This window comes from Felis catus, chromosome A3 (assembly GCF_018350175.1).
Source record: "Felis catus isolate Fca126 chromosome A3, F.catus_Fca126_mat1.0, whole genome shotgun sequence".
Lineage (NCBI taxonomy): Eukaryota > Metazoa > Chordata > Mammalia > Carnivora > Felidae > Felis > Felis catus.
The window spans coordinates 32239260-32311348 of NC_058370.1; the positions used below are offsets into that span (position 1 = coordinate 32239260).

At 41.7% G+C, this 72089-nt stretch overlaps 1 protein-coding gene across 2 annotated transcripts; it reads right to left on the reverse strand.

Moving 5' to 3' along the window:
- Positions 1-439: 439 nt before the first annotated feature.
- On the reverse strand, positions 440-35921 carry FERMT1 (FERM domain containing kindlin 1). 2 transcript variants are annotated; one of them, XM_045053862.1, is made up of 15 exons: positions 35706-35921; positions 31515-31683; positions 30639-30872; positions 27409-27555; positions 25582-25795; positions 23739-23841; positions 18651-18758; positions 18088-18219; positions 16540-16589; positions 8839-8963; positions 7783-7889; positions 6372-6593; positions 5623-5747; positions 4372-4513; positions 440-2705 (listed from the first exon to the last, which is right to left on the reverse strand). In XM_045053862.1, exons 2-15 carry the CDS (start codon positions 31663-31665, stop codon positions 2532-2534), a joined length of 2034 nt encoding a protein of 677 aa, XP_044909797.1. In that variant the 5' UTR covers positions 31666-31683; positions 35706-35921; the 3' UTR covers positions 440-2531. The 2 variants fall into 2 exon arrangements, with proteins under 2 accessions (XP_044909797.1, XP_044909798.1); XM_045053863.1 differs by lacking the exon at positions 35706-35921 and having other exon boundaries at positions 31532-31640.
- Positions 35922-72089: the final 36168 nt, after the last annotated feature.

Here is a 72089-nt window from a genome sequence, read left to right on the forward strand (position 1 = left end):
AGGCAAGCCATTCCTGCCCCACAATGGGTTGACGTGAGAACTGTATGAAGGGACATCTATAAGCTGCACATTACTACCTGTTATGGACCATCTACAGCTAAATCAAATCCAAATGTTTTGGACATTCATCCATCAAGTCAGAGGCCCTCTGATGCTCCTTCACCTTTGGGTTTTTCTTTGCCCTCTCATGCTTTTTCTAAAATGTAGATGTGGAAAAAAGAGCTTATGATGTCAGGAAATCTAGGGACCTTCAATGGGAAAGTAGTTAAAGCCAACAGGTAAGTGAGGTTTCTAAGTCAATCTCACGGGGAGGAATGAGCTTGAATCTTGGGATTCTACGCATTAAACTTGAAAGTTGCCTTCCTTTCTCAGGGGGTAGAAAATATTCACCTGTTTAGAGACAGCAGACTGGAGAGGACACAACCAGACGATACTCAAATCCAGATAAAGCTTTTAATTAAAAAAATTCATAAAAATAGTAAAAAATGCAGATTTCCCCATCTAGTATAGATAAGAAAGCGAAGGAGGCTGAAAGACACGTTAATTTAAAATTTCATCATAGGAAGTCAGATGACCTTTTGCACCCAGTGTAAAAAGAGTCCTTACATTGCTCCTGGGAATAGCAGCATTTAGGCTTTGGTGGTCACACTTGGGATGTGGTCATATAGTCATGGAAGAAGTGTTCCCTGGAAAGTTTGGTGAAGACCAGTCACCTCCTTTGAGTGTTTTCATAGAAATGTCAGGCAACCATGGAAAGCCAAGGAAGAGAGTTATACTGAAGGTCCAGCTCTGGTTAAGTTATGTAGAGCTGTGCTTCGCAGCAGACAGGTGACATGTGGCCTCAAGCAGCATTATTTTAACCTAGGGCCTGACATCATATTAAAGACCTGACTTAGGTTCTAAAATAATAGAGCCTAAGACTATGTAGAATTGACCAACACCAAGTAAAACAGTATGCTCAGCACTAGTTTGTATAGAAGACATTTCAAGCAAAGTTCTTTATGATGTGGACCAGACTTTCCAAGTGCCTAAGCCACTTCCGAGATTTAAGCTGGGCCTTGGAAGTTCAGCTGGTGCCTGGGGAGTTTTCATGAACATTGACCTCTAAAGGAGGGGCTGAAAGAGGACTTTCAAGCAACAGCTTCCAGCTCAGGGCGTGGGGTTCCCTAGACAGGGCTGTCTTAATGTGGTTCCTGGAGCAGTGGAGATCTCTCTTCTCAAATGTCTTAGTTGGAAAATAAAGCACAGTGGATCTTAAAAGAATTTCAAAATGGAAATGGACCCTCTGCTTTACCCTGGCAACCCAAGTCCTTTCTGTGACAGGAGAACATTTATAAAAACATAATTAAATGCTATCTGATATTACCCACTACCCCTGATACTGCTTCTTTCCTTCTCAAAACCCATTCCTCCCAAAGCTGACAAATCAAAACAGAAAATGACAATTGAGGGCAGTTATTAATTGGCTCACGCTCATGTCTGGAGGTAAAGATGACAAGAGCAAAAAGAAAAAAAAAGGTCTATTATCAGCTCCTAATTTACCAAATGTAGATGGAAGCCAGTGAGGAAGCCATCAACCCCTGAACTTGGTGATCTTAGAGAAGAGGTTTGTCCTTCTCTCCATGACCAGCTGGGACGGAGACCCCATTGTAAGCCTGGATGCGGGGAGGTGGTTTTTATGAACAGAGAGAACTAGACCCATCTTCCTGAGCCCCAGCTCAGAGTAGAAGCAGTTGAGACATGCAGCTGGGTTGAGGAATGGATTTCCCTGTTCCTCTATGTCACCCGTGTCATCAGGAAGGACTTAAAGGTGGCCGAGGAATGGAAAAGGAGCTGCAGGTGGCAGCAGTAACCTGAGGGGACCGATGTCCAAGACCAGATGGGTCAGCAGTCACCTCCGCAGAAGTCACTGTGAACTGATGACACTGCAGGCCACTGCTCTGACCCCTTGTCACCAACTAGTACCAGGTACCCCCACCTCTCCCCTCCCCTCCCCCAGACCTTGACCTATAAGGGAAAAAGTGTGAGTGTGGACTCCCTCTGCCATTTTCACAATATGGGGACTAAAAGCAGTTCTGTTAAGGAAAGACAGATTTCTTTTTGTACCTGAGTTAGGGAATAAGGTAGATCCTTGGCTACATGTGCTTTTAACCTTTCTGTCTTTCCGCTGACTTAGCAACGGAGCAGAAAGGCACACTGGTGACTTCTAGCCATACACTCGCAGGTTCTGGAAGTCACAGAACTGTAGCTACATACTGGGATATAGTAGTATTAGCCTGTCTTCTACCTACCCATTTTACAGAAAAGGCAACAGAGGCCTCCTCTGTTACTGGTAGGACAGGGCAAAGAAAGGAAAGGGATATGCTAGGCAGTGTGTTTGAAATGAGGCAAGGATCCTCATCTGAGTGACCAGCGGTAAGTATATGGTTGTCTGTCAGTCTGGACTCTTCACATTGGGTGAGCCAAGGATCCCATCTGTCCAGGGAGGACCATCCTTGGCTCACTGTCTGTGTAGGCAGATCTGTTTTGCTTCAGTCCTGACCACCAGTCAACTTGTGGAACAGGTCCTCGTCAAGTGTCTCATTCTGGTCCTTGGACCGGGTGGACAGGAAAATGTAGCCACCGATGTATTCATGCACAATCTTGCAATCCGCACTCAGGCAGGTGAACGCAATGGAGACATTCTGGTCAAATTCGATTGCCACCTGGAAGAGGAAGGCACAGGTAAGCTTAAACTCTGACAAGGAAAATGAAGAAAAAAACGCCTTGTGATGGCGTCAGAGCTGAGGACTGCCTAGGTGGCTTACAGATAACTCCCCCTGCTTGGGATTTCTCTCCCTCTCTCTCCCCAGAACCCCACAGACAAAAAACAAAACCAAACCCTCCAAAACAACTCCAAAAACAATCACCACTTCCATTAGACGCTTACAGCAAACTTGTCTTTGCTCTCTTTGCGCCCTCTTGTGGTGTCAACTTTGCTACACATTTGGGAAAACATTCTAACTCCCAACACACATAGATACTTTCTGTCACTCTTGTTTAGATGTTAAGAACTTCCTAAGCATTCCATCTGTCCAGGGGCAGGGTACTTTGCAGACTTTTTGATGGAGAATAAAAGGCTTCCCTGAATTTTCCTGCACCCAACAGCCCTGCACCCCTTCCCAGCTGAAAGTCACAAACTCTAAATCAGAAGAAACATTCTTCACTGGTTCTCAAACCTTGGTTGCCCAAGTGGACTTTTGAAAATTACTGATGCCAGGGTTCCACTCCCAGAGACTGGGATTTGATTGGTCTAGGATGTGGCCTGGGCAGTGGTGTTTTCAAGTTCCCCAGGTGATCCTAATACTCAACCAGGATTTAGAGCCACTGTCTTAGAGGCCACCTAATCTCAGACTTTTATTCTACAAATGAGTGCCTCCACTGAAAGGAATCCATGGTTCTTTAAAAAAAAGTGTGAGTTTGGGGTGCTTGGGTGGCTCAGTTGGTTGAGCATCTAATTTCGGCTCAGGTCATGATCTCACAGCACTGGGCTCTGTGCTGGCAGCTCAGAGCCTGGAGCCTGCCTCTGATTCTGTGTCTCCCTCTCTCTCTGTCCCTCCTCTGCTTGTGCTCTGTCTCCCAAAAATAAACATTAAAAAAATTTAAAATACAGTGTATGTCTCTTATCCCTCTAGGTAGATGGCTTTCTACTGGAAAAATGAGAAAACAAAGGAGAAAAGATTCTTTATCAGTATCAGAATGTGTTAAATCATCTGGATGCTAAGGTGCCTCTGACTTGATCTACAATTTCCCAGCTTATAGCTTTGGCTTGAACTTAGCTCCTGGGGTGCCATTAACGGGAGGCAGACGGTTTGGGGTCCCCTTAACTCAAGAGGCAAAGCTTTTCTCAGTCATCCCTGCTCACATCACTTGCTTCTCTAGTAGTTTTTACTTTTTGGGACTGGAATGCTCTCCAGGTGGGCAGTTGGGCCTCTGAGTCCTCAACTAGTTGGACTTCTTGGCAGCCATTAGATGAGGCCTTTTTGGATTCATTTTGGGTGACAGTTCTCAGGTAGTTTCCACTAAGTAATTCAATCTAAGTCTTACATAATCCTATGCTGAATTGAAGGAAACTAATCAAATTGCTCAGCAATTTTAGAGTCTGTATGGCAAGTCCATATGGAGACTAAGCCAACCCATGGTGTTAATTCAAAACCATTCGGCCTGTACTTGTTAGGAAACTGCCCAGAATTGCATGTGATTATTTTAGCAGACAATGACCATATGCCTGTGGTTTCTGAGTTCTAAATGTATGAACAGAATAATGTACAATTCCGATGGAACACACATATATAGGCTCAACGCTGAATGTACCAAAAACTTTCACTGTACCTGCCGGATTTCCCAGTTTACATTCCACTGCTTCATATTTGTGAATCTCCATGTTGTAATTGGAATCCCAGTGGTTGCATCGATTCTAATCAACCTATTATAGGAAACTCCCAGAATATCATCTTTCTTGCTTCCTTTAAATCTAAAAAAAAATTAATATGAATTAAAAGAAGCAACTGCTTCCTGTAATATGATTTTCATTCATATACAACTTCTTAAAGATAATATGAACATTTCTAAATGGCATCCAAAGAATGGACAGTGAAGGATTAGCTTTCTACAGAAGAAGGGTGTTTTTATTGTGATATGAAGAACATATGAAGAATGGAGAGAATTAATAAGGCTGCCCTGTACACATCATTTACATAAAACTGACACCATGGGAAAGCAAAGTAAGAAAGGGTCAAGTCAATTTAAAATTGCCAACTGTGTATGCCGTTCTAGGCACAAGGAATATAGTAGTGATCTCAGTAGATAGAAAATGTCTATCTTCATGGAGCTTGTATTCTAGTGGGGGGACAGGGTCATGAGTAAGTGAAATATATATGGCAGATAAGATCATAAAGGAAAATAAAACACAGAATGGGGACGGGAATACTGGCAAATGGGGTGGTTACAGTTTTACAACTGTAGGCTGTAGTGAGAGAGGCCACTTGATTAAAGATGCTGGTGAGGGACTGTGCTATGTGGGTATCTGGGGAAAGAGTATTGTAGGCAGAGGGCATAGCCAGTGCAAGGCTGCAGCATTTTATGTATGTATGTATGTATGTATTTGTGTGTGTGTGTGTGTGTGTGTGTGTGTGTGTGTGTGCGCGCGCGCACGCTCAAAGACCTGTCACAGGAGGCTGGTGTGGCTGGGCACAGTGAAGGAGGAGCAGAGGTGTGAAATTCTGGAGCTAAGGTCTTGTAGGACCATTGTAAGGATTTGGCTTATACAGTGAGTGAGCCAGAAGGCCTTCAGATGGTTCTGGACAGAGGCTGCCATGGTTTGACTCAGATCTTAAACAGATCACTCAGGCTGCCAACTTGAAAACTTAGGGAACAAGGGGAGAAGCAGGGAGCCCAGGTAGGTCTGTGAAGAGAAGGTATAGAAGATTGTTATGGGCAGCCAGTGTGTTTGGGCCATTTGTGAAAGGACAATATTCTAAAATAAAAAGAGTTCTATGTTCTAGACTGAGAAGAAACTGGGATCCAAGAAAGGCACTTAGAAACACATAGAGAGCAAGAGAGGCAAGTGAACATTGTAATCACCTGACAAGGTAGTAGGTGAGGCCGAATTCAGGTAGAGATTGCCATGCCTGGATGAACCGCAGCTTGGCTTCGACCAGGGGCATCTGAGCCACATTCTGGTGGGCTTCTAGAATCCGGGCTGCCAGCTAAGCAGAAGTGGTAGACATCAAACTGTCCTTAGCATACAGTGACTATTCTATAATCGTCCCTTTGGCTCAGATCCCCAGTCAGAAAAATAAATGCAAGGCCCAACTGTAGCTCTACAAAGAGAATTCATTTTCATTCATTCATTCACCCATTCATTCATTCTCGCTTCCTCTCTCTCCTTCTGAAACAAAACATGTAAATCACTGGGGAGAAGAAGGAACAAGATCAACCAACACATAAACTTGTAAGGTTCATGGAGATGGAGAGTTCTGGGTCCCTCTTTCTAGGGTCTATATAGTGTCCACGGACAATGGTTCTACTTACATCAGTCTATTTGCGTAACTTTTTAACCCCCTCTGATGGAAGCACAATGTAAAGTTTTAATTTGTGGGGACTAAATAATTTTAATTAAATCTGGGAATATTACCATGTTTAGGTAGCAGTAGTCAGCGCTAACAAAATGAACAATAATCTCTTAACATGGTCTAATACGGAGTCCAAAGTCAAATATCCCCATGAGCTGATTTTTTCATGATGATGGCCTCAATCATTTTAATTCCTCATTTTACTTCAGAAAATACAGAATTTACTGCAAACAATCACTCAAACAAGATTAGCAGTACCTGCTTAGACTTGTGTTTTTTTGCACACCGAGGCGACACAAAACATTCCGGGTTTATGTCCATGGTTTCGATATTGGAAGCCACCTGAGATGCTGAGTTCCGATTTTTCATCCTCAAAAATGAAAGGATGTTGAGAACCTCTGGCTGGTAGGAACTGTCTGCCATGGTTTTGCCCTTTGATGCCAAGATGCAGGCAGCCATCCATTGGGCATACTGATTCTCCTGCAGCAAACATCAAAGGGCTGAGACACAAATTCAAGTACAGAGCCACCCTGCTGCGAACAGAGCAGGAGGTGGGCTCTTATCTCGACAATATACTAAACTGTCACCTACCAAGCAAGGAAAGATGTGAAGTGGCATATGTTCTGAGTGGCTGTCAATCACCTAATTTAACACCCAACAAAAGCTTTTGAGTCCCATGTTGAGTTTCTCTATGCTAAAGGGCTAGAGAATAGGAATGTCAGCTGTGATAAATTCCATGCAGAGAACTTTGCATTTAAAGATAAACCAAGGACACAGGAGCTCCCTGGAGCACAGACAGATGAAAACCCAAGCTACCCGACAGACTTGCTTGATGTATATTTCCATTTTCATATCATGTCTGATCTCTATTACAGAAGGACATGAGGAAAAAAATCATTAGCTGATTTCCCATATAATGTCTACCCTGGCCTATTCTTACTAAAGATTTGAATCCCATAGTAGGAATCAGGTCCACTGATGGGCTCTGAACCAGTCAGTGGCGGCCTCTATTGTTCTTTAATGTGTGTGCTCATTTTTCACCTCAGGGAACCAAGTGGAGTGGTCTCAGAAGCTGAGGGGATGCAGATGAACGGTCGAATTCTTCAGAGCAACAGTAAGTATGGTATGCTGAATTACTGACCTCAATCTTCATCCTCCTGGTATCCACACCTTTTGCCATGTAATTTTACGATCTGTCTCATTGGAGCCAGGGTGTAATTTCCCACCTCTTGACTTTGAGCCTCACCATGGACTTACTTTAGCTGATGGAACGTAGGTGGAAATAACAGTGTACTCACTCAAAGCTCAAGTTTTAGGAGGCCTGCCACGTTTGTAGTTCCTCTCTTGCACTTCCGCCATCACTGTGAGCAGAGGCTCCCCAGGCAGCTGGGTACCCAGAATACAGTGCGCTTACCTCCAGTAAGGAGCCAAGCCTAGCCAGACCTGTGGCTGGAAGCAGATCTGTTCAGCTGACACAAGGCTGGATCATCCAAGCCCATAGATGTTTCAGAGACCACGGTTTACTGGTATGTGTCATTTGATTTTGTGGTTGTTTGTTACAAAGTAATAGCTGACTGATGAGTGTTCTGATTTGAGAAAGCATCTCAGCTGGTTTGTCCTTAGGTTTAATAAAGGTGAAGGGAGTTAGCATTTTTGTGGTTTTACTCACATGATCACATCTGAGATACACTTCATTCATACCATCAGCAACAGGGATTAGTAACTTGATTCCAAATTTTCTCCCTGCTACATTTACATCTGGCACAACTTCACAGCCTGAATGATAAAAGGAAGGGACAAAACTGAGTTCTGAGAAATCTGTTATATCAATATCAGATGTGCATCTAAAAGAAACACTTTGAATGTAAGCCCTTCAGATTTGGTTCTCTTTTGAAAAACTGAGGAGCAAGCAGACAACATTAATTAAAGGATAACTAAATAAGACTCATGAATAACTAACATGGATAACAAAAACTATTTTCTCTTATCATTTAAAAAATTTTTTAACGTTTATTTATTTTTGAGACAGAGAGAGACAAAGCATGAATGGGGGAGGGTCAGAGAGAGGGAGACACAGAATCTGAAACAGGCTCCAGGCTCTGAGCTGTCAGCACAGAGCCCGACGCGGGGCTCGAACTCACGGACTGCGAGATCACGACCTGGGCCGAAGTCGGCTGCTTAACCGACTGAGCCACCCAGGCGCCCCTCTTATCATTTTAAACATGTCATCAACTGAATTCATTTTCCAGGTTGATTTGGCTATTCTGCCTCATAGTAGCACTGAGTTATGAATATAAACTTTTAAAATAAATCAGGGCAGAGGGAGTTAGTTTTCTCACTGTCACCATAAGGAAATTGAGTGCAATGGTTAAGTATTTTCAGTTAATGGAGTTACCAGTACACTCACAGCCACTTTCAGAAATTGGTACAGAAACTGAAGCGACACTGAATTAAACAGAACCATCCTGGAATTTAGAAAGTTTTCGGGATCCTACAAGGCCTCATGTACTACCCTGATGACAGCAATTACCACCACTTCATAGGCTTGGCCACACTGGGGAAGAAAGGACATCAGAATGCTGCAGACAGGCTGCTGTGTGGAAACCAGTGAGATAGAGCGGTTCCTCTGGAAGTCAACCCTGCTTCACTGGGTAGGAACCTTGGCTTTCATATGCATGCTAGCTGGGTCATGACAAGCCCATACCCTCATGTAGGACTCTCTTACCTCTCAGATTTAGTTTTTCTACTGGTTCTCCTTGTTCAAGCTCCTTATTTTTAAAGTAGGCTATAGATGTGTCTTTAAAGATGAACCAATATTGTTTGAAAGCTTTCAGTATTAGCTTCTTGGGCCTGCAAATTAAAGTACAATTAGCCTTTTAACAACCACCTAGAAACACAGGGACACGTTGCAAATTTTAAGTGGATCAAGATGCTCTAGAAACCCGTTCATATGACATACTCTTTATTTCTGAAAGTACTTTTCAAATTGCTAACTCATTTCTAAAAAGTAAAAATGGGGTTTTTAATATGATATGTAGAAAATGCAGAATCTCAGGAGTTAGACCATTCTGGCTCTGCTGATGCCTAATGTGTGACGCTGGGAAAGACACTTCATCTGCCTGGGCCACATGCACTGCCTCTGTGTGACTGCCCTGTGAGCCTCCAACTCACAGGGCTTCTGTGAGGATAGAAAGAGGTAATCTCTGAAAGTGCTTATCACAGGACCTGGCATGACTGAAGTGCTCAATAAACTATTACTGTTATTTGAGAAACATCCATGAATCTGGGGACACCTGTAATTTCAGTATACTTCTTGTATCTGAAAAAGCTGTCCATATGGACAACACAGTTTTCAAGTTACAGGACTAAAAATTAGATCTAAAAGTAAGCAACGTTTTCCGTAGTTTCCTCTTGATCCTTAAGAGAAACCCCCCAGAGAATTTCCACCGAGTCATGGAAATCACAAAAACCCTACAGCCAATCTGTATAGATTCTGCTGTTATTAAAAAATGTTTTGGGGGAAGATCTCCAAAAGTGATATCCGTGGGGGCCGGGACATTTTGTACTCTGGGCTGGACAAGGTTGGTGGTGCCAATAGCAGGTCTCAATTGGGTCACTGAAAATAGAAAACATGAGAGAGAGCTGGGAAGTGGGAAAGGGGGTACAGCTAGTCAGAGAAAAGATAACATGGGCTGTCCATGGTTCTGTGGAGCAGTCCCGGCTGTGGGGGTGAATCTCATGCTAGAGCAGTGGATTTCTGCATTCAAGAATGAGAGGAAGAGAGGAAACCTTGTGTTAACCCCACTCATACATCATTTGGGGCAAGACTTTTAACATGTCAACCATCGTCTTTCCTTAGCTAAAAATGTGTTACGCTTCACACAAAGATAAGAGAGAAAATGTTCATTAAAAAGCCAGTGTATAACACAGAAAGTATAAAATAAAATGGAAAAACATTATATGCAGGTAACATTTCCAAGATTTAGAAAGCCATTGCATCAAAATAATATTTGTTATGTTGAAAGCTGTAGTTATGATAATTCTAAGGAACGCATTTGAAGGTTATTTGTCTAAGAATCAGAATCTCCAAAATTGATAGTATTTTCAAAATAGAATCAGAAGACAAGCCTTTACACAAAAGATAGTAAGGTCTCAGTTACGTCCTAGGCATTTAAATATTTCCATTCATAATTAAGAATGAAACTCTGCTGCTCCATTTTAACTGGACTTTAAGAGTATCAAAAGATTCCCACTGCTATCGTCTTCCAGTTTGGTTCATCTTCCAGGGCACTTCCATTAATTCCCAAAGCTAATGATTATTGCTCCTATTCCATGTTCCAGAGGCTGGAGCAGGACAGTGTAGGGGAAGAAGTGGAGAAGGTGGCTGCATGGGGCATGATAAACACAAGAATTGAGGCAGTCTTCTGAATCTTCATGGAGCCCATAGGGTCAAGAGGGAAATGCACATATCAATGAATAAAATATGCTATGTCATGGAACAAGGATGTGCAGCGTGGTGAGTTACAGAGGACACAGCGTTTAAATGTAGAATAAAGGATGGGTAAGAATTTGATTGGAGAAAAGGGAAGAGAAATTTCAGAAGGTAGCAACAGCACATGCAAAGTGTAGAGGTGAGTCAGAGCTGGGCACCTTGTAAGCAAGAGCTGGGTCAATATTACCCATATATATTATGTAAATATAATACCCTTCGCTTAACATATTTACAATTGTTAATTTGTAGTATTTGTAACATACATTATAAAACCTTTACAAATATATTAGTTAAAAATGAATATGAAGAACTCAGTTTGTTTTAAAAAGGGAGGTTGTTACTCAGTTACATAAATCCCAGTTGAGGAAGTACATTATTGGCCATGCTTACTCTAAATCACAACGTTCATTGTATAGTGCCATCTACCTAGTTTTGAAGGTTTTTGTTGAAACAAAGCTATGGAGTTCCATCTTCCCTCATGTCAATCACTCACTTATGCAGATTAATCAGAATATGTTGCATTTTTATATTTTTAATAAGTGGGTTTAAAACACACTATAACTTCGGTCCACCTCAGTGGCTCAGTTGGTTGAGCATCCGACTCTTGATTTCGGCTCAGGTCATGGTCTCACAGTTTGTGGGATGGAGCCCTGCATTGGGTTCTGTACTGACAATGTGGAGCCAGCTTGGGACTCTCTCTCTCTCTCTCTCTCTCTCTCTCTCTCTCTGTCCCTACCCTGCTTGTGTGTGGTCTCTTTCTTAAACTTAAAAAAAAAAATACTGTAACTTCATTTGGATGGTGTTTAATGCAGACAAATTCTGTTTCCAAGTTTTAAAGGTGTGCAGATAATATTATTTTTTAAACTTTGAAAGTCTAATTGGCTTTATTAAGTGATTCATAAATTGGGCATCATCCCATCTAGCAAGTAGAGGAGAGCTCTAAGGTATGGTACAAAATGGAGGATTGTTAAGGAAGGAAGTTGGGGTAAGAAAGTTATTAGCAAAAGAAAGGACTGTTCTAGGCAAGGTCACCTTCCTGGTGCGGAAGGGCAGGAGGTCTTGTTAGGTGAATTAACCTCATCTTTTAGGAGATGGAAGGCCCATGTGACAGATGACTTCAGCGGCGCTGATTGGAAAATTTTCTACTGACCAGTTAAGACTAATTTCTGGGGAAGGTTGAAACTGCAATTAGGTATAAAGCCCCAGTTTGGTGAGGTGGTCTAAGTGATGCCATTTTGGGCCTGTGGTTTTCTTTTTAACAATTCCCCCCTTTTGATCAGACTGTCAGCTTAACTGAGAGATGTGATCAAAATTTAAGGCAAGATAATACTGTTTTAATAGGCAGTATCATTACTGGCAACACTATGACCATGGAAATATTTGCAAATAATGCTCTCTTTACAGCACTAATCTCTTTCAAATACTGATTACTTCTTACTCATTTCACAATCACCTTTTCCTTAAAGGAGAGGTTTCTTATTTTGAAAGCATCTGGAGGCTTATTAATGATGGCCAGTTGTCATCACAGGTCATAAATTTGGAACACTAGCTTTTAAAAAAACAAGAGTGTATCGGGGCACCTGGGTGGCTAAGTTGCTTAAGCATCCAACTTCAGCTAGGTCATGATCTCGCGGTTCATGAGTTTGAGCCCCGTGTATGGCTCTGTGCTAATAGCTTGGAGCCTGGAGCCTGCTTTGGATTCTGTGTCTCCCTCTCTCTCTGCCCCTCCCCTGCTAGCACTCTCTTTCTCTCTCTCAAAAAAATAAATTAAAAAAAAAAAAAGAGTGCATAACTCCACTTAGAGATATTTTTCTATGTGATAACCCGTGTTTCTTCATGGGACGAAAGGTTTTCATAGTCACTCTCTCTTTATGAAGTATTATAAAGATTCCTCTGTGTTTTTGGGGTCTTGTATTCCTCTCACTGATAATCTCCTATAGCACATTGTGTAAATCTGCCTGGGATGTTCTTTGCTATAGTAACTTGCCTACTTCCCTACAGTAACTTGTCTGTGAATGATGTAATGAATGAATTTTATGTGTGGCTTCTGTCTCTGTATCCTCTAGTGGAGCCATTTAATTGTTTCCAAAGTAGTCTCTCCAACACTGGTCACACCTTACAGTTTGGACATGAATCATTGTTTTTTATTAAATATGTAACTTACTAATAGAATTGTATCTTGTCTGGTTTATATTTAGGGGTTTGCATAATGTAGAATCTTGAAAGGCTGGTTGGGCATAAAGTTCTAGACTGATTGCTACTTTCTCTTTGCACTTTCAAGATACTTCCCAGCCAACAAAAAGTCTGCTACACACTCCGCTGTTTTTCTTGCTAGGAAATCTGCTTTTTTCTCTCTGATTTAAAGACTTTCCCTTATCAGTGGCTGGCCTTAAGATGTGCATCTAGGGGCACCTGGGTGGCTCAGTCGGTTAAGCGTCCGACTTCAGCTCAGGTCATGATCTCACAGTCTGTGAGTTCGAGCCCGTGTCAGGCTCTGGGCTGACAGCTCGCAGCCTGGAGCCTGCTTCAGATTCTGTGTCTCCCTCTCTCTCTGCCCCTCCCCTGCTCATGCTCTGCCTCTCTCTGTCTCAAAAATAAATAAAAACATTAAAAAAAAATATGTGCATCTATAGTGATTTATTTTGCTTGGGATTTACCATTCCTGAATTTAGGTATTTTTGTCTTTAACAATTCTGGAAAATTCTCAAGCATTCTTTTTTGAATACTTGCTTCTCTTCCATATTTTCTTATAGAACTCCTAGTAGATATAAAATGAAACTTCTCATTCCACTGATAACATTTCCCATTTCTACCTTTCTGTTTTCTCTCTTCAACTGTGTTTTTAAACTTGACATTCAGTGCACCTATTCTGTTTTAAATTTCGATGACTAAGTTTTTTGTTTCCAGATTTTCTATTTGGTTCCTTTTCAATATCGCCTCTTCTCTTTTCATGGTGATTGTTACCTTTTAATTTCCTTAAGGATTCTAAACATACTCATTTTATGTTTTTTTCAGATTGTTCTCTTACCTAAAATTATTGAAACTGCTAATCTTCTTGCTTGTTGGGTCTGCTGTCTTTCCTTTATGGTAGTTCATGAACTTACATGGTTAGTTTTTATTGGGGGCTCATTTTTTAGAGGGTTATTATTTTCTCTATAAGGCCCATGCATGCTAGATTGTGGATATTTCCCTCCAGGTAGCAATTACATTTGCTAGGGCTTCACAGGTTTTGTGTCATGGGCCAGTTTCTGTTTTTTTTTTTTTGTTGTTGTTGTTGTTTTTTTGTTTGTTTTTTTTCCCCAGAATTCTCCTATCATGTAAGACACTTAAATTTAGATCTACATCCTTGGGTGACACAGGATTTGGCTCCATTTTCTCTGGAGAGACTTTTCATTTCCCCACATGGAACCGCATGCAAGGATGAACTTACTGCTTCCTGGCTGGTGGACAGTCTCTCCCTGTTAAACACAGAAGGCAGCCCTTGTGAGTTTTTGTTTTTAGGCATGGGCTTTAGTCCTGTGCTTTAGGCCTTACAATAGGCCTAAAACTTCATCTCCTATCTGTGCCCAGGGACTAAAATCCCAGCCCTAGGCCATGATAATCTGTGCATCTGAGGCTTCATTTGTAGAATTAGGTTTCCTCTGTATTTCCTGCAAACTGGACTTTCCCAGTCTCACCTCAACGCTGTATTTACAATTCTTTTATTTTTCCTTTATCTAGCACTCTTAGGTATTTATGGCAAGACTGAGGTTTGCATTAGATTGGGTGCATTTAAATCAGTTGCTGGAAACTGAAATCCAATGTTTATATAGTGGGTTCAACTGATTTTGTTTGGGGAAAAAAAAAGAGCTTCACTGTTAAAGAAAAAGAAACATTAAAAATCAAAGGACTAGCTCCGTGCTTTTCTACTGATAAAGAAAGGAAGGCCAAGGAAACGAAGGGCCTTTATGGGTCACACACCCACCAGGAATAGAGCTCCATTCCCCTCTTCCTGTCTCTTTTTTTCTTTGCTTCCTTCTTCCTTATCTTCTTTCTTTCTTTCTTTCTTTCTTTCTTTCTTTCTTTCTTCTTTCCTTTCTTCCTTCCTTTCTTCCTTCCTTCCTTCCTTCCTTCCTTCCTTCCTTTCTTTCTTTCTTTCTTTCTTTCTTTTTTTCTTTCTTTCTTCCATGAACTATATTGTCTATTAAATTCAACACCTTTAGACCTTTGGTAGATATAGTGACCACCATGAAACATGAAGACAATTTTGTGAGCCTGAGCAAAGCAATCACATTAAAGTGAAGTGGATATAGGGCTTAACTCTGGGATATCGTCTCCTTCACTGAAAACATCTATAGGAAGGGAACTGTGGTTATTTGGTTTGTCAAGAGCCTGATTTGCTCTATACAGAGAACATGGCAACCTACTGTCTCCATAGAATGATTGTTTAAAAATTATAAATATGTATTTGTGGTTTCAAATGATTACTTTTTTTTCTGTAGCTCTGGCTATAACAATATGTGTGGTTGCAACCATTTATGCCACAAAAGTTAAATTAATGATCCTACTGTTGGAGACCACAGCCCATGAACACATTAAAAAAAAAAAAGCAACCTGTAGAAACCCAGTGACAAATATGGGTACCTTTGGATGCTTGTTTCTCATTTATACCTGATTCACTGTTCACTTTTCCAAGTCTTTTTGTGCATCATGTATTACCAAAAGCAACTTGTGTTTCTTTTCGGGCCAACTGACCCAGTGAGGTGCCGGCTTGTTAAGAAAAGTCAACAAACCATAAAGTGACATGAGTAACTGACCGAACTTCAAAGGGGTCTTATTCTTTTCATCTTAACACACTCTGGCACCGTCACAAATGTAGCAGTCCTTTCTTTCCACAAAATAAAAACAATTCTCTGCCTTTTTAACAGTTTCAGATTGATCTGAGGTCACTGGGGAGTTTTTCAGAAACACCTTAACAGGCAGAGGTAGATAAACCTGGGTGACCACTGTGTGCAAGTCCAGCACCAACATTCTAGAGACAATTGATTTTTAAACCATGAAAGAACCTTCAAATGATGTCAAGTCCTGAGCCTCACAGATGACCATGACAGAAACTCCAGTCTAGTATATATGTTCACTAATTGCCAACACTGGCCATGTTTACACCACCATTTATTGAACATTTAAAATTTTTTTTAATGTTTATTTTTGAGAGAGAGAGAGAGGAAGACTGCAAGTGGGGGGTGGGGTGAGCAGAGAGAGAGGCAGAGACAGAATCTGAAGCAGGCTCCAGGCTCTGAGCTGTCAGCACAGAGCCTGATGGGATGGAACTCACAAACCATGGGATCATGACCTGAGCCAAAGTTGGGACACTTAACCGACTGAGCCACCCAGGCGCCCTCATTTACTGAACATTTAATGTGATCCAGGCACCATGCTCAATGTTTCATATATATTATTTCATTTAATTCCCCCCAATAAATCCAAGAGGAGGTATATCCGTATTTTATAGATTAGGAAACCGAGGCTCCAATACATGACAATGCCCTAGGTAACTCAGCTAGTGTGTGTTGTTGAGCTAGGATTCAGGCCATTGTCTATCTGATACCGCAGCCCATGCTCTTACCTTTGAACCATGAACCTGACTAATGAGGTTCAATTTAACATTAAAAAAATAATAATAAAATAAATAAAGGGGCACCTGGGTGGCTCAGTCGGTTAGGCAGCCGACGTCAGCTCAGGTCATGATCTCATGGTTCATGGGTTCGAGCCCCGCGTCGGGCTCTGTGCTGACAGCTCAGAGCCTGGAGCCTGCTTCGGATTCTGTGTCTCCCCCTCTCTCATACTCTCTGTCTCTCAAAAAATAAATAAACATTAAAAAAAATGTAAATACCTGGACTCTTTACCTGCAAAGCTTTGTTATGAGCAATCTCTTTCTCCTTCAAGGTGACTTACCTAAATAATTTGAGGTTATCTGCAAGTTGAGGGATATCAGTAATGTCCTCCTAAGGAAAAAGATAATATTTCATAAGCAGTAATTAGGTGGTGTTGATACTCTATACCTGCACTGTCGAGTACTATAGCCACTCATCACATGGAGTTATTAAAATCTGAATTAATTAAAATTAAATAAAATGAGAAACTCAGTTCCTCAATCATACTAGCCACATTTCTAGCAGTTCCCTCAGTGGCTGGGGAGTGGAGGAGGGCGGACAGTAGGATGGGGCATGTGCAGGGGCTTCTGGGTGGCCGGCAAAGTTCTAGTTCTTGATTTGGGTGGTGATGTGGGTGATAATTTAATACAAATTTGTTAAGCTACAGGTTGCTTTTTGTTTTTTCACTTTTCTGTTTATGTCACGTGTCATGCAAATGAAAAAAGGGGTTAAAAAAACTGACCAAACACTACCTTTCAAGTTAAAAATCTGAGTTAGAAACTGCTACTTTTATGTACAAACAAAATATTGTACAAATTCTACCTCAGAGCGAGTAGCTCTCCTTACATTTAGTTCACTGATTAACTTCTCAAAAGGAACCTGGTTCAAAGTTCATTCTGCAGTGTCTGTTGGTGCCTGCCTCCTCAGTGAAAAGCCTACTGTTTAGCATCGCGTGAAAATATCGAGGGAAGGAGGAGGGACTTTTTCATTTATTCTGAGAATGGTCATCGTGTATCTAGTTAGTGGAGGAAGTAGACAAAAGAGAGCTCCAATTTCACGGGCCTGTGTTTCCCATGAATGTGAGACAGGGCTCTGAATCTCTACAGAATCTTGGCATTTAGTTTGTACAGAATATTTGCGTTTGCGTGATACCAATTTCCCATTTGAAGGAAATTAATCATAAGGAAACATGAACCAAATAGCTAAGAACATATGACTCATTTTTATGTTACTATTTATATTCAGTTACAATGGATCCACTGTCTAATTCAATGTGAATTAAACTAATATTTACTCCTACCGTTTGAAGAAGTTAAAGGAAGGGCGGCATTCAACGAATGAATCAGATAGGAGAGGCATTCTGATTATAAAGCTGCTGTTTGGCCACATTTCATGGATAAGGATACGATAAAATAGTTGTACTACTATGTTTCACCGGAAGGTTTTGTTTATTTCCTGAAGTCAGTAGGTGTCACAAACTTTTTACAGTGTCCCAGAATAAAGGCCCTCACTGTGTCCACCTTGCCCAGGTGCAACGCATGATGACTAGGTAGATCATAGGCTTTGTATCTGTAAAGCATCTTCTTCATTCTCACAGCTAGCCATGCCATGGACTGGGCAGTTCTCTCTAGACCTGAGTGAAGGGACCGCTTTCATATTCTCGGCATGCAGCCTGCTTAAGATTCTCTTTCTCTCTCTCCCTCTGCCCTTCTCCCTTGCTCGCCATTTTTCTCTTAGTTCAAATTAAAAACAAAACAAAACAAAAAAAAAAACAAAAAAACAACTCATTTAACGTTTGTCAATCCATGAGAACACAGCCACAGTTCTGAGTTACCAGAAAAGTTCATACCAAGGTATTGTCCATTTTTCCACCTTCTAGGGTCACTTCCAAATTAGAAAGTGCTGCTTCTACTTCGTCGACCTCGGACTCATGTGTAAAGTCCTGTGTTTCAGCTGACAATGACAGTTTGCTAATGTGATACTACAATGCAAACAGAGGTTTTAGAAATGGTATAAACTCAAATAAACTCAAATAAATCCATTAGCCATTTCTTCTTTTTGAAGGCAATCCCCCCCACTCCCTCATAGTAACAAACATCTCCTGGAAGGAGATCTCTCTCCTATGAAGGGAAGATGACATTTTAATCTGAATTATTTTGATATTTATATTTAGTTGTGTTCAAACTCGATTCTTCCCCACCACTGGTTGAACTTGTAGTGAGGATAAGAACTGCAAGACTAACACCTTATATAAGATGGGCATGTGTGTGGGTTATGAGGCGTATTTTAAATTTAAATAGACTCCCCTCATTTTCAATTCTTTCTTCAAAGAAAAAAACAGTATGAAGAAAACGAAACTTTAAGAAAACAAGTTCATTTTCTTCCAGAAAAAACGTATTGAAGTTCTCATACCTGTAACGCTGCAAAGATCATCATTTCTTCTTCCGTGCAGTCAATTTCTTCTAAGAGAATGGCCCACCTGGCTTGTTCATAGAGTTGGTTTATTCGGACAGCATCATACTAAAGAAAGAAACAGGTAGGTGTGTGTGTTGGTGGAGGGCACGTATTTATATTCCTCAGTACAAAAATTCTGGAATAACGGAGGCCATTCCTTGTTAATCAGAAACAATAAACTTGCATTCAGATAAGTGAAGGAAATACCTCTCTCTCTCTTTCCACCACCCCAGTTCATTTTACTTCCGAACTTAGCACTTTCTCAAAATATTTTCCAGAGCATCTTCAAGGGGCCAAATAGACCCATCTCGATTCCGTTATTTCCCCCTCTCTTTCATCACCACTTCCACTGGAGGGAAAACCCATCACCACCATCCATCTACAGGACTCTCTTCATCTTGCAAAACTGTAGCTCTGTATCCATTGTACTCCCCACAGGGAGTATACAATTTACTATATCCTCTAAACAAAAGTTGAAGAAAGTATGGAGGAGGAACAGAAAGATAGAGCACCTAAACAGATTTATCAAAGGTTGATTATCATTAGTTTATTTTTCCTTTTGCATTACCCTTATACACACTAGAAGAAAGGTGATAGGGGAGGTAAAAACCCATAGCAAGCCCAAACCAGCAACAGCATTGCTGTCGGTCCAGCAGGAAACGGGACCTGTCCACAGGCACGATCCTCCTCAACAGTGCTAACGCTGCTGGCCAGGCAAGACAAGTGAAAACGCAAAAGTGTGGTATTCTGGAAGCTGGAACACTAAGAACCTTAAGAAAGTCTGTCTTTGCTTCCTGAACTTTGCCAGGTGTCATGGTACAGCTCAGGAGCTAACCCCAGTCTCCTCCCCCAACGAGCCCAAACAGAACACATGTGAGAATGTTCACAACAGTGTTATTCATGGTAACCCTGAGCTGGGAACGCTCCAGTGTCCCTCAGCTGGTGAACTGGTGAATGTCCCTCAACAAAATGTGGGTCACATGCATGACGGGAGGCCACTGAGCAGTAAGAGGGAGCACACTACTGATATGTAGTGGGGACCTCAGAAACATGGTGAGTCAAAGAGTTCAGATGCACAAGATTATATTCTGGAGGCTTCCATCTATGTGAAGCTTCCAGAAAAGGCAAACCTTGAGAGGGAAAGCAGACCAGTGGTGGGCTGGGAGCAGGGAATGACCACAAATGGGGTATAAGGAAACTTTTTTGGGTGATGCAAAACTTTTTTGGATTGTGGTGTTGGTTGCACAACCACGTGAATGTACTAACAATCATTATATTAGAATTTTATGGCACTATACTGCAATCAAGACACAACAACTAAAAAACACGCACACACAACGCACACCAGAAACTAAACAATCTCTGCCCCTCCCCCCCCAAAGACCCCTGCTTAATTAACAGTCTAAAGACAAAAATCTAAAGAGTATGTGAAGCCACTAAAATTTGAATTGGATTGTCATATCATATCTGTCTGTCTGCCACTCAGTCAGTGTCTACAATCCTAATGCTGTAGGACTTTTAGTGAGAGTAAGTCAAATCACCTGATAAGGCTTTTCTCTCCAATGCAGTCAGTAAAGATTTAAAAAAATTAAAGCTTCCACACTTGAACAAATCTAATTTCCCCACCACTCCCTTGAAGCCAAGTAAAACAATTCCTTGAAAGAAAAAGTTACCTACATTTACAAATTGACATCAGGAGAACAGGATCTAGTAGAAGATGTTAGAAAGGACAGGATAAGCCTGGCTCCCACTGAGGAATACTGGATTTCTCTGTGGAGCCAGCAGAGCTCTGGATTTTCTTCTTTGGAGGCTTGTTCACGTTTCCCCCTGAGGCTCTGGAACATCACAAGGTCCCAGGTTTTATGGGTCACTTATTTATTTTTAATGTTTACTCTTGAGAGAGAGAGAGAGAGAGAGACAGAGAGAGAGAGAGAGAGAGAGAGAGAGAGAGAGAGAGAGAGAATGAATGAGGGAGGGAGGGGCAGACCAAGAGAGGGACACAGAATCTGAAGCAGGCTCCAGGCTCTAAGCTGTGAGCACAGAGCCCGATTAGGGGCACAAACCCACGAGTTGTGAGATCATGACTTGAGCCTAAGTCGGACACTTAACCGACTGAGCCACCCAGGCGCCCCTGCAGGTCACTTATTAACAGGCACCCTGACAGATCTTTTTCTCTTTGAGAACTCAGTCAGTGGTTTTCCCAATTTAGAAACAAATGTTTCCCTTGGTGGGGATTGCAAATGTTTCCCTTGGTGGGGATTGGCTACTCTTGCCTTCTCCTTGGCCCTAGATTTCCTTTGTCTTCTGGTTTACTGAAAATAGAAACTCCAGACTGGAAGCTGTGGTTTCTACCACCTCCATTGCCTGAATCCCTGTTTCTCCCCCTCCAGTCAATTCAGTGAACCCCTCTCTCTTTCCACCTAAAACCAATACAAACAAATAACAAAACCTGCCTCCCACAGTTTCACTCTCTCAGGAAAGGGTTACTATTTAGATCTAATCACTCAGGATTCCCTATTAGCTGTGAGGCGACTTTCAGTGTCCTCTAGGATTCTCATTGAAACTGACATGCCTTTTCTCTACTGAACCTTTAAAAAAAATACTGTGAATTATTGGAATTATAAAAGTTTTTTAATCCACACATTTAAATGGGGGAAAAATAATACACAATGAAGAAATTCATTTTGAATGAATCCTAAAGGGACAAAATAATGTACAATAAAAAGTTAAGTCTCCTTCCCTTCCTTTCCCCCCACAAATGGTAGTTTCTCTATAGACTGTTTTGTTCCTTGGTTTTTTTTTTTTTCACTTGATAATATACCTTGAATATGTTCTACATCAAAAGAAACCTGATTCATTCTTCTTAGCTACAACACTGTATGGATGTATCATAAGGTCCTTAACCACTTCCCTGCTGACGGATGTTTAGGTAGTTTCCCATTTTCTTCCTCAAATTATGTAGCAAAGGCTGTTCTTGTGCAGACATGTTAATTCACATATTTGAGTATAACTGTGTATAAATACCAATGAGTGGATTTGCCTGGTCAGAGCTATGTAGAATTGTAATTCTGATACATATTGTCAAACTGCCCTCCATAGGGATCAGATTAATTTGTACTTTGACCTACAAGCAGTGTACAAGAGAGCCATTTTCCCAACACTCTTGCAAAGATAGTGCGTGAAACTTTTTGATCTTTGTCAATACAAGGCTAAAAGCCATTGTAGTTCCTTTTCTATGAACTGTGTGTTCCCATCCTTTGATCATTAGTCTACTGGGTTGTTGGTCTTTTATTATTGATTTCTGGGGGCTCTCTATTAGGGGAATTAACCTTTTACCTGTATGTGTTGCCAAGACTTTTAAACTTTGTATATAGTTTCTTGGCACGCATAAAACTTTCATTTTTTACGAATGCACCAATGTTTTCTTTTATGGCTGCTGGGTTTTGTATTTTTAAAGTATATTATTTTTGAAATTTTGTATATTCTAGTATTTTTGTATATCTGAGATTTCAATCAGTACCTGCTACCCCAGTGCTACAGCCTGCCTGCATCTCTCTTCTGAAAGCTGGAGAAGAGAAGCTCCCTGACCCTACTGCACAGTTTGGTTCCCATGTGTAGGGTGCCTTGTCAGCTTTACAATGGTTTTCTGGGTGATGTCTTTGTTCTTCTAGCGTTGATTGTAGGTTTTATGAAAACATGAACCACATCTTAAATTTCTGTACCCCTCTATCTACTCAGCACATAGTAAGAACCTTCAATTAGGTTATATTTATAGCATTCCCTACTTTAGAAGGGGGGAGAAGGGAACGCTAAAGTGGTTGGGGATCACTGTTCTTATGCCCCAAAGCTGTATCCCCAAAGCCTGAGTCTTCCTGTCACCTTTGGGTGGACAGCTTCTATTTGGCTGTTTGATTCGAATCAGTTTTGTTCATGAGCCATACAGAGAGAACTGCTTACCAGTTAAGCAAACATGACATTCACAGTGCCCTTGAAAAAAAATCAAAACAAAAAAATCCCTTCCCTTTTAGGAGAAGCCGTAGGTTAGTTTCTCCTGAAGGTTTGGTTTTTTCAAAGAGCCAGAATTCGCTCTTGCCATGACTCAGTGGAAGTTATGCACTCTAGACACAAGCTAGGGCCATGGGCATTAAGTTGGATCTAAACCAAAGACTGAGCGGGAGCTCCACAGAAATGACAAGGAATAGGGCTTATTTTGAAGAAGATGCCAGTTAAGGGAGAAGTGGGAGCGGAGATGTGCCTTTGAAGACCAGACTTCAAATCAGGATCAAGGAGAAGACAGTGCCACGAGAGGCAGAATCACCACCGTGCACGAGAAAAGGGTCTACACAGAAGAGGTGGCCTGAGGCATCCTCCCCAGACAGGTGCCTGGCAATGAACAGGAAAGAGCAATAAGCATGAAACTAGGATAAAACCCCCCTGTGCGCGTGGAGGCTGGTGACTCAGTTTACATTTTCTACATTTGGCCAGTGAAGTGCTGACTTACAGCTCCACAAAAGGGCCACGCAGGGGTGAGGAAGGGCAGAAATTCAGAGGATTTATTTCACCGCTCAGTTGTCCTAGTAAACTTCAGGCGGCAGGTGTGCACGTAATGGGAGTTGGTAGCCAGCTGGGGTACAGACGGTCCCTCTTCCCTGCAGTGGGGAGTGTGGTGTGCACCATCATGGGGCTTGTTCATGAGAACCTGCTCTTAACCTTGGCTTCCTTCCTAAGCATTAAGGATTCCGGCTCTGTGAGCCACTCTCCTCTTGTTCCTTTGTTTATGTAGATGGAAAGGGGCAGAGCACACTGTGCTGGGCGGGAAGACCCCCACAAACTCCTGCCAACTCAGGGGCAGCTGACCATACCTGCCAGAAAGTAAAAGACGAAAATCCAAAGACAGCATATATACATTGATCGTTCTAACCCTACATAGCGAAACAGAAGATTATACACATGAACCCTACTTCTGATAACTCAATGACTCAATTTTACACTTCCATGCATTCACATTAAAGCAAAAGGAGAGACAGAAGAGAAAAAGTATCTTACTTTGGGATTCAAGTCAAAAAAAGTGTAGTATTTAAATCGTAACAGCAGCTGTTCATCCTCCTGGATGCCTTGTTCCATAAGGGAACGGGAGGAGTCCAGCCAACTAGAAAACAATAGGATGGGTTTTAAAAGTCAGTCCATTTTACACACATATATTACAATATTACATAACATGTTTGTATACATACTTAAATTTATATACATGCATTTACATTTACATATACACGTATATATAAATGTACACGTGTGTGTGTGTGTGTGTGTGTGTGTGCGCGCGCGTGTGTGTATTTCCTTGAACAAAGTCCAAGTAATATAACCAAAAACCTGTAAGGGAGAGGACTTGACAATAACTTGTATCTGCATTTCATTTTATAGCTTTTACAACTTTCTAAGTGCTTTCTGTATATATATTTTGTTTACACAGATACTTTAAAGTAACCCAGTGAAGGAGCCAAGGCAGTTCTTATTTTCTCAGTTTTATGCGTGAGAAAATGGAGTCTTAGTGACATTAAGTGATATGTTCAAGGTCATGTGCCTTGTCGTGGAGCCAGGATGAAAATCTGTACCTGCTGACTTCCCACACAGCCTCTCCTCTACACCAGCTGGTCTGACTCAACGCTGGGTCTATCTTATTGTCCAGAACTTTCTGTAACAATGGAACTATTCTATATTGCCCTGTCCAATAGAGTATCCACTAGTCACATGTGGCTACTGAAGATTTAAATGTGGCTCGTGCCACGCTTTAATTTTAATTAAATTCAAATTTAAATGTAAATATCCACATGTGGCTAGTGACTCCTATACTGGGTGGTGCAGTTCTAGAGTTGAAAAATAAGTACTGGGCAATGGTGAGGGGTGGAGATGAAAAGTTAACAGCAGAACGAGGCAGGGATGAGTGGCATCCAGTACCACAGAATGAAGATGGCTTGAAAGTCTATTATAACAGGCTTTCGGCAGGGGGGGGGAGGGGGGGGCATAAGGATGACTGAGATGCAACCTCTGTCCTAAAGGAAGTGACAGTCCAGTGGGGGAGTGAGCATCATAAGGTAGGAAATTGTGGCACGGGAGCGAGTAAGTGTCAGAACAGGAGTGCAAGGAGGTGAACCCATCCAGAATGGGGTTTCTGAGTAGGAGACAGTATGTGGCTGGGTCTTACAGGACAAGCAGGGGCTGGGTCGAGCAGGAAGAAGGAAAAGAATCTCACAGCAGAGCAAACGTAGTGATAGAAAGTGTTTGTGTGCACCGTAGGGGGAATGGGGTATGTGAGTGCACGGGGTGGAGACATCTGCTGGGCCAGCTCTCATTGGGAGTAGAAGGCTGTGAACAAACTTGACTTTATGTGGTGAACAGTGGGGAGTGAAAGAAATGGTGGTTTGAGAAGTAGTCTGAGTGTATGTTCTGAGATGACTTCAAAGCTGAAGGACTCACTCATTCAAACACCTAACGAAGATGTGGTGTTCCACAAAAGGCGATGAGGGCCAGGTGGGCCACCTTGGATCTCCCCACTGCCCCATGGGACCAACCCACTTATACACTGCTCTACATCCCTTCAAAAACACTTTGCACATCCACAGGGATGGAGAAGTAGTATTCACATAGGGCAATCCATTGAGTTACCAGAACACATAAATGTTGCCATACTTCAAATGTTCTTGCAATGACCAAAGGTGGCATTTCTCCCTTCTGTAGCCAAAATCAGCGCTGATTTTTGCTAATAGTGTACAATCCCCAGGCATGCTAACTTAAAAATTAAACAATCCCCTCTCCCCCACCTCTGTGACATCTCTCTTACTGTATCAACAACACCAGTTAACAGAGAAGGAAAACGGAGCCATGTCCTTACCCTGCGTTAAGCTTCGTTTTGTCAACCAGAGACCGAGGCTGGTACATATCAGCCAATGCTTCTGGTGATTGGGGGGGCTGGCTGAATGCGAGGATGCTGCAGTTTTGTTCGGTCAAAGGGCTGTCACTGAACCATGTCATGGTGGATGATGCCGGCGTTCCATTGATGGGATCATATGTGGGAGTCATGGTTCTACTATATAATCCAGGACTTACTGCAAGGCAGAGGCAAGCTTGTACTATGACATGAGATTCAGAGGGAGGAATCTTTGGGAAAATAAATACTAACACTGCTTATGCTAAAATGGATTTTGAATTTAATTGTTTGCACTATCTAAAGTAAGGAGATGAGTCATGACGGGGGAGGCATTTTTTAGCTCCTGGGAAGGCTGAGAACTCACAGGCCACAAAAGCTTCCAAAACCAACCCAGACAAATGCTGGGGACTGTCTCCTTCTCAATAATTCAAAATTCTATTTGGGGCACCTGAGTGGCTCAGTCGGTTAAGTGTCCGACTCTTGGTTTTGGCTCAAGTCAGAATCTCATGGTTTGTGAGTTCAAGTCCCACATCGCGCTCTCTGCTGGCAGTGCAGAGCCTGCTTGGGATTCTCTCTCTCTCTCTCTCTCTCTCTCTCTCTCTCTCTCTCTCTCTCTCCCTGTCTCTCTGCTCCTCCCATTTGTGTGTGCTCTCTTTCAAAATAAATAAATAAACTTAAAAAAAAACCCCAAAATTCTATTTCAGCAGTAAGTTTTGGCACCATTAGAGAACAGAAGATCTCACAAAATGCATGTACAGACTATAGTTTTGGGCAAATCCTTTAAACAAATAATAGTACTTGCCAGTTTTAAGAACCTAGCTAGTTGATGGCTTATAAATCACATGGTTTGTGTAAGGAAAATGCAAATAATCCCTTTTACTCTTTGCATTGGGATATACTCTGTATGAAAACCTTTGATATTGTAAGCAGTTTGTTTTTATATAAAAAGACAAGGATATTGTCTTTCCAGAATTTTTACCTGCCCTCCTGTTACATGCCCAATGCAAAATTTATTTATTTAAAAAATTTTTATGTTTTATTTATTTTTGAGAGAGAGAGAGACAGACAGACAGACAATGTGAGCAGGGGAGGGACAGAGAGAGAGGAAGACACAGAATCTGAAGCAGGCTCCAGGCTCTGAGCTGTCAGCAGAGAGCCTGACGTGGGGCTCAAGCTCACAAACCGCGAGATCATGACCTGAGCCGAAGTCGGACGTTTATCCGACTGAGCCACTCAGGTACCCCATCCATATGCCCAATGCAAAATTTAAACTGCATTCAGAAAAGAATCACATGAAGATAGGATCAGGAAAAGTATATTTGAGTGATCCAACTAATCTCTTTTCTCCCCAAATTCACAGCCAATTCTCCTAAAGTTTTGCTTTCATCAGTAACATTATTTAACACAGTTAAAATAATGAGCTATACAGCAGGTAGAGCATACGACTCTTGATCTCAGGGTCATGAGTTCAAGCCCCACGTCCAGCGTGGAGCCTACTTAAAAAAATAATGAAATATAAAAAAAAAAAACCTTGTTAAAAAAATTCTGTGAGTTCTAAAATTAATTGCATATCCTTTCCTCATCACAGGAATCCTGCAATTTTAGTTCTTCTTTGGGGGGGGAAGGGAGGGGAGGGGAGGAGAAGGGAGGGGAGGGGAGGGGAGGGGAAGAGAGGGGAGGGGAGGGGAGGGAAGAAGAGGAGGGAGGAGCCGAGGAGTGAGATTTCTTGGGATTTAAGAAATCCTTGGATTCAAGCATGGAATAAAACAAAACACCTGTCATGAATCATACCTGGTGGACCTGAAGTCGTTGGAGACCCCTCCAGATTTAAAATATCTTCAATTATAGGCTCCTTGTTAGTTTTGTCTTTCTTTTTCTTCTTTTTAAAATAGTCACCAGAAGGCTTTAACAAGGAGAGTTCTTCTGATCTTCTAATGTCTAACAGACAAATGAATAAATATAAAGAAGGAAGAAAAACTATCAAAGAGTAAAAAGAAAATACCTTCTAAGACTCAGAGTCATGCTAGGCATCTGAAATAATTTCTCAGGAAATTCCTGAGAAGTAAATGGAACTAAATTGCATCCCTTTGGAAGAAATAGATGGGTGTGTGTGTGTGTGGGGGGGGTGGGGGTGGGGGTCAAAGATCAGAAGATTTAATCTAATAAAATTTCTAGTTGTTTTTTAACTTATTATGAAAATATTTCAGACATACACAAAGCAAAAGGAATAGTATAATGGCCTCCTCATGCTTTCATCACCCAGGTTCAACCACTATAAGCATTTGGCTATAATTTCCCCTCCCTCTCTTTTTTCTTTCTTCAGTTTTTTTTAAAATAACAACCAAGAACCCCACCATTTTCTTTCTTGAACATAGATCCCGAGAACCTTTCCCTTTCACTGTGCACAATCGCTAATTTCATCCCTGCGGCAGACAGTATTGGTGTCCTGCCCATCTCTTCTGGGCCCTCACCATTTCAATGCACTCTGACCCGACTTCCAGTGGCAGCAAGGACAAGAGTCTTTCTGCCTGAGGGGTTGCTCTGGATGCCAGAGTGTGCACTGCCCAAATACTGATGCAACAGGCCACACAAGTTCAACTTCCTCACCCCCAACCAGTGTTTTCTGGAATCTCCTCCCCCCAAAATAAATGTTTGTACTTGAATTCTTATCTCAGGGTCTGCTTCTGGAGAACTCAAACCAAGATGATTCCCATTTTTTTTCCATTAGTCCAATATATTTATAACTGCCATTGCCAATCAGAGCTCCTGATAACCATGAACCACCATGAGCTTCTATATGATTCCAAGTGAAAGCCGAGGAATATGGACGTTAGAGTCTGTGAGCAGCTTTCTGGGAGGCAAATGCACTGATTCCATAGGTCCTGCCAGTTTTCAAACATTGCTTAGTGCTGAGGCTAGCAGTTCAGCTCCATCCTTTTCCTCTATAACTAACGATGCTTGATTGTCAGGTTGCAACACACACCTGTGCCCATTCCAAATGCATAATTTATATACGAGACCTGGAGATGAATCAGAATTTCCAGTAGAAGCATTAGAAACAAAACAAAACAAAACCTACATCTCCAAGCCCAAGATTTGTGTCTTGTCCTATCTTTGTGGGAAAACTCATCATATTACTAAATTTGATTTAGCTTCAATTGAACAGATATAAAAAAGGTGACTAAAAATGGCACATTGAGCCCTTTATGACTACTATGAAGACGTAATCTGGAAAAGAGAAGAACATCTGACTGCTTCTGTATATTTTGGAACCTCAAATTTTCAGTCCTAGCCATGATGTGTGTTTCCAGTCTATTATGGACTGGGTTTTATTTGATCATTTACTTTGTTTTCCAATCCTCATTGGAATATTACTGAAAACAAGGTGCCCTGATGCTTGCCATTTGCCCACCATGTACCAGGGCACTGCTGAGGAGTTCTGTACTAGAAGGTTCCATTCATTTGTTCGCTTAATAGTTAATGAGTAGCTAATGTGTGCCAGGCATTGTGCTAGGTGTTAGAACACAGGTGTGCTCAAGTAATGGCTTCTGTCTTCACCCTATTTAACACCACACCAGCCCCTACTGCCCACTGGAACTCCTAGTCCTGCATATACTGTCACAGCTTTTCTTTTCTTCTCTACCAAAATCTCCTTTTAACATCTTATTTTTTATTAAAAATTAAAATTTTTTTTTAATGTTTATTTAGTTTTGAGAGAGAGGGAGCACAAGCAGGGGAGGAGCAGAGAGAAAGGGAGACACAGAATCCAAAGCAGGTTCCAGGCTCTGAGCTGTCAGCACAGAGTGGGACGCAGGGCTCGAACTCACGAACAGTGAGATCATGACCTGAGCCGAATGAAGTTGGATGCTCAACTGACTGAGCCACCCAGGCGCCCCCCACCCCCAAATTTTTTTAATATTTATTTATTTTTGGGATACAGAATACAAGCAGGGGAGGGGCAGAGAGAGAGAGGGAGACACAGAATCTGAAGCAGGCTCCACGCTCCGAGCTGTCAGCACGGAGCCTGACGCGGGGCAAGAACCCACGGAGCGCGGGATCATGACCTGGGCCGAAGTTAGATGCCCAACCAACTGAGCCACCCAGGCGCCCCAAACATCCTATTTTTAAATTAATGTTTACATTTATTATTTATTTTCTGCCTCTGTATCCTAGAATGTAAGCTCAAGCAGGGAAGGGATTTAGGCCTATTTTTATTGTTAAGCAATCTCTAGCACTCGACACAATGCCTGCCTAATCAATATATATTTGTTGAAGGAATGAATGAATAGTTTAATGGGAAAGATAGGTCACTCACTCATATATTGTATATACTATATTCAAATGGTGAATCTCAGCCTTGGAACCATAGAACGTAGCTACACGCTTTCAAAAAATATGAAATAAGAACCATGATGCAGGGTTTACTTCCATTATAGAAGTGCCACAAATAAATGGTTTGGGTAGTGTTGTCCCTAATGACTGTTAAAGCCATAAGAATTAGTTTTCAATCCATAATTAAGTGTACTTTTCTCCTTAAACTCCACAAATAATTTTTGTGGATAGAGTATTTACTAGAGCCAAGCGTTAGGAAAGCAGTTAAGACATTGCAACACTATTATCTCAAAATCAGTAAACATATATCAACTCTATGGTGGTAATGATTTAATGGAACTCTTGCTTGTTTGTCTTAAATATAATGATGATATTACTATGGCTCAGAGGAATGAATTTGTTTTGGGGGGCGGGGATCTTAATGGGTCTGTTTCTTCTGTTTAAAGACTTCTTTTGAAATAGCTTTAAGCTTTGTGGAAGTGAATCTGATTTCCTCCAATAATGTTCCATTTGGTTTAACTCTACTTACATGGCTAAAGTCCCCAGAACCAGGCTTGAAAAGTATGCTTCCTAGTAAGGGAAATGTTCTGTAAAGCCGAATGCGTGCTTGCAGGCAGAAAGCACACATAATTTTCCTGCCCTCCTTTGCTAACAGTCCAAAGGGCACAGGGCCCCTCTGGGGTACTCACTCAGGATTTTGCAGATATCACTGACAGCTTTAAAAACCACAGCCGAGAAGCTGACACGCAATCTCACCGTCTTCACATTTGGCAGGCGGAGGCGGAGCATTTTATGCTGAGGGGTGAAGAGAAGCTTTGCATCTGCCTGGACTCCATATTTGTCCAGGGTCCAGTGCGTTTTCAGAAGCCAGCAATGCTTTTGTTCCCACCAAAGGGCAAAGTCTGACCAGTCTTGGGATATGTCTGCAAACATGAAAAATAATACGATGAAGTAGAATAAGAACGAACTTTAAGAGTCCATCCATTGTGTGCAAGAACTTCAACAAATGGGTCTTCAGCTCCCCATTCCCTTTTACAACCTAAGGCTTAACAAGCCTCAGCACCTCTTCAAAGTCTCTAAAGTGGGGTGGGTAGAAAACAGAGCCTGAACCTCATCACAGTGATATTTAAAATTTTTTTTTAACGTTTTTTATTTATTTTTGAGACAGAGAGAGACAGAGCATGAACGGGGGAAGGGCAGAGAGAGAGGGAGACACAGAATCGGAAGCAGGCTCCAGGCTCTGAGCCATCAGCCCAGAGCCCGATGCGGGGCTTGAACTCACGGACTGCGAGATCGTGACCTGAGCTGAAGTTGGAAGCTTAACTGACTGAGCCACACAGGCACCCCCACAGTGATATTTAGATACAGTGAAAGAAACAGACACATCCTTTTGCAGGATCCTCTATTTCTCTTCCTCCTGTGGGGAGGGGGCTTGCTCTCTGAGCCATCATAAGAAAAATAAACAGAAAAACTTAGATGATCAGACAGCCTAGATTAGCCATTTATTGTTATTACAACAGAGAGGGTTTCAAAGGTAGGGAAACCATTAAGAAACGGGAACTTACTGATCTGTTCTACTAACTTGAGCATCAGCCCCCCAACATGCAGGTCTCCAGCCACTCTCAATGTGACATCTTTCTGCTCCTCTTCATTTGGATGGTCAACTCTGACGACGAGCTCCCAAGAAGCAGATGCAAAGTCCGTGGATGAGAGCATCGTGGCAAAAGCAGGTGTCTGCCGACAAAAAGTGAGACATGGATCAGAAAGTGAGAAGGAAACAGGAGCTTGCCAGTACGTCCTGCAGGGCAAAACTTTCTTCCATTTTAGCCTCTTCTTCAGGAACTCTGCAGGGTTCCCAGTACTCAATATTAAATTTAACATCTGAACCTTGAAGACAAAAAGTCTTATAAGGTCTCAATCTTTCCAGATTTGTGTAACTTTATCTTTCTATTCCCCCAGGACCTATTTTTTTTTTCTGTGCCTGCCCAATGCATCAACATTTTCTGTCTCTATGGACTTTTCTTGACTTTCTCTGAACTACTGTGGCAATAGGCAACAAATCATGGCAATCCTTGATATCTTTTTAAACAATCACTTTCATGGAAGTATAATTTGCATGCAATAAAAATGCACGGATTCTTTTTTGAGTATAGTTGACAATGTTACATTAATTTCAGGTATACAGTATAAAGATTCAGCAACTCTATGTTATGCTGTGCTCACCACAGAAATGCAGATTTTAAACATACAGTTTGATGCCTTTGTTATATACAAATGATGCCTTGATAAAGTTTATTTTAGAAAAGGATGCCATGAAAATCTTTATCTATCTATGTATATTATTACATTCCTCCTACAAATATTGATGACATCTTCTGGTATGAAAATTGAAAAAACAAAAGTATAGCAAAATAGTTTCTATTTCAGTCATGTAATATGTAGTTTTACCTTAAATGCATATAAAGATATAGGTCATTAACAATTATTGCCAGGTATTTGATTTACTTGAGTTACCATTTTATATTATACAAGAGTTGGTAAATTCAGTGCATCAATTAAGTTTTTGGACAAAACTCTGGTAAAAGATTGAAAACAGGAATGACAGACACACAAAGCCCACTCTTCAAAACACAGATGGGGTGAGAACTTCAGACTCAGAGTTTTCCTCTCTTTCGAGGAACAAGAATAAAAATGAGCTAAGCAGTATCACAACTGACATGTTTCAGGGGGAAATAGGAACACTGGAATCCAAAACTGGCTGAACTTAAAATGACAGCTCTGTTTTACTTTACTTTTCTTTTTTTTTTAAACAGGGGACTCTGCCTTGTTGGTTTTTTTTTTTTTAATGTTTACTTCTGAGACAGGGAGACAGAGCATGAGTGGGGGAGGGGCAGAGAGAGAGGGAGACACAGAATCTGAAGCAGGCTCCAGGCTCTGAGCTGTCAGCACACAGCCCGACACGGGGCTTGAACCCACGAGCCGTGAGATCATGACCCGAGCGGAAGTCGGTTTCTCAACCCACTGAACCCCCCAGGCAGCCCAGCTCTGTCTTACTTTTAAAACAGAAAGCACATTCTGCCCCTTCCCCGCTCATGCCCTGTCTCTTTCTGTTTCTCAAGAATGAATAAACATTAAAAAAATTTTTTTATAACAGAAAGCTCATGATACTACCTCTCCTGGCTATTTAAAGATTTAAAATAGGGCGCCTGGTTGGGTCAGTTGGCAAGTGTCCGACTTCAGCTCAGGTCATGATCTCATGGATCGTGAGTTTGAGCCTTGCATCGGGCTTTGTGCTTTCAGTTCAGAGCCTGGAGCCTGCTTCAGATTTTGTGTCTCCCTCTCTCTCTGCTCCTCCCCCACTCACACTCTGTCTCTCTCTCAAAAATAAATAAACATTAAAAAAATTTTTTTTTAAAGATTTAAAATAAAATTATCAGGCATTTAAATGATAACACATCTTTTTAATTTTACTACAGAGACGGCTTATAAGAGATGCATGTTTTCTTTAAGGCCTATTTTTTTTTTTTAACATGAAATTTATTGTCAAATTGGTTTCCATACAACACCCAGTGCTCATCCCAACAGGTGCCCTCCTCAATGCCCATCACCCACCCTCCCCTCCCTCCCGCCCCCCATCAACCCTCGGTTTATTCTCAGTTTTTAACTTAAGGCCTATTTTTGAGAAACATCAGTGCACTCGAACTCCTAAGAAGGAGCTTCTCCGATGGAAAGTGCACAAGTCCGCTGGGCATCTATTAACCTGCAGATTCTGTTCAGCAGGTCTGGGGTAGAGGTGGAGACCCTGCATTTATAACAAGCTCCTGGTGACACTGGTCTGTGGCTCACACTTTTGAGTCCAGACAGCCACGTGAACAATCAGCTCCAGGACTCAGTCCCCCCCTTCAATCTACCCCAAATCGATATTAAGCCAGGGACCATGGTGATATCTGAGGAACATTACTTTTTAAAAAATTTTTTTTTCAACGTTTTTATTTATTTTTGGGACAGAGAGAGACAGAGCTTCAACGTTTTTATTTATTTTTGGGACAGAGAGAGACAGAGCATGAACGGGGGAGGGGCAGAGAGAGAGGGAGACACAGAATCGGAAACAGGCTCCAGGCTCTGAGCCATCAGCCCAGAGCCCGACGCGGGGCTCGAACTCCCGGACCGCGAGATCGTGACCTGGCTGAAGTCGGACGCTTAACCGACTGCGCCACCCAGGCGCCCCAAGGAGGAACATTACTTTTAATAGTAAGTAATAATGATACCACCAGTGTTATACCAGTTTTGTGTGTATTTGAAACTGTTCACATTTGAAAGCATCAGAGAATCTCAAAATACACAAAAATGATACGCTGCAAATCTGAACAGGCTTAGGACAGATTTCATTTGTTCAAATCAAGTTCAAGAGTTCAGAAGCAGCGCCTTGTGTTTTTATGACCAGAAGGAGCCCAGCGATGTAACGCTTGTACCTCTGCATGCACAGAGGCACCTGCGGACACCTCTTGCATGGGCAGTGAATGCTATGCAATTGGGCCTAAACTCTCACTTCACTGTCATCATCAGGCTCAAGTATCATTTATTCTGTACTTACCCGCTGAAGTATTCTGTGTGAACCACGGAGTACGTGTTATCTTCTTTACCTGCTCAGCAATCCCATTTAGAAATGAGGAAACTCGGACTCTGAGAGGTAAGGCAACTTGTTGGAAGTCACACAGCAAGTCAGATGGTGGAGCCCAGACAGAAATCCAGGTGTTTCTAGCTCCAAACTTTCAACCACTACACTGGAACACGCCCTTGTCAAAGTTGCAACACCAATATGAAATAAAACTCTTACAACCACATGAGCTAAACTCTCAGGAGCCTTCACTAAGTGTTTGTACTAACATCTTTCCCAGTGAGGAGGCAATAAAGATAACTCCATAACTTGGCATTGAACTATTTGACTTCAAGACCCTCACAATTTCTAAAACGCTATGGTTTGAGGTTTAGGTACTTTAAAAAATTTGTACTTTCAAGCGACTCCTTACTGCTTGTTTCATGAGTATCAGTCATAGGTCTTTTCCTAACCTGGGCAGTCAAAACACTTCTCACCTAGGCAATACATGGTGATTCCCTTACAGCGAAATTCAGGCTAAAATTAGACAATCTGGTTTCCCCACATTCCTCTCCTATCTTTCTGCACCTTCATTTTTGAGAGAACTTCTCATCTGCAGCAAGCTGTTACTTGTTGAGGAGAGCAGCAAACTCCAACGGGGAAAGTACATCCAAGGAGACCAGAACGGGAAGCAAAGTGCACCAGCAGACCTGCCTTCCCTGGGTGAAGCCCAGCTGTCCACCTTGCAAACAGAAAATGCAAGAAAGAAGGACAGACATAGAGGCAGACAGGCGGCCAGACAGAAAAACGAGGAAAATAGCCCCTGATGCTTCCCCTAGAAGATCAGAGTGCCTGTCCAAAGGCCCCTGGGCCTGTCGGTTTGCAGCCCTGCAGGGTCCTGGGGCCAGGAGGTGTGTGGTGTGTGGATAGAAACCTGCTCCGCGACCCATGAGCGCAGCCCCTGCGGCTAGACGGAGAGTTTAGTTTGCGAGACCAGATACGCAAGGCTGGGGAAAGTGGTCCCAAGCAGGGACATTACTTTTAATTCAGCACCTATTTACGTGCAAGGGGCTGCTGAAAAGAAGAGGTAGGGGTTTCGGGCATCGGTGGTGCCCGTTTCAGTCGCCCTCTCCGCCCCTCGCCAGCCCTCGGCACCCACCTGCTTTCCGGCCGAGAGTGGCGTGCAGCCTCGCGGACGCGCACGTGGACGCCTGCGCCCCCACAGCCGGAGCGGAGGCGCCCCCCGCCCGGCCGGCGCGCGAAGGTGGCGAAACTGGCGAAGCGGGGCGCCGGGGCCCGCGCTCGCGGAGGCGGCGGCTCCGCTGGTCTGGGCCGGCCGTGCTGCGCGCGGCCGCTGCGGGGAAGCCGCCCGTGACCTCTCGCCGAAGCTCGGCGCCCGCCTCCAGCGGGGCGCCGGGTGCGCGGTCTCCGCCCTGCGCGGCCCCCGGAGGCCGGGCCGAGGCAGGTGAGGGCACGCCCAGCCCCGGGCCTGCTGGGTCTCGCTCCCGGAGCGGAGAAGCGCTCCGCAGAGTTGTGAGGGCCGAGGGTGGCCGAAGGGCTGCGGCGGGATGGCGGGGAGAACCGGGGCGGACGCTCACTCTCTGCGCCCCTCTAGCGACCTTTCAGCCGACCCTCGCAGGCCGCCTCCAGTTTTCCCGGTTCCCCGAGGCCCCGCTGGGGCTAGCAGCCCGGGTGGTTAGACTGGCTACGTCCCCTGCCCCCCAGGTGTACCTGTCACTCACACCCCGGAGGTACGTCCAGGCCCGGAGAGTCCCATGTCTCCTTTAAAGAGCCTGGGGACCTGTGATCACAACAAGAGCGGCTCATCTCTGAGTAAGAGGATGATGTAGACCCCGGAGAAGGGCGAGGCGCCGCAAATATGCACAATGGGAGACCCAGGGGCAACCCAAGGCCATGCCCCAGGCCGGAATCCGGTGGCTCACCTCAGATTCACCACCTGGTGCAGCCCGTCGCCTCCTGTCGGATTTACTCCCGAAGAAGGCTGGGCCACCCTGAAGGGTGGGTGACTGGGCAGTTTACACAACCTGTCCAAGCCTCCTTGGTTCATATTACGCACATCCGTTGAGTGTTTACTACGTGCTAGACCTGGGTCTGAGCTCTAAGGATGCAGTGGTTTTATAAAAAGTCAAGGCAATGATAGTTTCCTCATCTGTGAAATGGGTAGAGAGATGGAAAGTCCACAGCCACTGCAGGGTGGGATTTCATTCAGTTCATGGCAGAATTTCATGCAGTATAATATAGGCTTTAAGCGATTTACACCAAGTACATAAGGCTTGTAAGAACTTCATTTAGGGGCGCCTGGGTGGCTCAGTCGGTTAAGTGTCCGACTTCAGCCAGGTCACGATCTCGTGGTCCGTGAGTTCGAGCCCCGCGTCGGGCTCTGGGCTGATGGCTCAGAGCCTGGAGCCTGCTTCTGATTCTGTGTCTCCCTCTCTCTCTGCCCCTCCCCCGTTCATGCTCTGTCTCTCTCTGTCTCAAAAATAAATAAAACGTTAAAAAAAAATTAAAAAAAAAAGAACTTTATTTAAAATGCTATAAAATTTAGAAGTGGAATCTTTGTTTTTGCTTGAACATTACCATATTCAGCCGTTGTAATGGGTTTTGAAAGTATTTTACATTTAATTTTAAAACGTCAGTTGAGTAATTGTTAGCAAATGTGGGTTTTTATAATTAAAACAAAGTAATTAAAACTTGAAACCGAATTTCCTAATTTGGTAAAGTTTGTCAACTATGGGAATGATGTCAGCTGTCATCTGGTCCCACTTCCCTGTGTGCCCAACACCAACTGAGCAGATATGTTGTCTGGGGCAGAAAACGTTTAAAGGTTTGCTTTGTGGAGACTGCGCATGGCTGCTTAGGACATAGACATTCTTTACGATTTCCTGTGTGACCTTGAAGTAATAATGGTTTCATTTATACCAAATTGGGGTCTCATTTTAGTTGAAAATATCTGGGTTTTGCTGAAGAATTTAGTTGGCTTTAAGCTTTCTGTTTGGTCTGTTATTCTTTAAGCTTTTTTAAAAAAATGTTTACTTATTTGTTTTGAGAGCGAGCACATGAGAGTGGGGGGGGGCGGGTGGGCAGAGAGAGAGGGAGAGAGAATCCCAAGCGGGGCTCAATCTCAGGAACCATGAGATCATGACCTGAGCTGAAATCAAGAGTCAGATGTTTAGCCGAATGAGCCACGCTGGCACCTCTGTCTTTTAAGCTTTTAATGGAAATATATTTTATATTTCTATGCAAGAACGCAAATCATGACTATATAGCTGATGAATTTTCACATATGGAAGACACCTGTATAATGAGCATCAAGGTTAAGAAATAGAACATTACCAGTCCCCCAGAGTTCCTTAGTCCCCCCTTTTAGTTGCAGCTACCCACCCCAACTCCCCCCCGCCCCGGTCCCCCCAGCAGGAACCCCTATCCTGACTTTTAACTACTTACATGGGTTTTGCTGATCTTTGTATTGTACATAAATGGTACAGGATGTATGTGCTATTTAATGTCTGGTTTCCTTTGTTTAACATTATGTTTTTGAGTTTGAGTTTCATCCATATTTTGTGTCCTTGACTTTTTTTTTTTTTTTTTTTTTTTTTACTTACTACCTGGTTATTATCATTCTTATGACACAGGTCTGACACATCCCTTAAGGTCCTGGGTTAGAAATGAATTAAAAGGTGTATTCTGGCTTTAACATTTCATATATATATATGTATACACATATATATATACATATATACACATATATATATACATATATATATATACACATATATATATATACAACAATCACCCTTTCTTAAAAAACGCACAGAATCAGTTATTTAATCTACAGATACTAATCAAGCAATGAATTAGTTTATTTAATTCATTCAGCCATTGTATTACCATGGCTCAGACACTGTGCTGAAAGTACTCAGATTATCTAGGCACAGACTTTATCTTCTGATCTATTTATGATGCTGGAGAATACAGAAGTGGGGTATCTACTTCAAATTTGCAGAGTTGGGGGGAGTATGAGAAAAGATTTTGGAAAGGAGATGATTTTTGAGATGCACTTTATTTTTTTTATTTAAAAAAAAATTTTTAACGTTTATTTTGAGACAGAGAGAGACAGAGCATGAACGGGGGAGGGTCAGAGAGAGAGGGAGACACAGAATCTGAAACAGGCTCCAGGTTCTGAGCTGTCAGCACAGAACCCGACGCGTGGCTTGAACTCACGAACCGTGAGATCATCACCTGAGCTGAAGTTGGACACTTAACCGACTGAGCCACCCAGGCACCCCTTTGAGATGCACTTTGAAGCATTGGATAAGAGCTTGATAGTTGCCTATAATAACCTGTAGTGTCTAGAAACCTGTTTTCAGATGTTTTTAAGTTAGCAGATAGTTGTGGTTGGCTTCTGTTGGCAGAAGGTGGAGGATAAAGAGGAGCTCTGTCTCCTGATCTCAAAACTTTGTGTCCACTGTGCAAACAAATATTAAAACAATAACTGTTATCAGACACCGAGATACTGAAAAACTGATGTGACAATTAGTGTTCTCCAAAGGTATGTTAGTCATGTCTGCATTATCATATAGGATATGAGTGGATTGGACTGGATAAGAAATGTGACCACATTCTTACTCACTGAACAGGAAAAGGAAATAAGTGCTCAGAGGACATTTGAAGGTCCTGCTTGTCTTGTAGACACAAACAACTTTCTTCCTCCAGCATCTTTGCACTCCCACTGTAGGAGCCCTCAGTCCTCCATATAAATTAACTGAGAGAGAATGAGAAAAAGCTGCTGGGAGGAGAAAGGGGTGGAGTTTGTTGTTGTTGTTGTTGTTGTTTTTTTTTCCTTTATCTATGGTTTTACTTGACCAGACAGGGTGTTATCCAATGTAAACTTCTTTGTTAAGTATTAGGAACATGCTAAATGTCTAGCAAGTAAGAAATGGCAACTAATTCCTGAAATGTATTTTTATTTTCACTCAGTCCTCAGGACTCAGGAGCTGTGTTCGTGTTTGTGGAGAACATGTTGTGTTCGGTGCGAAGAAGCCGAATGTGCCTATTAAAGCTACACCCTCCTTTCCAGCTGGATGGGTAACGAGCACTTTCTATGCCCAGGCAAGTTCTATAATTTTCTCCTTGTGAGGGTGGAAAGGGTGTGTCCTGGTGTACCTACAGGCACTAGATGGAGAAAGAAAAGAAGGGCTTGCTGGAGGCCACACTAGAGCCCACCATTGAGGATGACAGGAGCAAGAAAGATGGTCATTCCCTCCCTCCTTCTTTCCCTTCCTCCCTCCCTTCTTTCTTTCTCCTTACCTCCTTTACATCCATCTCAATCAAAGGGTACAAAAGAGTATACAGTGGTAATCAAGTCTTCCCCCTCTTTGATAATAAACTTCCCTTCCTCAGAAAAAAGTTACCTATTTCTTCTAGAACCTTCCAGAGATAGTCTATGCATGTAGACTATTTTTGCTCTTTGTACAAGTGATAGTATTGTATTAAGGAGTATTCTGTGTTTTTGCTTTTTTCATTTTAAAATAACTTGGTGGGGCGCCTGGGTGGCGCAGTCGGTTAAGCGTCCGACTTCAGCCAGGTCACGATCTCGCGGTCCGTGAGTTTGAGCCCCGCATCAGGCTCTGGGCTGATGGCTCAGAGCCTGGAGCCTGTTTCCGATTCTGTGTCTCCCTCTCTCTCTGCCCCTCCCCCGTACATGCTCTGTCTCTCTCTGTCTCAAAAATAAATAAACGTTAAAAAAAAATAACTTGGTGATTACAGTGGATATCAGTCATATTCATGACTGCCTATCATCCTTGGAAAGCTCTCTTTATGTTTGTAGAAATCCTTATGTTAGTATCCCAGTCTAGAAATCAGGACTCAAATTCCCGACCTCCCCTGCAGCTGGGGCACAGGCCTACAAAGTGGACTCTGTCCCTCAGGTATACTCAGAGGTGACTTTAATTTGGAAGTGAATGGGATCTGGAGACAGGATGTGCTTGGGGGAATCATCGTAGCCAAGAATCATTGATAGATTTAAAAATTAGTGAGTGAAAATATGACGAGAAACAGGATATTTGCAGTTTCAAGGTATCTTCTTGCAAAGTATTTGTCAATTACCTAGAGAAAGATAGTAACAGTGGAAAAAAGTGGTGATCAAGATGAACATCATTGGTAGTAATGCACATTGACCTCACACACCTCCTGAGAAGGGCAGAGCATCCCTTCTGTGGGATTCTTGCCCAAATGTGTAACTTCAATTTAATCACAAGAAAACACCACGGTCATAGGAGGCAGAAAAACTGAGGAACTGTCTCAGATAAGAGGAAACTGAGGAGACATGGCAACTAAATGCCATCTGAGATCCTGTACTGAATCCTGGAGCAGTGAGAGGACATCAGAAGGAAAGCTTTTGAAGTTTGAATACGGCAGTAGATTAGTTAATAGCATTATTTCAATACTAATTTCTTGGTTTCTGTAATTGTACTGTGGTTTTGTATGATGTTGACAAGAAGAAGCTGGGTGAAAGGTATAAGGTTCTCTGTGTACTACTTTTGTGACATTTTATGTAAGTCTAAAGTTATTTAAAACCAGGAGGAGGAAGAGGAGAAAAGGGAGGAGGGGGAGGATAGGAGCATGCCCTGACCCTGAAGCAACTTGCTAAGAGGGTAAGGAGGCTTGGGGTACTGGAGCCAGCCATGACCTTCTGGTGAGCAGGGGGAGGGAAGACTATTACAGATGATGACTCTTGTAACCCAGAGTTTTCAAACTTAATAGTGGTTTGGGGACCATGTTTGGTATTCTCACCTCGGGCAGTGACTTTACAAGATGGTGGTTTAAAGGTTTTGGAAAATGACAAATCTGGGTTTATCTGCTTGCATTGCTGATGCTAAATAGATCAGAGGGCGTGGGCATGTTTTAGTTTGGTCTCTGAGCCTTAGTTTCTGCTTCTGTAAAATGGGAGCAGTAGTACCCACTTCATAAGGTACTATGAAATGAGAGAATGTTTGTAAAGCACTTGAGCACAGAGCCTGAAAGATGGTAAATGTTCAGTAAATTTATTTAGAGTAGTAAATAAGAAAAGAGTGAGGGTTGGGGACACCTCGGTGGCTTGGGCAGTTGCATCTGATTTTGGCTCAGGTCATGATCTCACGGTTCGTGAATTCGAGCCCCATATCAGGCTCTCTGCTATCAGCACAGAGCCCGCTTCAGATCCTCTGTCCCCCTCTCTCTCTGCCTCTCTCCCACTCATGCTTTCTCTCTCAAAAATAAATAAGCATTAAAAAAAAAAGAAAAAGAGTGCAGGTTGTCTTGGGGAGAAAGGAGGAACTGGAGACTCCTCGGATGTTGCATCTCATCTCAGGGAAGTAGGACTGTATTCCCTCTCCTCTTTTCTTGCTCTCAGGTAGGGGATCAAACAAGGGGAGAAACGGTCATGTAGGTGAACCTGTGTGACTTTATTAACTTTCTTAGATGGCACCACAGGAAAAATGTGATCGATTCCTCCTAGGTTAGTAGGAAAAGCACCACGGTGAACTCTTTCCAAATCCCAGTGTGGTTGTAGGGTACTCTGGAAATACCGGAATGACTTCTCAGCTATGATTTTGAAAAATCTAGAATGCTGAGTGTGAGAACAGTCATGTTTCTTTATTTTTCGAAATCTAACTTAACTTGGCTATTCCTGTTTATCATTTCTCCCTATGGAATTCCCTGCTAAAATAATAGTATAGGAATAAAAAGCTATAAGCCTACAATGACAAAGGTTAAGAGGAGAAAGGTCATCAGGCAATGAGAGATTTCAAGGATTTTCTATAGGATGGAACATTGAAGAAGAGTGGTTGGTAATGATGAAGGGCAGTGAAATCCATACTCTAGGAGTATGTGAAAAGGAGGTATAACTGAGGCTTTCCAGAATGTTTTCAGAGAAACTCAGGACTCGGAAATGCCAGGTATGACAGTGGTAGTGAGATTGTTGCCAAAAATAAGGGAATGAATAGAATGTCTCCATACAGAACAGTCAGTCCCCCACTACCACCTGTAGGCTAAGTTGTGAATGCCAGATCTCCACCCTGCTAGCCCAAATCCAGAGCGCTCACTCTGTAGAAGTTAAATGTCTCCTTTGAAAGTTTACTTGGCTTAAAGGCCAACTCTCCACTCACCCTTAGCAAACCTTATCAGTTGAACCTTGGACACTGAGCTCCCAGATTAAAAAAAAAAAAAATCTCCCTATTCTCAAGTATTTTTTTTTTTCAGGAAAATCCTCCAATATGCAAGGCAGATAAAAAATATTTTTTGAATCTTTATTTTACTTTTTCTGGTTTTATTGACCTATAATTGACATGACAATATTTAACAGAAATGAATGAGTACAAAGATAAGAAACCTGGAAGATTAATACAAGAGAAGACCAAAAGTGGAGTGGAACAAATTGTCACAGAAATAATACGAGAAACTGCCCAGAAATAAGGAACCTGAGCCTCCAGTTTAAAGAGTCTACTGGATACCCAACAAATGAAAAAGAAGTAGCTAAACCAAAGAACAGCATTGTGAAATGTAAGATCACTATGGAAGAAAAAAACCCCAAAAACCCCAAAAGCTTTTAGTAAGAAAAACCAGGTTACCTACAAAGGGACCCAAATCAACATCCTATACCCAGACAGATTATCAGTCAAGGTATTTGGAAGGACTCAAACTTTAATTCTCACATAACCTGCCTTAGAAATGTTCTCGAAGATGAGCTCTAGAAAACGATCAAATGAATCCAGAAAGGGGAAGACCCAGGATGCAGAAAACAGTACATCCAATCCAAAAAGAGTAAGAAGGAGAATTGAGGTTCCTGGGAAGAGGTCTCTGAGGCAAATGAAGACCTCATAGAATATCTGGTATTATAAGAAGTTTGGGAAAAAAAACCTGGGGTATGGTAAAAACAAAATAGTGCAAAAAGTAAAAATAAAGTCAGAAAATTCAGGAAAGCAAGTGGCTGTAGAAAATAAAATAAAATTATAACTCTTTCAATTTTAAAAATTCATCTACAAACAAAGCAACTATGAATTATAGCTATGAAATAATGTAAACATTGTTATTGTGGTGCAATAAGGAAGATATTTGGTCTTTGGTTGGTTCCTGACACAGAGCTCCTAAAACCCTCAAATTTCCCATATGATAAAAATGACAGGAATGTTCTCTTGGTCTAAGGTGGTGACTCTTGGTGAGGCTCTAGATAGCTTCAGGATGGGGGCTGGTGCCTGGAAAGATCAGACCTTGATTAAAATCGTGGAACTTTTAGCAACACCCTCTGATCATCAGGGAGGTGGGCTGGACATTGGGTTAATCACTAACTGCTACAATCATGCCTACGTTTAGAAACCTCCATAAAAACCCTTAAACTCTGGGTTTTGGAGAGCTTCTGAATTGGTGAACACATCCACATGCCAGAAGGGGGGTGCACCCCAAACCCAAGGGGACAAAGACCACTGCCTTTGGGACCCTTCTGGACCTCACTCTAACTACCTCCTTCATTTGTCCATTTGTATTCTTTATAATTAACTGATAGAGTAAATGCAGCATTTTTCTGAGTTCTGTGAGTTCCAGAAAATTATCAAGCCTTGAGGGAAGGAGGTTGTGGGAACCCCTGATTTTGTATTCAAGTCAGACAGAGTGTAGGTAACATGGGGACACAATTCTTGCATATGGCATCTGAATAAATACCCCTCCTCCTGTGTCAATAGGCAGACTGGGAAACAAATAGAGTAATTAAAAAAATTTTTTTAATGTGTATTTATTTTTGAGAGAGACAGAGCGTGAGTGGGGGAGGAGCAGAGAGAGAGAGAGAGAGAGAGAGAGGTAGACACAGAATCTGAAACAAGCTCCAGGCTCTAAGCTGTCAGCACAGAGCCATATGTGGGGCTTGAACTTGGGACTGGTGAGATCATGACCTAGGCCGAAGTTGGATGCCTAACTGAGTAAACCACCCAAGCACCCCAATAGAATGATTTTAAAAAGTTAGACTGCATAAATCTTGCTTAGTCAATGTAGTGGGGATACAGTATTTCCATAATCATGTGATTGCAAGCTTTCTGCTGTTTGTGTATACAGAATTTATTTTAACCCATCAAATATATTGTCTTGAGTTGTCTCTCTTTTTCCCTAACTGAAGGTTGTCCTAGACATCTTGGTAAATTGTGTGCATGTGCACAAAAGTTTAAAGAGTATTTTCCCAGAAAGATTTTACATGTTAATATACTCTCCAGCAGTATATCAGATCTCTACGATTATTATTTATTGTTATCAGGCACTGTCTTATGTTAAGTATTTATTTTAAATTAAAAACAATTTTTAGAGGAAGTAGGAAGGGAAGTTTGCAAGATGGCGGCTTAGGAGGACGCTGGGCTCACCGCACGTCCTGCTGATCACTTAGATTCCACCTACACCTGCCTAAATAACCCAGAAAACCGCCAGAGGATTAGCAGAACGGAGTCGCCGGAGCCAAACGCAGATGAGAGGCCCACGGAAGAGGGTAGGAAGGGCGGCGAGGCGGCGCGCGCTCCACGGACTGGCGGGAGGGAGCCGGGGTGGAGGGGCGGCTCGCCGGCCAAGCAGAGCCCCCGAGTCTGGCTGGCAAAAGCGGAGGGGCCTGACGGACTGTGTTCCGACAGCAAGCGCGACTTAGCGTGTCTGGGAGGTCATAAGTTAACAGCTCTGCTCGGAAAGCGGGAAGGCTGGAGGACAAAGGGAGGGAGAGCTGCTGAGCCCCCTGACGACAGAGCTCAGTTTGGTGGGGAAAAAGGCGCTCGCCAGCGCCATCTCCCCCGCCCATCCCCCAGCCAAAATCCCAAAGAGAACCAGTTCCTGACAGGGAACTTGCTCGCTCCGCGCAAACACCCAACTCTGTGCTTCTGCGGAGCCAAACCTCCGGCAGCGGATCTGACTCCCTCCCGCTGCCACAGGGCCCCTCCTGAAGTGGATCACCTAAGGAGAAGCGATCTAAGCCTGCCCCTCCTGCCCCTGTGCACCTTGCCTACCCACCCCAGCTAATACGCCAGATCCCCAGCATCACAAGCCTGGCAGTGTGCAAGTAGCCCAGACGGGCCACACCGCCCCACAGTGAATCCCGCCCCTAGGAGAGGGGAAGAGAAGGCACACACCAGTCTGACTGTGGCCCCAGCGGTGGGCTGGGGGCAGACATCAGGTCTGACTGCGGCCCCGCCCACCAACTCCAGTTATACACCACAGCACAGGGGAAGTGCCCTGCAGGTCCTCACCACGCCAGGGACTATCCAAAATGACCAAGCGGAAGAATTCCCCTCAGAAGAATCTCCAGGAAATAACAACAGCTAATGAGCTCATCAAAAAGGATTTAAATAATATCACAGAAAGTGAATTTAGAATAATAGTCATAAAATTAATCGCTGGCCTTGAAAACAGTATACAGGACAGCAGAGAATCTCTTGCTACAGAGATCAAGGGACTAAGGAACAGTCACGAGGAGCTGAAAAACGCTTTAAACGAAATGCATAACAAAATGGAAACCACCACAGCTCGGCTTGAAGAGGCAGAGGAGAGAATAGGTGAACTAGAAGATAAAGTTATGGAAAAAGAGGAAGCTGAGAAAAAGAGAGATAAAAAAAATCCAGGAGTATGAGGGGAAAATTAGAGAACTAAGTGATACACTAAAAAGAAATAATATACGCATAATTGGTATCCCAGAGGAGGAAGAGAGAGGGAAAGGTGCTGAAGGGGTACTTGAAGAAATAATAGCTGAGAACTTCCCTGAACTGGGGAAGGAAAAAGGCATTGAAATCCAAGAGGCACAGAGAACTCCCTTCAGACGTAACTTGAATCGATCTTCTGCACGACATATCATAGTGAAACTGGCAAAATACAAGGATAAAGAGAAAATTCTGAAAGCAGCAAGGGGTAAACGTGCCCTCACATATAAAGGGAGACCTATAAGACTCGTGACTGATCTCTCTTTTGAAACTTGGCAGGCCAGAAAGAATTGGCACGAGATTTTCAGGGTGCTAGACAGAAAAAATATGCAGCCAAGAATCCTTTATCCAGCAAGTCTGTCATTTAGAATAGAAGGAGAGATAAAGGTCTTCCCAAACAAAAACTGAAGGAATTTGTCACCACTAAACCAGCCCTACAAGAGATCCTAAGGGGGACCCTGTGAGACAAAGTCCCAGAGACATCACTACAAGCATAAAACATACAGACATCACAATGACTCTAAACCCGTATCTTTCTATAATAACACTGAATGTAAATGGATTAAATGCACCAACCAAAAGACATAGGGTATCAGAATGGATAAAAAAACAAGACCCATCTATTTGCTGTCTACAAGAGACTCATTTTAGACCTGAGGACACCTTTAGATTGAGAGTGAGGGGATGGAGAACTATTTATCATGCGACTGGAAGCCAAAAGAAAGCTGGAGTAGCCATACTTATATCAGACAAACTAGACTTTAAATTAAAGGCTGTAACAAGAGATGAAGAAGGACATTATATAATAGTTACAGGGTCTATCCATCAGGAAGAGCTAACAATTATAAATGTCTATGCGCCGAATACCGGAGCCCCCAAATATATAAAACAATTACTCATAAACTTAAGCAACCTTATTGATAAGAATGTGGTAATTGCAGGGGACTTTAACACCCCACTTACAGAAATGGATAGATCATCTAGACACACGGTCAATAAAGAAACAAGGGCCCTGAATGAGACATTGGATCAGATGGACTTGACAGATATATTTAGAACTCTGCATCCCAAAGCAACAGAATATACTTTCTTCTCGAGTGCACATGGAACATTCTCCAAGATAGATCATATACTGGGTCACAAAACAGCCCTTCATAAGTTTACAAGAATTGAAATTATACCATGCTTACTTTCAGACCACAATGCTATGAAGCTTGAAATCAACCACAGAAAAAAGTCTGGAAAACCTCCAAAAGCATGGAGGTTAAAGAACACCCTACTAACGAATGAGTGGGTCAACCAGGCAATTAGAGAAGAAATTAAAAAATATATGGAAACAAACGAAAATGAAAATACAACAATCCAAACGCTTTGGGACGCAGCGAAGGCAGTCCTGAGAGGAAAATACATTGCAATCCAGGCCTATCTCAAGAAACAAGAAAAATCCCAACTACAAAATCTAACAGCACACCTAAAGGAACTAGAAGCAGAACAGCAAAGGCAGCCTAAACCCAGCAGAAGAAGAGAAATAATAAAGATCAGAGCAGAAATAAACAATATAGAATCTAAAAAAACTGTAGAGCAGATCAACGAAACCAAGAGTTGGTTTTTTGAAAAAATAAACAAAATTGACAAACCTCTAGCCAGGCTTCTCAAAAAGAAAAGGGAGATGACCCAAATAGATAAAATCATGAATGAAAATGGAATTATTACAACCAATCCCTCAGAGATACAAACAATTATCAGGGAATACTATGAAAAATTATATGCCAACAAATTGGACAACCTGGAAGAAATGGACAAATTCCTGAACACCCACACTCTTCCAAAACTCAATCAGGAGGAAATAGAAAGCTTGAACAGACCCATAACCAGCGAAGAAATTGAATCGGTTATCAAAAATCTCCCAACAAACAAGAGTCCAGGACCAGATGGCTTCCCAGGGGAGTTCTACCAGACGTTTAAAGCAGAGATAATACCTATCCTTCTCAAGCTATTCCAAGAAATAGAAAGGGAAGGAAAACTTCCAGACTCATTCTATGAAGCCAGTATTACTTTGATTCCTAAACCAGACAGAGACCCAGTAAAAAAAGAGAACTACAGGCCAATATCCCTGATGAATATGGATGCAAAAATTCTCAATAAGATACTAGCAAATCGAATTCAACGGCATATAAAAAGAATTATTCACCATGATCAAGTGGGATTCATTCCTGGGATGCAGGGCTGGTTCAACATTCGCAAATCAATCAACGTGATACATCACATTAACAAAAAAAAAAAGAGAAGAACCATATGATCCTGTCAATCGATGCAGAAAAGGCCTTTGACAAAATCCAGCACCCTTTCTTAATAAAAACCCTTGAGAAAGTCAGGATAGAAGGAACATACTTAAAGATCATAAAAGCCATTTATGAAAAGCCCACAGCTAACATCATCCTCAACGGGGAAAAACTGAGAGCTTTTTCCCTGAGATCAGGAACACGACAAGGATGCCCACTCTCACCGCTGCTGTTTAACATAGTGCTGGAAGTTCTAGCATCAGCAATCAGACAACAAAAGGAAATCAAAGGCATCAAAATTGGCAAAGATGAAGTCAAGCTTTCGCTTTTTGCAGATGACATGATATTATACATGGAAAATCCGATAGACTCCACCAAAAGTCTGCTAGAACTGATACAGGAATTCAGCAAAGTTGCAGGATACAAAATCAATGTACAGAAATCAGTTGCATTCTTATACACTAACAATGAAGCAACAGAAAGAGAAATAAAGAAACTGATCCCATTCACAATTGCACCAAGAAGCATAAAATACCTAGGAATAAATCTAACCAAAGATGTAAAGGATCTGTATGCTGAAAACTATAGAAAGCTTATGAAGGAAATTGAAGAAGATTTAAAGAAATGGAAAGACATTCCCTGCTCATGGATTGGAAAAATAAATATTGTCAAAATGTCAATACTACCCAAAGCTATCTACACATTCAATGCAATCCCAATCAAAATTGCACCAGCATTCTTCTCGAAGCTAGAACAAGCAATCCTAAAATTCATATGGAACCACAAAAGGCCCCGAATAGCCAAAGGAATTTTGAAGAAGAAGACCAAAGCAGGAGGCATCACAATCCCAGACTTTAGCCTCTACTACAAAGCTGTCATCATCAAGACAGCATGGTATTGGCACAAAAACAGACACATAGACCAATGGAATAGAATAGAAACCCCAGAACTAGACCCACAAACGTATGGCCAACTCATCTTTGACAAAGCAGGAAAGAACATCCAATGGAAAAAAGACAGCCTCTTTAACAAATGGTGCTGGGAGAACTGGACAGCAACATGCAGAAGGTTGAAACTAGACCACTTTCTCACACCATTCACAAAAATAAACTCCAAATGGATAAAGGACCTAAATGTGAGACAGGAAACCATCAAAACCTTAGAGGAGAAAGCAGGAAAAGACCTCTCTGACCTCAGCCGTAGCAATCTCTTACTCGACGCATCCCCAAAGGCAAGGGAATTAAAAGCAAAAGTGAATTACTGGGACCTTATGAAGATAAAAAGCTTCTGCACAGCAAAGGAAACAACCAACAAAACTAAAAGGCAACCAACGGAATGGGAAAAGATATTCGCAAATGACATATAGGACAAAGGGCTAGTATCCAAAATCTATAAAGAGCTCACCAAACTCCACACCCGAAAAACAAATAACCCAGTGAAGAAATGGGCAGAAAACATGAATAGACACTTCTCTAAAGAAGACATCCGGATGGCCAACAGGCACATGAAAAGATGCTCAATGTCGCTCCTCATCAGGGAAATACAAATCAAAACCACACTGAGGTATCACCTCACGCCAGTCAGAGTGGCCAAAATGAACAAATCAGGAGACTATAGATGCTGGAGAGGATGTGGAGAAATGGGAACCCTCTTGCACTGTTGGTGGGAATGCAAATTGGTGCAACTGCTCTGGAAAGCAGTGTGGAGGTTCCTCAGAAAATTAAAAATAGACCTACCCTATGACCCAGCAATAGCACTGCTAGGAATTTATCCAAGGGATATAGGAGTACTGATGCATAGGGCCACTTGTACCCCAATGTTCATAGCAGCACTCTCAACAATAGCCAAATTATGGAAAGAGCCTAAATGTCCATCAACTGATGAATGGATAAAGAAATTGTGGTTTATATACACAATGGAATATTACGTGGCAATGAGAAAAAATGAAATATGGCCTTTTGTAGCAACGTAGATGGAACTGGAGAGTGTGATGCTAAGTGAAATAAGCCATACAGAGAAAGACAGATACCATATGGTCTCACTCTTATGTGGATCCTGAGAAACTTAACAGGAACCCATGGGGGAGGGGAAGGAAAAAAAAAAAAAAAGAGAGGTTAGAGTGGGAGAGAGCCAAAGCATAAGAGACTGTTAAAAACTGAGAACAAACTGAGGGTTGATGGGGGGTGGGAGGGAGGAGAGGGTGGGTGATGTGTATTGAGGAGGGCACCTTTTGGGATGAGCACTGGGTGTTGTATGGAAACCAATTTGTCAATAAATTTCATATAAAAAAATAAAATACATTAATATAAAAAAAACAATTTTTAATGTTTATTTTTGAGGGGGGAGGAGAGAAAGCAGGGGAGAGGCAGAGAGAGAGGGAGATACATAATCCAAAGCAGGCTTCAGGCTCTGAGCTGTCAGCACAGAGCCCAATGTGGGACTTGACCTCATGATCTGTGAGATCATGTCCTGAGCCAAAGTCAGACACTTAGCTGACTGAGCCACGCAGGTGCCCCTTGCATTAAGTATTTAATCTGTGGTAAGTGCTCTACCAGGCTCTTGGGATATGTGCCTGTGACACATAAGTGAAATAGGGTACTTAATGGTAAACAACTGAAAATACGGTAGTGATTATGTATGTGTTTATTGCTTTATTGTTTATAAAACATTTTCATATACCTCTGTTCAAAGATTCTCAGACTATAATGTGCATATGTGTCATTTGTGTTTCTTGTTAAAAGGCAGATTCCGGTTCAGTGGGCCTGGGTTGGAGCCTGAGAATCTGCATTCTAGCAAGCTCCCAGGTGGTGCTGATGCTGTTGTGTCTAGATGACACTATGAATAGGCAGCCTTACTACTTCCTCTTAATTCCTGAAATTACCTAGCAAAGTAGGTTTTACCATCCCCATTTTAGTGATGGGGAAATTCAAACTCAGGTTAAGTAATTTGTCTACAGTGCTAACATTCAAGCTGGTTTGGAGCTTGTTGCTTTCATTCCCTCATTTATTCCTTCCGGCACTGTGGGTTCAGCAGTGAGTGAAACCAAGCCCCTACCTTTGTGGAGCTTGTATTCTAGTGGAGAAAGAACAATAGTGGATAAGTAAATAAATACAAATAAACATAATTTCAGATCATAAAAGTGTTTATAGAGGGAAATAAAGTAGGATAAGGCATTGTTTTTTAACTGAAGGGGTCTTTGAATCTAAAGTTACTGCTTAATCCTCCTCATTTGAAGATATGGGCCTTCATTATTGTGTAGTATTTTGTAGCTCATGTTTTTCTTTCAAATTGGTTTCCCCTATTTAATTGTCATGATAGCCCTGTGACAAGTTTAGGCAAGAATTCAACACAATCCAGCTGGTGAACCATCTGAGCTTCTTGAACTAAAATACAGAGGCAAAGAGGTGCCCTTGTTGAATAAAGGGGAACTGGGAAAGTCCTTTTGTTTTCATTTAAGTTAATAAAGGGACCCCTTGGCCTCTTCTTGCCAAACTCATTTTTCAAGGTCTAAGGGGGAGATGGGAGAGACGACTCTGTGTGTGTGTGTGTGTGTGTGTGTGTGTGTGTGTGTATTCCACACTCAGCCCCTTTGTCTTGGAGGACTGGGTTTAGCTGTTAGGATATTTCAGTAGCAGGCAGCATGAACCAATTCTGTCTCAAAGGGTAAAAAGACAAAATTAAAAGGAGTTTATGGTATGAAGGTATAGTTCATGGGATCAAGGAAAATCTCCCCATTAGACTTTGGAAAACCAGGGTCCAAGGCATATTAAGGATCCAAGGAGTCTCTTCAGGCTCCTCTCTTCAGATGAATAAGTTCCATATGCTCTCAGGCTTCGTGTCACTATGAGTTAGATTGTGTCCCTCCAAAATATATGTTGAAGTTTTAGCTCTCCATGCCTATGAATGGGATCTTTATTGGGAGGTAGGGTTTTGGTAGATGTACTCAAGTTAAGATGAAGTCCTGCCAGAGTAGGGTGGCTGATCCAGACTGGTGTCCATATAGGAGGAGAGACAGAGACATGTAGGGGGAAGACGATGTGATGGTGGGAGCAGAGACTGGGTTGATGCATCCAAGGAATGCCGAGGATTACCAGCAAACTCCAGAAGCTAGAAGAGGCAAGGAAGGATTCTCCCCGATAGATTTCAGAGGGAACATGTTGGCCCTGTCAACTACTTGATTTTGGAATTGTAGCCTTCAGAATTGTAAGACAAAAAGTTTCTGTTGTTTTAAGCCACCCTGTTTGTAGTACTTTGTTATGGCAGCTCTAGGACATGATTAGTGTTCTTCTGCTCCAGGTTCAAATTCCAAGGGGCAAGCATCTGAGTAGCCCAGCCTATGTCACATGCCCACCCATGAGATCATATTTGGAGGAGTAAGTAGTTCTTCAAAGGGGAGAGGAGATGCTGTTGTTAGGAGCAGGAAAAATGATGAGAATAGCAAAAACAGGAGATGCTCCCAGCACCAACCACATATGCTGCTGGAGCCTCATGACCTGGCATGACAATTCAGCAATGTACAGGCCACTTCCTGGCCATGCGCTGCTCCAAATCCTGGTGGTGTTCTGTGAGATCTTCCTAACTAGAAAAAATTCAAGCCTCTACAAACTGAACATTTTCATAAGTATCCTGGTCACTGTACTGAAACTTGCCATTTTAAAAGTCACTCACCCACATAAGCACTAACCCAAACCATCCATCTATTCACTCACTCATTCATTTCCCATTAACCTACCCAACCTTCTATCTGCCCATCCACCATTAACTCGTCGATACACTTACCTATTCATCTACTCCACCACCTGTTCATCCACTGAACAATTCACAAATGAGCACCTACCATCTGCCACGCAGTATTTCTAGGTTCATTCAATAAATTAATATTTGTTGAGTGCCTCCTAAGTGACAGACACTGTTCTACGTGCTGGAGATAAAGCAGTGAATAAAAAGATAGGGTTTCCGTTCTCATGGAGTTTGAAATACAGTTGCAAAGGCAGAGTTTAGTTCAATAGTTAGGAAGTTAAAATATGAAGCAACTTCTTTTCTCTTAATGGCTTTACCCCTGATACCTCTTTCTTCAGGGTACATGGGAATCTTTGTCGAAAATTTGCAGAGTATTTAACATAGAAAGGTGACAAAAGCAATCACTTCTAGAGATGAGTGGGGTTTAAGTCCACTAGATTCTAAGCTCCTGTAGGGCAGGAAGAGTGTATGTTTTAATTCATCACTTTACCCCCCAAGGCCTGTCACATAGAAGGCACTAAACAAATATTTGCTAAATGATAAAGAGGGGTCAGACTTGCTCTGTAGTTTCTTGAGTTTTTGCGTATTGAAATAAAGACAATTTTTTTTTTGTTTTTAGAAATTAGGGAAAACCTACCTTAAGTATTATTTTTATAGATTTCACAACTGTTCTGTGAAAGTAGGATATCAGCCAGGCAACTGAGAGGATGTGTGGACTAAAGAATCCAGACTAGATGATTCAAAGTTGGTTGAATTTTAAGGGCTCCCAAAGAGCCCTGCATGGAACCTCACACTCTTCTCTTCAAAGGACCACATGAGTTCTTCCACATGGGAGAGCTCCCAAGTGAGTGCCAAGCTGTTTCTATGCCCCTTGGATAATCCTTTACTGAGAAGACACCAAACAGAAATAAGAGGGAATTTTATGGCAGCCCTGGAAGATGGTATCTTCAGTCCAACACTGGGAGACACTGGGATGGGTGGCCATACCAAGGGGTATTAGCAAATGTAGATTCTAGATTCAAGAAAATTTCCTCAGTCCATTTCCAGTTGAGGTGATTGATGGGACCCTGACAGCTCTCAGGTAGCAGTGGGGAGGGTGGCAGTGAGAGAATCCCAGCACCCCACATCTGCTAACAACTGAGTCTTTGAAAGTCTCTTAATTAAAATCCTAGGCACGTACACACACACACACACACACACACACACACACACACACACAGGTTATCCATAGCCTTCTATTCAGAAATGATAGCCTTGTTAATATTTATATACAAATTCCTTCAGTCTTTTGTTTTCTGTCTACATGTAGAAAATTGTATACAGAAAAGTATTTTTTTCTATAATTTATTTTTTATAATTTACATCCAAGCTGGCACATGATACAATGATTTCAAGAGTAGATTCCTTAAGCCCCTTATCCATTTAGCCCATCTCCCCTCCCACAACCCCTCCAGCAACCCTCTGTTTGTTCTTTATATTTAAGAGTCTCTTATGTTTTGTCCCCCTGTCTGTTTTTATATTATTTTTGCTTCCCTTCCCTTATGTTCATCTGTTTTGTATCTTAAAGTCCTCATATGAGTGAAGTCATATGATATTTGTCTTTCTCTGACTAATTTCGCTTAGCATAATACCCCCTAGTTCCATCCACATAGTTGCAAATGGCAAGATTTCATTCTTTTTCGTTGCTAAGTAATATCCCAGTGTGTGTGTGTGTGTGTGTGTGTGTGTGTGTGTGTGTGTGTGTGTGTATGTGTGTGTGTGTGTGTGTGTACCACATCTTCTTTATCCATTCATCCATCACTGGACATATGGGGTCTTTCCATACTTTGGCTATTGTTGATAGTGCTGCTATAAACGTTGGGGTGCATGTACCCCTTCGAAACAGCATACATGTATCACTTACATAAATACCTAGTGGTGCAATTGCTGGGTCATAGGGTAGTTCTATTTTTAATTTTTTGAGGAACTTCTATACTGTTTTCCAGAGTGGCTGCACCAGTTTGCATTTCCACCAACAGTGCAAAAGAGATTCTTTTTCTCCGCATCCTCGCCAACATCTGTTGTTGCCTGAGTTGTCAATGTTAGCCATTCTGACAGGTGTGATGTGGTATTGCAGTGTGGTTTTGATTTGTATTTCCCTGATGATGAGTGATGTTGAGCATTTTCTCATGTGTCGGTTGGCCATCTGGATGTCTTCTTTGGAGAAGTGTGTATTCATGTCTTTTGCCCACTTCTTCACTGGATTGATTATTTGTTTTTTGGGTGTTGAGTTTGATAAGTTCTTTATAGATTTTGGATACTAACCCTTTATCTGATAGGTCATTTGGACATATCTTCTCCCATTCTGTCAGTTGCTTTTTAGTCTTGCTGATTGTTTCCTTCACTGTGCAGAAGCTTTTTATTTTGATGAGATCCCAAAAGTTCATTTTTGCTTTTGTTTCTCTTGCCTCTGGAGATGTGTTGAGTAAGAAGTTGCTGTGGTCGAGGTCAAAGAGGTTTTTGCCTGCTTTCTCCTCTAGGATTTTGATGGCTTCTTGTCTTATGTTTAGGTCTTTCATCCATTTTGAGTTTTTGTGTATGGTGTAAGAAAGTGGTCCAGGTTCATTTTTCTGCATGTCACTGTCCAGTTTTGCCAGCACCACTTGCTGAAGAGACTGTCTTTATTCCATTGGATATTCTTTCCTACTTTGTCAAAGATTAGTTGGCCATATGTTTGTGGGTCCATTTCTGGGTTCTCTATTTTGTTCCATTGATCTGAGTGTCTGTTTTTGTGCCAGTACCATCCATATTGTCTTGATGATTACAGCTTTTTAGTACATCTTGAAGTCTGGGATTGTGATGCCTCCTGCTTTGGTTTTCTTTTTCAAGATTTCTGTGGCTCTTCAGGGTCTTTTCTGGTTCTATACAAATTTTAGGATTGTTTGTTCTAGCTCTGTGAAGAATGCTGTGACGAATAACAAAAGAATGTTATTTTGATAGGTATTGCATTGATATTCAATTTTAACAATATTTGTTTGTCCTGTCCAGGAGTATGGAATATTTTTCCGTTTTTTTGTGTCTTTTTCAATTCCTTTCATAAGCTTTCTATAGTTTTCAGTGTATAGATTATTCACCTCTTTGGTTAGATTTATTCCTAGATATTTTATGGTTTTTGGTGCAACTGTAAATGGGATCAATTACTTGATTTCCTTTCTGTTGCTTCATTATTGGTGTATAGGAATGCAACTGATTTCTGTGCATTGATTTTATATTCTGCAACTTTGCTGAATTCATAGATTAGTTCTAGAAATTTTTTGGTGGAATCTTTTGGGTTTTCTATATAGAGTATTTTGTCATCCGTGAAGAGTGAAAGCTTGACCTTCTCTTGGCTGATTTGGATGCCTTTTATGTCATTGTGTTGTCTGATTGCTGAGGCTGAGACTTCCAATACTGTGTTGAGTAACTGGCGAGAGTGGGCATCCCTGTCGTGTTCCTGACCTTAGGGGGAAAGTTCTCAGTTTTTCCCCATTGAGGATGATATTAGTGGTGGGTCTTACATATATGGCTTTTATGATCTTGAGGTATGATCCTTCTATCCCTACTTTCTTGAGGGTTTTTTTTTTTTTTTATCAAGAAAGGACTCTGTATTTTGCCAAATGCTTTCTCTGCATCTATTGAGAGGATCATGTGGTTCTTGTACTTTCTTTTATTGATTTGATGTATCACATTGATTGTTTTGCAGATTTTGAACCAGCCCTGCATCCCAGATATAAATCCCACTTGGTTGTGATAAATAATTTTTTAATGTATTGTTGGATTGGGTTGGCTAGTATCTTGTTGAGGGTTTTTGCATCCATGTTCATCAGGGAAATTGGTTTGTAGTTCTCCTTTTTAATGGGGTCTTTGTCTGGTTTTGGAATCAAGGTAGTACTGGCTTCATAGAAAGAGTTCGGAAATTTTCCTTCCATTTCTATTTTTTGGAATAGCTTAAAGAGAATAAGTGTTAACTCTTCTTTATGTATTCAAATGTCTAGTAGAATTCCCTGGAAAGCCATCTGGCCCTGGACTCTTGTTTTTTGGGAAATTTTTGATTACTAATTCGATTTCTTTACTGGTTATGGGTCCGTTAAAATTTTCTATTCCTTCCTCTTTCAGTTTTGGTAGTTTATATGTTTCTAGGAATTTGTCCATTTCTTCCAGATTGCCCATTTTATTGGCGTATATAATTGCTCATAATAGTCTCTTATTATTGTTTGTATTTCTGCTGTGTTGGTTGTGATCTCTCCTCTTTCATTCTTGATTTTATTTACTTGGGTACTTTCCTTTTTCTTTTTGATCAAACTGGCTAGGGGTTTATCAATTTTGTTAATTCTTTCAAAGAACCGGCCTCTGGTTTCATTGATCTGTTCTGTGTTTTTGGTTTCGATAGCTTTGATTTCTGCTCTAATCTTTATTATTTCCTTTCTTCTCCTGGTTTTGGGCTTTATTTGCTGTTCTTTTTCCCACTCTTTAAGGTGTTCTGTTAGGTTGTGTATCTGTGATCTTTCTCCCTTCTTTAGGAAGGCCTGGATTGCTATATACTTCTCTCTTATGACTGCCTTTGCTTCATCCCAGAGGTTTTGGGCTGTGGTGTTATCATTTTCATTGGATTTCATGTACTTTTTAATTTCTTCTTTAACATCTTGCTTAGCCCACTCATTCTTTAGTAGGATGGTCTTTAGTCTCCAAGCGTTTGTTATCTTTCCACATTTTTTCTTGTGGTTGATTTTGAGTTTCATAACGTTGTGGTCTGAAAATATGCACAGTATGATCTCTATCTTTTTGTATTTGTTGAGGGCTGATTCGTGTCCCAGTATGTGATCCATTCTGGAGAACGTTCCATGTGCACTGGAGAAGAATGTGTGTTCCACTGCTTTAGGATGAAATGTTCTGACTAAATCTGTTAAGTCCATCTGGTCCAGTGTGTCATTCAAAACCATTGTTTCCTTGTTGATTTTCTGTTTAGATGATCTGTCCATTGTTGTAAGTGGGGTGTTGAAGTCCCCTACTATTATGGTATTATTAACAATGAGTTTCTTTATATTTGTGATTAATTTATTTATATACTTGGGTTCTTCTACATTTGGAGCATAAATGTTTACAATTGTTAGATCTTGTTGGATAGACCCCTTAATTATGATATAATGCCCTTTTCCATCTCTTGTTACAGTCTTTATTTTAGAGTCCAGATTGTCTAATATAAGTATGGCTACTGCACCTTTCTTTTGGTGACCATTAGCTTGAAAGATGGTTCTCCATCCCCTTACTTTCAATCTGAAGCTGTCTTTAGGTCTAAAGTGGGTCTCTTGTAAACAGCATATAGATGGATCTTGTTTTCTGTTAAAAAAATTTTTTTTACATTTTTAAATTTATTTTTGAGAGACAGAGAGAGACAGAGTGCGAGTGGGGGAGGGACAGAGAGAGAAGGAGACACAGAATCCGAAGCAGGCTCCAGGCTCTGAACTGTCAGCACAGAGCCCGAAGCGGGGCTTGAACCCATGAGCTGTGAGATCATGACCTGAGCTGAAGTTGGACAGGTCCCCAATGGATCTTGTTTTCTTATCCATTCTGTTACCCTCTGTCTTTTGATTGGAGCATTTAATCCATTGACATTTAGAGTGAGTACTGAAAGATATGAATTTATTGCCATTATGTTACCTGTGGAGTTGGAGATTCTGGTGGTGTTCTCTGGTCCTTTCTAGTCTTTGTTGCTTTTGATCTTTTTTTTTTTTCTCCCATTTTTACTCCTCTCAGAGAGACCCCCTTAAAATTTGTTGCAGGACTGGTTTAGTGGTCATGAAATCCTTTAATTTTTGTTTGGGAAACTTTTTATCTCTTTTTCTATTTTGAAAATTTTTTTAACATTTATGCATTTTTGAGAGACAGTCACAGACAGAGCATGAGTGGGGGAGGGACAGAGAGAGAGGGAAATGCAGAATCTGAAGCAGGCTCCAGGCTCTGAGCTGACAGCACAGAGCCCGACATGGGGCTCGAACTTACGGACTGCTAAATCATGACCTGAGCTAGTCAGATGCTTAACCGACTGAGCCACCCAGGCACCCCTATCTCCTTCTATTTTGAATGACAGCCTTGCTGGGTAAAGAAGTCTTGGCTACTTATTTTTCTGATTTGGCACATTGAATATATCCTACCACTCCTTTCTGGCCTGCCAAGTGGCCTGCCAAGTTTCTGTGGATAGGTCTGCTGCAAACCTGATCTGTCTTCCCTTGTAGGTTAGGGACTTTTTTTCCTTGCTGCTTTCCTGATTCTTTCCTTGCCTGAGCATTTTGTGAATTTGACTACGATATTCCTTCTTGACAGTCGGTTTTTGTTGAATCTAATGGGAATCCTCTGTGCTTCCTGGATTTTGACGTCTGTGCCTTTCCCCAGGTTAAGAAAGTTTTCTGCTATGATTTGCTCATGTAACTTCTACCCCTTTTGAGAGAGAGAGAGAGAGAGAGAGAGAGAGAGAGAGAGACAGAGAGACAGAGAGACAGAGAGTGAGTAGGGGAGGGGCAGAGAGAGAGAGACAGAGAGACAGAATCTGAAGCAGGCTCCAAGCTCTGAGCTGTCAGCACAGAGCCCGATGTGGGGCCAAACCCACAAATTGCGAGATCATGACCCAAGCTGAAGGAGGACGCTCAACCAACTGAACCACCCAGGTGCCCCATCTCTAATTCATAAATTGTGCTCTTTTGCCTTAGTCTCCCTCTTTTTTTCTGCTTCATTATTCTCCGTAAGTTTGTCCTCTATATCATTGATTTGTTGCTCTGCCTTATCCATTCTTGCTGCCATGGCATCCATTTGAGATTGCAGCTCAGTTATAGCATTTTTAAATGTCATCCTGACTAGCTTTTACTTCTTTTATCTCCACATAAAGGGATTCTAATCTATTTTCAACCCCAGCTAGTATTCTCATTATTGTGATTCTAAATTCTGGTTCAGACATCTTGCTTGTATCTCTGTTGATTAAATCACTGACTGAGATTTCTTTCTGTTCTTTCTTTTGTGGGTGAATTCCTTCATTTCATCATTTTGAAGGAATAAAAGGAATTAATAAGGTAAAAAAATTAAATTAAAAACTAAAAATAACACACACAAAAAAATCACATAAATGATGTTAGATCCTAGGTGTGTATTGGTCTGGTTGTCTGGTTGTGTGTATTGGTCTGGTTGTTAGATCCTAGGTGTGTATTGGTCAAGGTGAGCTTGATAGGTTAGAGAAAAAAGGGAAAGATAAGAAAAGAAAAAAAAAGAAAGGAAAACTTTGAAAATTTGAAAAAATGAATACAATGAAATAGAATAAAATGAAATGATAGAAGTAAAATAGCACTTGAAAAATTTACAAAAAAGTAAAAAATATAGTAGAAAAAAATTAAAGAAAAATATTTTTAATAAATTGAAAATAAAAATAATTTTTTTCTCTTTCTGTATTCAAGAATAAGAAAAGAAAAGAAAAAGAAAAAAAATTGAATAGATGGACCAGTGAACAGACTGAACCATGATTGAAATTACATTGTTGTCCCCTAGAAGTCAAACTATGAAGCATGTTATAGTCTGTAAACTAAGCAAGTGGAGAGACTTGTGGTGTTCCTGAAGAGCGATGTTGGCCCAGTTGGGTGGGGCTTAGTGTAATGGCTCCATTATCCACTAGATGGCACTGCTTAGCTTATTGGGGTGGATTGTTGTGGCACCTGTAGGTGTGTATGCTCATGTGTGGGAGGAGTAGAAATGGCATCACCCAGCTATCCAGTCTCTAGTATCAGAACTCTGTGCTCTTCCCCAGCTGGGAATCATGCACCCCTCCTTTGTCTCTGGCTTCCATCCACTCCCCGCTTTTACACTGTCTGTGACTAAGCTGTCAGGTTGCCAGGTGGCACCTCCCTCCTGAGTTTTATCTCAGATACGGCTGTTTCCCAACCCCTCACTTCTGAGGGACTGAGGCTTTCACCCGCTCAGACCTTCAGGGGGTGGGTCTCACTGACTAATGGCTGAGTGCTGACCCACCCCCAGGAACATTTGGGAGACTGGTGCTGCCAATGCCCAGAGACTAAGGTTGGTTGCCAGCTGACCCCAGAAAAAGTTCACACAATAGTATAGCAGCAGCGTTTCAGGGTTTATGGAAAATCACAAAACACACCAGGCACCAGGCTTCCCCCTTAATGTCTTTGTTCCAGCACCAGCAAATATGGTTGTTCTTCCCGGTCTTCTGGGACCTTTTGCCGGTGGGGGGGCCGCACAGCCTCTACCAATGTCTTCCCAGCAGGGGAACTGCCTCTCCCCGGGTGGCCTGAGGACCCCTGGGAGCTCGCTGTCTTCTCTTGAGGATTCGCCCTTCCCACAAGAGCACTGCCAGGTATCGAGCTGTGGAGTTTCAGACTCTGCACTCCCCCTGTTTATAGAGTCTTGATGGAATCCAAACCCTCTCCTTTCTCCCTTTTTTGTTCAGTCCCTTCCATACTCTTTCTTTTCTCTCCAGCTGCTTTCGGGCAGGGAGGATGCTTTTCATACTCCCCCCCCCCGCCCCTGTCTCTGTCCTCTCTCCACAAGCAAAAGCAGCTCCCTGCCCCCTGCCCCTTCTCTCTCCCCCAGTTCACCTCTCCGTACTGCATACCTGCTGAGTTCTCTAGTTAGGTTGTGCAGATTGTTGTGTTAATCCTCAAATCAGTTTTCTAGGTGTGCAGGATGGTTTAGCATTGATCTTGCTGCATTTTAGGGACGGGAGATGCAAAAAAACTTCCATGCTCTTCCACCATCTTGGACCCTCCTCTGTGTATGTGTCAGAAAAGTATTTTTTGATAATAATAGGATTTCATGTATATACTGTTTTGCATCAGTATAGCAAGAAAATAGCTAAATAACAGAAGGTAGCATTAGAAGAGTCCACATTGCAGTTTGAGGAAGGGTGTTGATGGGGATATAGAAGCAGCAGATTTGGCATTATCTCAGCAGTGATGTTCGTTAAATGATTTTGTCTCACAATAACTTTCTGTCTCCTCATCTACAAAATGGCAATGAAGGTAAAAATAATAATATGTCTCCTGAGAGGTTGTTTTGGGGATAAAATAATAATAAAAATAATAATAGTAATGGTAACAGTAGGCATTTATATCCTACCATGTGCTGGGCACTGTTGTAAGAATTTAACATATATTAAGCAACTAAACATCATGGCAGCCCTGTAAGTAAGGAACTGTAATTATCCTCATTTTACAGTTAAGGAAATGGAAGCATAGGGAAGCTAAGTAACTGGCCAAACATCATACAGCTAGGAAGTGGCAAAGGTGGGATTTGCACCTAGGCAATTTAGCTCTTGTCTTGACTACATATCTGAAGGAGGCTTTGAAACTGAGAAATCTAGAGGTGGGGATAGATGCAGGATTTCACTAGAGCCCTGGCTCTTTCTCATCATGTCTTGGCTATGTCTTCTGTGATGGTGTCATTTTCAAGCTGACTCAACATGGTAAAAGAATGACCTTCAACATGTTCATTATGAACACACAGTTGGCAATGCTGAATAATTCTGACAATGTCCTGGGAAGACTGCCCGCTAGCCTGGTTTGGGGCATGTCCCTGCTTTGGGAAGGTAGACCTAGCCTCAGGTGAGTCACCTGGAATGAGAAGATTCCTATGGAATGAGGGTGGGATGGGCTCTCTGAGAAAATGGAGTGCTAGGCAGGCAAAAGTTATGTCTGCTACAGCCTTGCTACTCAAAGTGTGGCCCACAGATCAGCAGCAGCAGCACCTGGGAGTTGTGAGAAATGCAGGTTCTTGCTCCTCCTCCAGAGCCACAGAATCAGAATCTGCCTTCTGCAGGATACTAGGTGATTCCTGTGCATGGTGAAGTATGGGAAGTGCTGCACTCCAGAGGGCTTTTGGCAAGAGAGGTGTGATTGATCACTCCCACTTCTCTTCCACATTGACTGTATGAATACTTAAATAGTCGCTGCAGTCATGATAATGGTCCCAGTTGGGAAATGTGGGGGAAGGAAGGATAGGTAAGAGCAGTAGTATCCTTAACTCTTGGCAAGAGCTCCTTTCCCTCCCCCATGGCTCTCCTTTGGCCTCTCACTGGCTAAGGAGTCCATGGGGACTAAGAGGAGTGTCCACTCTGGGGTACCTGGGTAGCTCAGTTGGTTAAGTGCCCGACTCTTGATCTCAGGTCAAGTCTTGATTTCAAGGTTATGAATTCAAGCCCACGTTGGGCTCCATGCTAGGGGTGGGGCCTACTAAAAAAAAAAGAGGAGTGTTCACTTAGGGGTCCACCTTTGCCCTTGTAGACTTTGTTTTGGGTACCTGAGACTCAGGAATTCCTTGCACAAATAGCCCCAAGCATGTTTCTGCATGGGCCTCTCCTCCACCCATTGGACTCTGAGCACCCAAGTTCCAGTAGATCTCCAGCTTGCCCTGAGGGGTAGGTCTGCAGCACAGAGAAGAATGGTCTGCTTTGGTCTGCTCTTCCTCTGCAGAATGGATCTACCACAAGTGTGTGCACCTTTAGGTCCCAGGGCCAAAGGACCTCACTTTCCTCTAAACACTGTCCCCCTATACTTCTTCCCCTTTCTTTCTTCTTAGCCCTTGTATTATTTCTAAGGCACCTTGGGTTTGTTGAAAGAAAGAAAAAGTAATGATAATAGAGGACAGAACATGGAAATAGTTTGTGGAGTATTGAATGACCCCACGCCTAGGGTCAGTATCATAACCTACCTCAGTCCACATATTTTTCTTTGTCCCCAAGGACAAATATCCCTTGCCTAGATTTGGTAATCCCATACCTGCATGAGGTTTTACTTCATCTTTGAATCTCCAGTCAGTTTGTTTTAGAAGGTTAAGAGTAGCCAGAATCATTTTCTTTACCTACCCTGTATCTGGAACTTGGCTGAGAGATGTGTACACATGAGGCCATTATCGTGAGAATATAGCCAGGGGTGAGAAAAGAACATGAGTGGGCTGCTGGCCTGGGCATAATGAGATATTAATCTATAATAGGTGCTCAATAAATGTTTAATGAGTGTGGCTCTTTGCTTGCTTTTCTAGCGGCAGCATTTCTTGGAAGGTACTTGAGGTGCTTTAGTACACAGTGCCCACTAGATGTCACTGTTGTCATGTTTGCAAATCCTATATTCCTCGTTTCCTCCCCCCCACCCCCCGTTTGATTTCATTAGAATGAGAACACAAGTATGCCCATTTTTAAGTTAGAAGGCACATTTTCCTCTATAAATTATTAGAATCCTTGCTTTACCTGCATCTTGTCACTTTTCATTACGTTTGTTGGTTTCCTTGCTTATATTGGGTATATATGAAGGTCTTTGTACACATTTTAATAAAATTCAAATTGAACTTGGGGTGCCTGGGTGGTTCAGTCGGTTGAGTGTCTGACTTCAGCTCAGGTCATGATCTCACAGTCTGTGGGTTCGTGCCCTGCGTCAGGCTCTGTGCTGACAGCTCAGAGCCTGGAGCCTCCTTCGGATCCTGTGTCTCCGTCTCTCTCTCTGTCCCTCCCCCACTCATTGTCTGAAACTCCTTTTCTCTCAAAAATAAATAAATGTTAAAAAAAAAAATTAAAAAAATTCGAATTGAGTTGAAAGGGAGAGTTTCTAGAAATTTGAGGAGATATGTCCTTTTGCTTTAACTTACTGAAGGGCTATTTTTTCTTAATTAAATACATTCCTTGATCCTAGCAGGGTTCTTAATCAGATCTTTAGGCAAATTTGGTGTGAATTTGAGTAGGGAAAAAAATTCATGAACTCTAACATAAAAGCAGTTTTTCCTTTGATTATAAATGTAGGTAACAAACCACAGTAGTTGTACTACTTGGGACTCTGCCACCAATGGAAATCACAATTTTTTTAAATAATATATGATTACAGATGATTTTAAAATAGCATAGGGGCGCCTGGGAGGCTCAGTCGATTAAGCGTACGACTTCAGCTCGGGTCATGATCTCACGGTTCGTGGGTTCAAGCCCGCGTCGGGCTCTGTGCTGACAGCTCAGAGCCTGGAGCCTGCTTTGGATTCTGTGTCTTCCTCTCTCTCTGACCCTCCCCATTCATGCTCTGTCTCTCTCTGTCTCAAAAATAAATAAATGTAAAAAATAAAATAAAATAAAATAGCATATACTCTCACCTCCACTCTGAAATGAAGATAGTTACTGGATTCACTGTTAGATCTTATGTGTCAGAAGAGAAGCACGTATATTACTATATCACAAATGTGTGTTAAAAGTATTTTGATAATCGTATTTAGTACCGTTCATTTCTTTTGTAGTCATATGCATGTTATTGAATGCCTCTAAAAGCATCATCCTGAGAGGGGCACCATAGGTTTCAGCAGACTGGCTAATGGTACACAGAATAATGACTCCCAAGATGTCCACAACCGAATCTCTAGAACCTGTGAAATGTCATGATACATGGCAAAGAGGGAATTAAGGTAGCAGATAGAATTAATGCTAATCAGCTGGACTTAAAATTGGGAGATTATCCTAGAGTCCAGGTGGACCCAATGTAATCACAAAGGTCTTTAAAAGTGAAAGAGGGGGCAGAGAGCTGGAATCAGAGTCAGAGGGGGAATGATTTTATGATGATTGAGACAGAGTAAAGTGATTGCTCCTTTGAGGATGGAAGGGCCCCCAAGCTGAGGAATATTCCCAGTCTCTAGAAACTGGAAAAGCCAAAGAAACAGATTCTCCCCTGGAGCCTCTAGAAGGAAACAGCCCGCCAACACCTTGGTTTTAGCCTTGTGAGTTCATTATGAACTTCTGATTTCCAGAGCTGTAAGACAATAAATTTGTGTTGTTTTAAGGATTAGGTTTGTGGTAATTTGTTACAGCAGCAATAGGAAGCTAATACACTGACAAAGAGATTCATAGCACAAAAAATTCTAGGAGACCCTGCGTTTAGACTAAGGATCAGTTAAGCATAGTTCTGTCTGAGGTGGAGGTAAGCTAAGGAGTTGTCTATTGCTGCATGATAAATTACTCAAACCATAGCAACTTAAACAATAGGCATTTATTATCTAACAGTTTCTGGGGGTCAGGAATTTGGGGGTAACTTACTTAGTGGTTCTGGCTCTGAGCCATTTATGAATCTGTGGTATGATGTTGATGGGGGCTGCAGTCAGCTGAAGGCTAAACTGAGAAATCTAAGATGGTATACTCACCTTGCTGCATGGATTTGTTCATGGGGCCTCTTGAGTGTCCTCATAACATGGTGGCTGGCTTTCTTGAGCGTGGGTGATTTAAGAGAGAGAGGGAGAGAGAGGCAGAAGCCACATGCATTTTACAATCTGATCTCTGAGGTCACATCATTACATCTGTCACATATATTCCTTAGAAGGGAAGCAAGGAAGGCGCCTGGGTGGCTCAGTCAGTTAAGTGTCCACCTTCGATTCAGGTCATGATCTCACAGTTTGTGAGTTCGAGCCCCGCGTCAGGCTCTGTGCTGACAGCTCAGAGCCTGGAGCCTACTTCAGATTCTGTTCTCCTCCTCTCTCTACCCCTCCCCTGCTCATGCTCTGTGTCTCTCTGTCTCTCAATAATAATAAATAAACGTTAAAAAAATTAAAAAAAATAAACTATTTTATTGTTTTAAGTTTACTTATTTTGAGAGAGGGAGAGAGTGCACTCGCCTGTTAGCAGGCGCAGGGGTGTGGGGTGCAAAAGAGAAAGAGAGAATCTCAAGCAGGCTCCGTGCTATCATGCTTAACTGAGACCTAAACTGAGTTTAGGTGCCCTTAAACTTCCAATTTTAGAATAGTTCTATGATTACAGAAAAGTTGCCAACCTAGCACAGAGAGATCTTGTATACCCTGTACTTGGTTTCCTTTATTGTTAATGTCTTACATTATTGAAGTGCATTTGTCACCACTAATGCACAAATATTGATGTACTATTATTAGCTAAAGCCTATAGTTTTTGTTTTTGACTTCCTTAATTTTTACTTAATGCCTTTTTCTCTGAGCAGTACATTGTTGAGTAGGTTTCTTCCATGTGTCTCTGGTGTCTTACTGGTACCAGCCCTTTTGGAAATAGTAACAAAAACAAGTAGGTATGGTGGAGAGGACAAAAACTCTGGAGATGGATTTGGATTTGAATCTTACCTGTATTACTTACTAGCTGAGGTTCTCATCAAATTTTCCTTGATCACCTCAGTTTCCTCATCTGTAAAGTGGGAATGATGGTCCATCATAGGAATGTTGAGGAGATTAAACAAATCCATTTGTGTAAAGCACTTTTGGCTAATTTGACACATTAGCCACTTGGGGGTAGCTATTTCTATTGTTACTATTATAACTGTTAACTCAGCATTTTGTGAGGGAATCTGACAAAGAAAAGGACATTTTCTATGCAACATGAAAAGTGCAGTGTCCCTGTTAGTGTTTGGGGATGATTATAAGGCCTCCTGCAGAAGTGACATGAAGTGAGTCTTGAAGAATGGAAGGGTGTTGGTGGAGGAAGGGCCCATGATATAGGAAGAAGGATTTTGAGGAAGATCCTCAGTGAGGTGGTGTGAATCATCTGGGGAGCTTTAGAGAAGGCAAGCAGCTCTGTGTGTGTAAGGTGTGAATGGCCAGGAGCTGGGTCAGGGAGGCTCACGAGGAATGTGGACTTTTCTTTTTCCTGTGGGCAATAAGGAACAACTGGAGGGTTTTCAACAGGGGAGTCACTCAGTCAGATTAGGGTCTTAGAGAAATGGATTTGATGGGGAAACACATCAGGCCGTCCAGTTTGGAGGCTTTTGGAATCTTGCAGGTGAAAGATGGTAAGGGACTGGTCATTGGTAGTGAGAGGAGACACGTTAAAGACATTTAGTGGGTAAAATTAACCAGATCTGATGAATGCAGAAGGTGACGGAGAAGGCTGTGTTACTTTCTTAGGGCTGCCATGACAAATGACCTTAAACTTGGTGGTTTAAGGCAGAAAAATTTATTCTGTGTTCTGGAGACTGGAGGATTGAGATCAAGGTGTTAGCAGGACCACGTCTCCTCTAAAAGGCTCTAGGGAAGAATTCTTTCTTGGCTTTTCCAGCTTCAGGTACATAACCCCAGTCTCTGCCTCATTTTCACACGGCCTTTTTCTCTGTATCTCTTGGTCCTTTCCTCTTCTTATAAAGATACCAGTCATTAGATTTAGGGCCCACCCAAATCCAGGATGATTTCATCTGAGATTCTTAACTAATTATATTTGCAGAGACCCTGTTTCCAAATAAAGTCCTATTTAGTTGTGGTTCCAGGTGAACACAAATTCTATAACATTGTTCAGAAGCATTTAAGAGGATGATTTACAAGAAGCTAAAAGCGAAGCTTATAACAGAATCATTTACAAAATCCAAGTGAAGAGTGAATGAAGTGGAGACAGAGGCTAGTGTGGTGGTGAGAGCAAAGCGGTTTCTGAACCTCTCCTCTCCAGGCACATGGCTCCACTACATTTCCCAGCCTCCCTTGCAGTTGGGTGTGGCCATGTGACTGATTTTTGGCCAAATGGTAGATAGATAGAAGTGATGTGTGCTACCCCAGGCATGTATCACCTTTCATGAATCACCATGTTTTTCCCTTCTAGAAGGTTGGCTGGAGTGGCAACCACCCCTAAATAACTTTTAAAGACTAGAGGCTAAAGATGGCAGAGATGAAAGTGCCTGACCCTCATGTCTCCCCTGCAGGTGAATCATTGCTTGGAGTAGAGATGCTTGATGATAGGAAACACTTATTTTGGAGTTTACCTGAATGGGAGATAGTTTTATTATGTTCAGGCACTGATATTTAGGGTCATTTGTAATAGCCATTAGCCTACCCTTACAAATACAGACACTCTGCATTGATCATATGGCAGGGAAGAGTTTCAAACACCAATGGTTGTTGGGGTTTTAAACTTCTGACATAAATGTGTAAAACCCTGGGAGATAGCTTTGCATGGCCTATTATGAAGGTCTGTAAGCTCCAGTGGCTGCAGTGATCACAGCTGAGTAATTCTATAGCATTTTCAATGGTTTAGAGGTAGAGAGAAAAATGAAATGCAGAGGCTTTATGATCAAGCCTAATGTACTTCATCAAAAAAAAAAAAAAGACGAGTCTTTAATTACATTAAATCTTCCTTGAAAATAAATTAAAATATAAAAAGAACTACTTTCTCACAACAGCGTAATGAACTTAAAGACCACATTTGGAGACAGACAAAATATTTTTTATCGGACCCAAAGTCACACCCTAATGCTCAATTTTGCTTTACAAGTGGATGAGTATATATTGTTTTATCAAGCTTTCCCTGAGAAAGCTTTCAAGAAAGCTTACTTGATTACTTATTTTCAAATCTAAAGTTTTTTAAGAGTAAAGAGACATTTTGCTTGTTTAGAAATGTATTAGATTAACTTAATATTTGATGTCCTAATTTTAATCTCCCCTTCTTTTCATAGAAATGCTTTTTGGCCAGGACAAAGTATAGTAACCGTGTATAAATAGTGAACTATAACATTAGTTAAATTTTAAGTATAAAATATAAAAATAAAATATAAATAACATCAATATATAAACATCAAAATACCTTTTAAATTGAGATATAATAATATAATATAGTTTTTTCGGGTCATGAAGTTATTCCATCATCCGCTGAAGTAATAATTTAATAAATTCTTTCTAGGTGAACTGAGGGGGAAAAATGCTTTTTACCATTATGTTTTCCTAGTCCTATGTCCTTTCTGATGGGAAAGTTCACTGAAATCTATTACTTCCTGTATACTGACCTTTCAAACCAGGAAACAAACCTCCTGACAAAAACACATCCATTAAACCTACAAATAATATGTATTAACTTTTGAATATAATGGATCCTTTTTGAGATAACATACATAAAAATGAACGAACTGTGTGAAATTTGAAAAAAAAATTAAGGTAGCCATTTAAAAGCTGTTTAAAAGTTATGAAGCTCACAATTTTTCCTGTGCAATTCAGGAAAGTTTTAATTTCTGACCTTATTGTATATTTTTTATTTCCTTATTGGAAACTGATCTTGCTGAACTCTTTCTGAACCCCCCATCACCTTTCTGAACTCTCCCACCACCCTCCCTTGAGTTATCTCCAATCTAGCCAATCCTGGCTTCCTTGTTTTTCTCTAAGTATACCAGCCCATGCTCGACTCTGGGCCTTGCCTCTGCCTGGAAATCTCTTCCCCTAGTCTCCATTTGACTGCTTCTATGAGCTTTTTTGTCTTCGTCTGTAAAAGACCTGCCAGATCTCTAAAGGCTTGTCCAATTCCAAAGTCCTAGGATTTTGTGACTTCTCTAGCTGGCCATGTAACTTCTAGGGCATAAGTGATAAGAGTGGGGTCTTGTGATTGTATTTCACAAATTTCATTACTAAGAATTCATTGGCAAGTACCTTTTTATGTACTTTTTCAGCTCTTGAGTATTATAGTCAGTGTTGTTTGGTTAAATGGTTTCCTTTACCATTTTGTTGGGGAATGCTGGTGTGGTTTAATACTTGGAACGTTATTGAACGTGCTCTTCTCAGTTCTGCCAATTATATACTGTGTGGCCTTGGAAAAATCTAACTTCTCTTCTGAACAATGAAAGGGTTATTTGGAGCTTTTCTTTTTTTAACTTAGACCCTAATGGAGTTCTAAGGGTATTCAGGGGTGAACACCATAACAGCTAAAATTGTAAATTGTGTGTTCTGCCCACTGTGCCCACAGTGGGAGCTGTTTTCAAGGACACAGTCTTGAGAGAGCAATGTGTTGGTAGTCAGCAACCAATAAGTCAGTAAGGTAGTGAACTAATACTGGGAACTAATACTTGGGATACCGTATCTGGGACACCAGATCTTGTCTGCGGTAGTCTTAAGATTATATTCACAATCATTAAAGGCAGATTATGACACATTTAAATAGTATGGCTAAGACTATAATGCTAGAGACATCTAATTTGTTCTCTGAAAACTTGTAAGTATGTTGTGTTTATGTTTCCCAACATCCCATTTCTTTATCTTAGAAGGCAATAGCTTGTTTATCATATAGTAGCACTTAGCTTAACCCAGATAATTTAGACACAGCTATGACATTATAATTTTATTTTGGTCACTGAGTTTGGGGGAAAAAGTAATCCAAAGATTAAAGTAGTCACTGATGGCTTCAAAGTGTTTTAACCTCTCTCTCTTTCCCAGTCTGTAGGGGTTATATGACTTTAATGAAAGGTAAGGCTGCCTTCCAGCTTTTGTGTCTGTCAGGCTTTGTTGGTGAGATTCTAAAAAGCCAAAAATATGGCCAAGAAAAGCAAAAGAAAAAGCCCTGAAAGACATGACCCTGAATATGCAATAAATTAAAAAAAATCTCCTTAACACCTGGAAGTTCACAGTATTCACTTTTGCACTGTGAAATGAAGCAATACATTCTCTTTTGTCTTCTAAATCCCTGCTGTTCAAAGGGCAATTCCAGGATTCGTATTATCAGCGTCACCTGAGAATGCATTAGAAATGCAGAATTTAAGACATCATCCTAGAATTCCTAGATCCTAATTTTTTTTTTTGAGAGAGAGAGAAAGAGAAAGAGAGAGCACTTGTGCATGCATGAGCAAGCAGGGGAGGGGAAGGGGCCAAGGGAGAGGGAGTTGGAGAGAGAGAATCTTAAGCAAGCTCCATGTTCAGTATAAAGCCTGACTAGGGACTGGATCCCAAGACTGTGAGATCATGACTTGAGCCAAAGTCAAGAGTAGGATGCTCAATGGACTGAGCCACTCAGGTGCCCCTGAATCCCAATTTTTAATTAAACAAGATCCATAGAGGTCTTGTGGGCTCATTAAGTTT

Bases quoted from the DNA above. Each gene is read 5' to 3' on its own strand.
- FERMT1 (XM_045053862.1), bottom strand. From the start codon at position 31,665: ATGCTCTCATCCACGGACTTTGCATCTGCTTCTTGGGAGCTCGTCGTC. The intron at 16,590-18,087 runs GTATGAACTTTT...CTTTTTCCTTAG, and splicing joins GAAAAATGGACAATACCTTG to GAGGACATTACTGATATCCC. The intron at 5,748-6,371 runs GTACTGCTAATC...ACTTCTGCTTAG, and splicing joins AAAAACACAAGTCTAAGCAG to CTGGCAGCCCGGATTCTAGA.